The sequence below is a fragment of the Pseudopodoces humilis genome, chromosome 2 (assembly GCF_049639895.1).
Source record: "Pseudopodoces humilis isolate 2021_Gansu_Grassland_sample_001 chromosome 2, ASM4963989v1, whole genome shotgun sequence".
Taxonomy (NCBI): Eukaryota; Metazoa; Chordata; class Aves; order Passeriformes; family Paridae; genus Pseudopodoces; species Pseudopodoces humilis.
This window is the reverse complement of record NC_142201.1, coordinates 28,767,891-28,839,979: the sequence shown is the minus strand read 5'-3', so window position 1 is coordinate 28,839,979 and position 72,089 is coordinate 28,767,891. Positions and strand designations below refer to the sequence as shown.

Genomic DNA, 72,089 nt, shown 5'->3' with positions numbered 1-72,089 from the left:
CATGACCTGGCTGAGGTCTCCAGATAGTATGACTACTGTTTTATTTTCTGAAAGTATTTTTCACCAGAAGCCAAAGCACTGACTGAGAAAACTGTTCTCACCTGCCTTCTGGGTAGTTTATTAATATTCAAAGGCAGGAGAAGAAGCCAGAACGTGTGTACTTTCAGCAAGCAGGTATTGCTTTATCTACAATAAGACAAACTGATCACATTGACAGTATGGCAAGCTGGTTTAAAGCATGTGCTTTCAATTAATTTTAATTAGATTGGAGTAAAAAGAAATTTTAATTTTGATGTAATTACTGGAAACTTTGCTCATTGTATTTTAACTATGTTCCCTGATTCAGGACAAATTAGATTTGGGGAAAAACATCATTGTAAAAGTTTTGAGCAAAGGTGCTCAGAACAGCCACAGGGATTGATAAGCTCTATAAAACCTAGGCAAACTATATTATGCACCAAGCTGAGTATACATTTAATTAATTTTGGTAAAAAAAAAAGCAAAAATAAATTTTTAGTTGTACCCTGATCTAAATTTTGTGAGCATTCCTCCTGCTGAGAAGAAAAAATTCTTGCTAACACCAAGTCTCTTTAAAGACAACTTTTCAGATGGAAAGATTTTGGACTGTAAGTATAATTATCAGTATAAAAAGACAAAAGAATTTCTGATTCTTCACAGATTGCTATTAATAATTCTCAAGGGAACAAGACAGATGTAGATCCAAATGGCCAGAGTCCTTAAAGCTACTCCAAACAATATTAAAAAAAACAACAAAAGGGAGAAGGAAAAAATATTCATTGTCTACACTCCTGTCAGAGCTCCCCTTATGATATCACAATGCTCATTTTAGAAAAAGCAGAGCCAGGTTTTAACAATTTCAAATAATTGCCTGAAAATATCCTTGATCTCTCCTTAAAGTGCTAAATCTTTTTAACACTTCTCAAAAAAAAAAAAAAAAAACTCCAAATGGTTTAATGGTTTTGAAATGTGAAACTACTTGTAATATTTCCAGAAATAATGCTATTAAGTTTATTTGTACATGGACACAGATCATGAGCAAATTGGACCCTTTATGTTCTAAAGGTTCTAGTCAGTGTTTAACTGTTATGGGGAAAACCATGTTCTAAACAGGCTTGTAAAATATAGACCTTGAGTTCAATAAAATGAGGCATTGATCTCTCCTACCCTTAATATTCAATGTCATGGGCATCGCATGTCAGAGACTATGTTGGTCACTGACAGAAACTCGCCTTTTGCTTATGCCTGAAGGCAAGTAACATCCGTGTGCTGAACACTCTTCTGACACCTCCTGAGGCAGAGAGGATTTTTCCATCAATCACTGACGTTCTTTTCCGCTCATTGGAGGTGATTGTGTTCCTTGAATTCACATGGGAGCCAACCACAGGACCATCCCCAGCTATGATACACAAGCCCACAGATCTGGTCCCCAGACACAATTCAGTGCAGCCATCTACCCCTCTTACTTGCTTTTTTTTGTGAGACAGTTTTAACTTTGGTCACTTGGAAACCTACTTTTCCCTTTCTGTGTCTCTTCTGAATTCCCAGAAGACAGGCTATTTTAATGGCCATTTCTATCTAGGGGCCAGAGAACAACACAGTCCACAGCTGCCATGTCATTCTTTTTTATTGCTATTTAATTAGTCACTGCTTTTTACTTTCTCTGTTAAAGAAGAACAATCATTTGGCTTTTGTAATATTTCAACAGTGTTCCATACAAAAGACTAATATTACATTTTCTTGAATATAAACTAAATGAGCTAAAGCCACAGATCTAGCCTGCTACCTGTTTGTCTAGCAGATTCAGACAGATGGTATCAACCAGTTGGAACACTAGTAGTTATAAGCCATTAAGATGATCAGTGGGTCAGAGCCTTAAAAAATAGGTAAGTATGTATTTGCTTATAAAATGAGTTTCTAACTACTGAACAGTATAATTTAGTAAAATGGAGGCAAACCAATTTCTGTTATGAAACTCTTGGAATACCAATTTCGGACTCTGGTGATCAGAACTATTCTCATTTTCAGTTAGCTTTATTGTAAAAGTGAGAGAATTAGTAGAGAATGCCTTCCTTTAATTTGCAGTAGGATATTTCTCAGACATCTGGATAACTGGAGTTCAATTTTTAAAAGCATACTCCAAAACTTTCACAGATTTCAAGAGGTTTTGACTGAACCTTTGAATGTCCATCCCCACTGCAGATTTGTTGGGTTTAAGTGAAAAGGAGAAAGAAGAGACTCTTAAAGGGCAATAGCAATTTTTTAAAGTTGTACTTCCCTCTAGATTTATATTTTAATTCAAGATCTCCAGGACAAAGACTATCTTTCCTCGACTGTATGCAATGCAAATGCAAACAATGAAATCTTGTGCTTGATGGGGTATCCAGCTTCTGTTATAAGGCAAATAACATATCCTTCTTGCTCTAGATTTCTAACACATCTCAACTTTCTTGTTGTTGCCTGTTAAACTGCAGGAACCTTGAGGCAAGGGCTGACTTTATTTATGACAGATAACATGATACATGCTGTTGGTAATTAGGAAAAGAAACCCAAAATGTAACGAACCCTTCCATAGCAAGGAAAATATTCTAAGGAATATTTTGCCATAGTTTAGAATGCTATATGATATTATCAGTATTAACAGCTTTATTATAGCCTTGTATTAACAAGTTTTAGTACTGTATATTAGTAGCAGCTGGCTCTGCATTAATTATCAACTGTTTTAAATGTGACAGCAAAATGTATTTATAGTGGTCAGAAAACTTGTCATTATCTTAGCTAACTTTATCTCAGTCAAAAAACTCACAGTATTTTAATCTCTAACAATAAAATGGCACCATTCATCTGTATAATTACTCAATAATGCACATTAGTTTTACCCCAGAGGACTCCAGAGTATCTTTATGAATGACCACTGCACAGATATATGTAATTTGGTATAATATTTAACAGTTACATTAATGCCTTTAGAAGTCTAGAGGACCGTGTCTTGTTTAGGATTGGATCAACATAATCCCAAACCATTTGTCTTGTTCAACTAAACTAAATATTTGGTATCAGCTCTATTCAACATTCTTCTGTGCTGCTCTGCAGTGTTGTTGTGCCTAACAGCCTGATGACCAAGATGTCATATGGATGGATTTCCATATAGATGGAAACATTTCTTTACTGGATAATACTTCACAAGATGCAACTGGATATCTTACCTGGGGATTCGTATGATGGCTGATGTATACCTTGCGGCACACTCAGAAAAATCTGTCCATAGCAAAAAATTAATAATGGAAAACATCTAATCTCCAGCTTTTGTGAGGTATCAAGATCATGTCAGGGAGACATACATCGGTACTGAACAGAGCTAAAAGGAAATGCTTTGGTTTCATTCAGAAAATGTTATTCACTGTTGCAGTTTTGTTATATTCAGCATTTCCTTTAGATCAGAAATACTAAAGTGACATGTTTTGACATTTCTGAACTTTGTGATTTTCAGAAGTTTCAGTAGTCAATGTTTAACTTTCTGTTCCAAATTGGGATAAAAGCAAATATGAAGACAGTGAAATTTTCAGTGGGACTGAAAACACATGTTCTTTCAGCCCTAGCTGTATCCTTGTTCCACATAAAAGAGTTTCAGATATTTACCAGGGATACTGAATTTTTACTAGTTTCACTTTATTTCCTGACAATATAAAACAGTGGAGATACAACATTTGTACAACTGTAAAAGGTGACTTTGTTTATTAGCTGGCCTTCTCAGAAGTGGAAATTTAAGCATGAGAAAATTGAAATTCAGCATATGTTTGAGTTTTTCTGGAGATGTATGAACTTGGGCCTTTCTTCTTGCAATGATTTTGTCTCCTTTTCCTCAGGGGATTCAGTGTTTCTGTCTGCTGCATCCTGTCCCTGCCCGCTCCTTAAGCAGAAAGAAAGGGAGTGGAAAATGACACTCGGGAATATCTGTGCCATGTGGGGATATACCAGCTGCAGGCCTCTCCTTTGACAACATCCTTGGGAAGGGTTCAGGCACAGGGATTCCTGCAGAGACTTAGGCCAATTGAAAATTACTTTCTGATAAGTTTTTAGAACTTCTGTCATGCTAAGGTGAAGCGTATAATCTGATCTTCAGTGTCTTCTACCAACATGGAAACGTAGACAGTGGCAAAGAGAGGAGATAAATGTCTCTCCTTTGTCTTAATTGAACAACAAAGGAAATGAACCCATTGCAGCCTATCTATCTGGTGTATCTCATCCATGCATACAAAGAGACATGTTTGTAAACAGTCAAGGTGTTGCTCTAGATGAAAGTGAACTTCTCATGCATGACTAAAAGGTTGGAAAGTTTATCTTGCTGCTGTAGAAAGAACAGTGAGTGCAATATGTTTGATTCCAGTGAGGTGTTATCTATAACATCCACCATATCCTGACACCATGGCATTATTGAAACTGCAATACATCTCCAACACCCACCCCATTCCTAAAATTTCCATATACACTCTGTTATTCCTTTCACACACAGAGCAGAGTGTCAAAGTACCAAGGCATGTACAACAATGTACAGGGATTTAAAGTGTGCTGGGGCAACCTGTGTGATTTGCTGCCCTCATTTATCCCTGGAGCTTCACCTTTGGGAACATTCAGACTCCACTGCAGCAGTCAGGGAGAATTTCCTTCTCCAGTGGGGGTGCTCCCTTACCTATCTGGGTTTTTCTCATCTCTCCAATATGACAGGCAACCTCCTGTGTACTGGCAGCTCTCAAGCTACAATAATTAGGGATGAATGAGGCAGTCCAAGGGATAAAGCCAGATAAAGCAGAGTACAGAGCCACTCAGATCATGAGATACCTTTACCTTTGAAAGGTTGGAAGACTACTTTCTGAGGAGAACAGGGGCTGTTTAAAACAGTCTTAAACTGTGTTGGCCCTGATATGAGTGCTTTCTGTATCAGTGACCTTGTACCTCTGTGGTGAAGCTGAGGATTTTGGGGGAAAGCACTGCAATGCAGTCAAAAAGCACATATGGGTGAGAATGCACTTTAATCACTCAGTGCCTTTTTTCTGTTTTCTTTTGTTATAATTTTTTTAAGAATACATAGATATATTCAGGAACAACACTTGCAGACCAACTCAGGGTGCAGTCAGCTCAGGGAGAGAGCTTCTCACACAAGTCATCACATGTGCACATCTGGATCTACGTTCAGTGGAAAGTGCTGGTGGCCTGAACAGCTAAATGAATCTTCTTGGTGGTGCTATACTGAGCTTCTGTGGTTCTGTGGTGTGTGAGGTCACACACCTCACATTTCCCACAAACCAGGTGCTAAATTTTTACTACTGCCATGTCCTTGCTGCAGAAGTTGAACATTAAAGTGTTGCAGTTGCAGAAATTCCCCTATGACCCTTCCCACAGGACCTGAGCAGCTTTGCCTCGCTCTTTGAATAGCTGGGAGGTTCACCACACAAGCCAGTGGCATGAGGCTGTTGCAGGCTGCCCGTTTTTATTTTATTTTATATTATTTATGTAGATTTTAAGTATCAAAGGGCTCTCCCCAGGTGTAAAACATGGATATAGCCAAACCTCAGTTTTGTTTGGAAAGTAGTTTTTAATATCCATCTGGAGTGTGGGTGAAGGTGAAAGTTGTCAGGCTGTGAAAAATGGAATTGGTGTTGGCTGACCTGAAATAGGCCGTAAAGTTCTATTCCTCACAAAGGCAAGATATATTATTGCTGTAACGCCATTATTCCGCTCCATCACTTTTAAACCTTGTTCCCATTATCTGCAAGTTAAATATAACCCTATGTAAAAACAGGAAGGACAGCGCTAAGTTGTCCAGCTTAACAGCACACACTTAAAACATAATAGAGCACTTGTTACTGTATTTTATGGAACGGAAACTCCAAATGTAAAGATGTATTAAGGAAATATCTGAAAGTTATTAGGGAAGGATATTTACAATTACAGATTGCTTTATATTATGCTTTTATGAACATCTCAGGAAATGAAATAGCCCTCAGCTGTAGAGAGTGAAGAGGGAGGTAATTTTCCTTAATACGGGTGATAAAATTAATCTGATTGAAATCGCTAGCGATTATTTCGCAGAATACTGAGTGGCAGTACAATCACTTACACTCTTTTATATTTTTTTAGTCAAAGCTCGTGTAGATGAAAGCTAATTACAAAGTAGTGATGTGAAGCGCTAAGGAAATAGTTTGTATAGCATAGAACAGGCACAGCTAATTGGGGTTTGTGATTACACAGATTGTTGTTAGGGAGAATTAACTACCAGCAGTCTCTCCTGCAAAGCTTCTCATCAAGGGAAAGTAAAAATAGACACTGGATCTGTTATTTATCTAATTATGCTATGAATATTTTCACAAGCATGTTACACACTCTCAAATGGTTTGTTGTTCAAAAACTTTCAGTCTCATGTTGCTTCTGATCAAAGTATCAATATGAAGCTTCTGACATTTGATTTTTTTTTCCCCTTAATATTACACACCCATCACAGTCCTCCCATGAAATTATTCCTGGGAACTGTATGGTATGATTTTAGGCATTTACACCTAATGCTGTGGCAGCTGAAATACATCAAAATGATTATTAGAAAGGTAATTGGACAGAGAAGATCGCAGTGAGTGACCAAGGTGAGAAAAGCCAACACAGGCTTTAAATAGCACTGAGAAATATTTTTGTAGCTGTTGTCATTTGAATCATTGTACAAGCCTATCAAGAATTCTAACCTTGTGAAAAATCAGGGTTTTGTTTTATACGGCTCTGTTCAGAAGAGAATAGGGGGAAAGGAGGAGATGTTCCATATGGAGACCCTGATCTTGTAAACTAATCTGCATGGGAGACTCCTTATGCTGCACGGAGCCTCACTGAAATCATTAGGACTCTCTGTGGTGCAGTGTGTAATCAGGCTGATAATAGATGCTCATTGAATTTGTTAAATGTTTTGCTTTGCATTGTTACTGCCTTTTACTTGTTGACCTGGAAGGGCTAGCTGAGATTGAGAACTGTCATGTGACGAACTTTCAGGGAAATCTGTAAAAGCCAATACTGAAATCAGCTTAGAGTCCTAATTTCTGGTGGATTATTGAATTAATGGCTATTACTTAATAACATATTCAGCAAACATTGGTCATCAGCAGCATGTGTGCAAGTATTCTGGAGGAAGGCCTGTCAAGGCCTTACAACACAATGATATGTTGTACAACTCAGTAGTCCTAGCACAAATGTTTTTCAGTCTCCACAGAACTTCTCAGGAATGGGGAAAGCAATCATAAAATGCTTAGGCAGTAGCATTCAAGGCAATTAGCAAGCATTAATGTCACTGCTGAAAGGAGCACCACACCTTCCTGTGAGCATTGCTTCCTGGAATTACTGCCTCTTGGTGGAAGGCTCAGACACTCCTGTCTCCGTGCACATCTTCCTGTACCATTCCTGAAAGAACTACTTGAATGGCACCCAGCTGCATTCTGCACGGCGGCTCTGTGCTCAGTATTTGTAAGACATCTTAGGAGAAAACTGCAGCAGGGAAGTATTTTCCATCTGCATAATCTTAATTTTCTGTATTATACAGAATGTACAGGGTTTCAGACTCAGTTTAGAAGCCTGAAGATGAATGGATAATTCATAGCAGTTTAATAATTCATAGACAAAAAAAAAAGCAAAAAGTGTCAGAGCTTTCTGACTTTGGGTGGTCAATTTAAGACACATGGATTTGGATTTTCTTTGTAAAAATTCTGAGTTCCCACAATCTCCTCTCTGAGTTAAAACTGAAATGGCCCAAGTCAGAGGACCATTTTAGCATAAACTCATATGCTTTTATTTTGTTATACTTTTATTTTGCTCTCCTTTTTCTTCTATTTTTTTTTTTTTTCTGAAAAATCCTCAGGCAACAGCTTGCTAAACTGTGACTTGTCCTGTCCAGCAGTTTCCAAACTTATTTGGAAGAATAGCACTGAAGACTTCTGTCAGTGCTCCAAAAATTAATCCTGCTGTGGAAATGGCCCTGTACCCAGAGGTACTTTCAGCTGGCTGGATATCATGGTGCGAGACAGAGCCCAGAAGTTACTGTAGGCTCCAGAAATGGGTTATAATCAAGGTTCCTGTGTGTTTAGGACCAGATGAGTTGGCACTGCCCAGACACCTGCCCTCATTGACAAGTCTCATCCTCACCACAGCCTTACTGACTGTGCTTCTGTGGAGCACAGTGGGATAATCTCAGGGCAGGTGATTTATATCCCTAAAAATAAATAAATAAAAGAAATTTGAGATGTAGCAAAGCTTACTGACCAGCAATACAAAATTCAGTATTTCATTTTCACAGAAAACAACTGAAATACCAAAATCATTGTGAAGGGAAAGTTGTAAGTTTTAATATCTCTTCAACAACCTGAAGGGTGTCATACCTTTAAATAAAAAAGTTGGTAAGCAACTGCATCTACAGAACCAGGGTAAAATTTTCCCAGAGAAGATTTTTGCCTTGGATAGTCAACTTAAGACAAGCTGTGTCTGATTTTCCAACACGCTGAATTCCTGAAGCTTTTACTGACTTTACACTGAGATGCCCAAAATCAAAGCAACAAATACAGCATTAGATGCCTGTAGTAATGCTGGCAAACCCAGCCCTCACACTTCCTCCTTTTGAGGAGGAATCCCTTCCATCCCTTTTGAGGAGCAGAACTTCTGTCCCAGTGGAGATCCCTTGGGAGGAAGACTGGATACTCACATTTTGTAACTGGCACTCTTCCTTTAAATCTGGAGGATGGCTGCTTTTGAATTCCCTGCCTGTGTCCTGCATGGAGGGAAGTGTAAGGTGAGTGTCCCAGCCCAAGTAGACCACATCACAGATAGTACTGTTGGGGACTATAGCCTACAGCTCCCATCCCTAAAAAGTCCTAAATTGCCTAGACACTGGAAAGAGAACTGTCCCTCTCCTGAGTCAGTGTTCCTGTACCTTCTGCCTCAACCCTCTGAAATGTTGTCTCTTTCTGATGGGGCCCATGTAGTAAGTTTTACTTACCATTTTAATTAAAGCCACCTTTTCATGGAGAAGGACTGCAAACACAAATATGCAACAGGTGAAGTGAAGCCTTGTGAATCACCCAGTGCTAGGGCAGAAACCCAGCAGGGCCTTGCAGCTCCTCTCTTTTTCTCTTCCTGTGGTACTGACAGCGCTCCTCTGAGCTCCAGGTGTTATTTCCCAGACATGCTATATGCCTGTAGTGCAAGTAGATGGCATTTTACAGTCTTCTGCAATGGGGATAGGAATAGGGAGAGAAGAAGGTATACATAAAAGGAAACCTTATCCACCAGTTGGTTTAATTTACATTTGGATAAGTATCAAGAGTTGTAGCAGACAAAACTGCTCATGGTAGGCATAATATAAGAGGCTCTCATTTTTCATGTGAGCACACAGAGGACATGCTGGATCAGAAAAGTTGTCCACCTTCTTCAGTAAGGCATTTATAAAATTGGCTAGCTTCAGATGAGCACGCCAGAAACTCTGCAGTAGATTGCTACAGAGCCTGCTTGTCCACAGGGAACATTTCTTAATCTACAGACTGTTTTATGCCTTGAAGCATATGAATTTAGATATTTTACTAAAAGTCTTAGAATATTTTTTTTGTTTGTGCTTCTTCTCTTTGGTACAATAATTGTGGATGCTTTGGTTATTTCCCATAGAAGTTTAGTATGTGCAGTACAACTATATATACTGCATGACACACTTGAACATAAAAATTTGATGTTCATTTTACTCAGAAAATTTATGCAGATAAAATTAAAAATTATATATTTTTTCATACTTTTAAGAATCCGATACTAGCAACACACTGCATTCAGTACATATTAGTATTTTACTGCTGTTCTGTATAAGCAAAAAATAAAAATTATATGTGTGTATGCAAATGACGGAGGATCTGGATCTGTGCTAAGTAATTTTCTTGTGCTACTCTACTTTGTCCATTCAAGTGACTGCCACTGAAATTAAATGGCTTTCAATAATAATTCTGTAATCTGAAATGGATGCTTACAGGATAATTAGAATATCTTGCTCATAAAAAGTAATCAAGTGTCCTCCTCTAATCATGTGTAGTCATGAAGAATACTCCACAGCTGATCGACATTCCTGGATCTTTAATGCCCATGACATGTAACATTCAGGTGAGAGGTGTAACCATGTCACACTGCTCAGGACCATATCCTTCCTCAAGCTCAAAGTTTGGCTTGCTGCTCTGTACAAACTGTGCTGTACCATTTCTTGTGCTCCTGTACTTCATGGCACTAACACCACTGTGCCTTCTGCCTTTCTATCCTGGCAGTCCACCCTCCCTCAGCAGCACCTTGTCTGGGACAACGTGGGCCTTCCTGTATTTTGACCACCTACATTAAAAGTTCTGTCATTATGAATGGTTGTGTAGTTCCTTTAGTGGAACAGATTTTGTTCCGGCCAACCCAGGTCATTTTGAGGCTTACCTAAATCTACAGTTTACAAGATGGATTTTGGGAAAGGAAAAGCCTCATTGACAGGTCTTGTATCTGGCAGAAAACTGAGCATTCCTACTACCAAAAGCCACAGCCTCATTAAAATACTACACTGTGCCTGTATCAGGGTGTTCTCAGTAATTACACCTCGGGCTCCAATCTGTCCCATCACAATAATGGGCACTTTCAGAGCAAGAGCCAGAAAAATCCATTTTCCCTCAGCTTGCATTTCAGTAATGTCCCAAATGAAACAACCAAAAAAGACAGTAAAAAATAACTTTGACTTTACATTTTTAAAGAAACTCTTTTCTATCAACTAATGGGCCAGAACTCAGTAAATCTAATGAACTGAAATATTGATATTAATTGCCACCATTCCTGTCTGACAGAGACATATAATTAGGAGACTGTTTATAGTGAAGACACTTCCAGACTCACAATCCACAAAACACACATGAAGAAGGATAAAGGAAAGAAAAAAGATATCTAATCTCATTCATTTTAAGATGACAAACTGAGGCAGAGGACTGAAATACTTGTATCTGTGCCATTGACTTGGAGAGTCAGTTTCCACACGCAGTTTTACACTCAGAGCTCAACATGTAGTACAAAACTTAAGAGTTGTTTGGTTTGTTTTCATATGCACTTAAGGACCAACATTTCTTCCTGCTCAATACAGATAGCTGAAGAATGATTTTACTGCCTTATGTAAAGTTCTTACTGTTTCAGCTTCGCATGGAGGTAACTGTGAGACTGAAATGTTTTTAAAGTGTATTTACGGCTCTCTTTCCACTGAACAAAATGTCTGTGATGTCACATTTTTATAACCCACTTTTGCTATCTTTTGATTCCTGTGTTGGCTGACCTATCTCTGTACTGAGTTCTCATCTGTCTAGGGTGGCTCAGGGGAACCATCCTGCACCAAAAGCCACCCATCCCCAGGCAGAGAAGTCCAAGGGTAGGAGCATGAATTGTTTCTTCATGTCCTGGAAGCTTGTCGCAGTTTTACTGTAGCTACTTTGCAGGCAGCAACTGAGCCATTGTGAGCATGATGAAATTGATGTGCATACTTGGAGGATGACAGACTATATCTTAATGTAGACCTTTTAATGATGCAGAACACCGACTCTATGAACATGTGAAGCTCTAATTTATTTACACCTTTGGTTTGTTTATAAAAATCCTTATGCATATTCTTTACAGCAGTACTGCTTTTAGTCTACACATATAAATTATCTACTCACTAGCATGCACCCACAGTCACCCATCCCATCCCATCCCAGTAGGTGAATGAGAAATATTACAAATTGCATCCCCCAAAGGTTTGGGTTCACAGTGGGCTCAGTCCTGAGGTTTTGCCATGATGTTTCCAATACAATAATATTCAGTAAAGAAAAAGAAAAAGGGGAAAAAAAAGCTGTCAGCACCTTGTGGGAGTTTTCCTTCAAGTCTTTGCCTGTGGTGCGTTTTGCTTGAACATTGCTGTGGTAAGTTTTATCTACATGTTTATCTAGCTGTCTACACTAGAGGATATATTGACCAGGATATTATTCCCAACCTACATCTAGCTTTGTCCTGGCTCTTAAATCTTCATTGTTACCTAATCCCTTGACAAGCTCTACAGTGTTCAGCTCCTGAGTGCCTCAGTACTACAGTACACATCAGATTTGCATACAGCTAAATCACCCCATGGAAAATTCCCTTGGTGCACATTTTCTACTTAAACTGGTGATTAAGTGCCTCTATCTACTACAATTTGAAAAGCATCAGCATGTTTCTGAGTGCATATTTTGGCTGAGTGAAGAAGTAATTTAGTTTACGTGGGAAATAAAAAATAAAAACCCTCAAAAAATCCCCCCCAAAACCAAAAAAAACACCCCAAAAAACCCCAAAATATTATTGCTTTTTCCATTTCAAAGTCCTCTGTGCTGATTTTTTTCTTCCTGGCATAAAAGTGTGCAAAGCCATCTATTTCAATGACAACAAGACCAATAGAAAAAGATGGACAGGAGATGGGTGCTCTTTCTTTTGGGAAAAATAAAATTCCATACCACAATTAGCAAAAGAATGAAACAAATATAAGAATTTTTACTGAAAGCGAAACAATTTCTTTATCTTTCTTCCCCCCCCCCGCCCCGTTATCTGTTTCTGGTTTTCTTGTCGATAACCAGCACATTTGGTAGGAAATCTGTGTCTTGTTAAAAATATCTTCAGAGAAAAAAAAATTTCAGCAGCCCAAGAGTAGATGTACCCATACATACAGATATATAGTGTGCTTAGGCTGGTGGCAGTGGGCAGGTCAGCCACTATGAGAATGGCTGTCTTCTGAGATGGAGATATTCATACCTGGCCCATGGATAAAGGCCACCTTAGTGAGGTGGGTGTGCTTTTAGTGCCAGAGTTAGTACCAGGCATGGCTCCAGGATCAAAGTCCTTACTAATTAATAAACAATCAGGGGCTGCTTTCTGAGACACTCATGTCTGTATGGCTGAATTCTCCCTGCCTTGCCCCTCCTGGAGTCATCTGGAGACTGTCCTTGCTCCAGCCTATTCCTTGGACAGTACCTGAAAGACTAATATGGACATGTGCCCCAAATGTGCCTCATTACAGCAATGAAGCAGCATGGTTGATCATAGGTCTGGTCCCAGCCACTGATTTGTAGGAGAGTGGCGGCAGCTATGAGCCATGTGGAGCGGTGGGCAGCTTACAGCTGGCTTGTTGCTCTCTGACACAAAGCTGTGACCTGTCTTCCCTATATTTGGCACGTCTCCAGGGCTCAGTAGAAAAAAACCCAGGATCATGACAGCAAATGCAAATGAAAGCAAGGAATGATTCCGAATAATTTGTCTCCTGTTGACCTTCCTCAAGTATTGACCATTTCCAGCCCGGGGAAGTGGAATCAAACTGACCCCCACTTCCTTCTTTTAGGAACCTGAGGATCCAGTATACTAACCTGATCAGCATGATATTTGATATTGATATATGTAGAAAAAGGTGGTCTGTCTGTTATTCAGATTCCAAAAGAATTTCAGATTTTTAAGCAGTAACTCAGACACCGCTCAGGAGGCAGCAAGCAGCCTGGGCTACTGATTTTTTGTGTGTAGATATCCATAAAATACTTTCTATTTCCCCCCACATTTTATGCAGCTGTACTTTCTCTTTTTTATCTACCTACCATCCACTTGCCTGTTTTTGGACCTGTTGAGATCAACAAGTTTTTTTTGATCAAACAGGTTAAAAAAATGATGATGTCTTACAGCCATTTAAATTCTTTATATTTTCAAAAATATTGGCAGCAGAGTAAAAGAGCATCTTTAACCTCTTGTAAGAGTAAGACAGGTAGAGTTCAGTTCATGCATCCCATTTGGCAGCAGCAGCTTGCAGCTGATCAGCAGTGATATACTGTCTAACAGCTTTGCTGTGTCTTGTCTGCTGTTGGAGAGACTGTGAGGGAAAACTGGGTTACTCAAGGCAGAGCCTTAAAGAAGCAAAACACACAAATCTATAGGAAATTCCATTTCATTAGCCTGACTGGTCTTAGGCAGCACCTAGTCTTTTATCTAAGCTTTAGAGATGTTTGTCAGGGGACAAACAGGTTATGTTGGACGTATCAGCTTCTGTTACATTACTTAATTTCATTATGCCAATTAAGCAGCATATGTGGCTTCATCTTAGATTATGGATTTTAATATGTGTTTCTCAGGAAACACGTATCTTCCACCAGCTTTAAAGTTCTGCCTTGTGCACGTTGGCAGGGCATGCCTGTCATGTTAGCTTTAACTATTCTGAGAAGTCCTGTGTACAACTGTAAAATTAATTTTTATACAGACTGCCAATTGAAGTTATAGAAAGAACTATACTCTAAATACAAATCACTGCTCAGCCTCAATAGAAATTATTTTCACAGTCTACATACAAAAAAGCAAACATTGCACTTAAAGAATGCAAAACTTCTGTAACACTTAAGGATCTTTTTTATTTTACTCAAATCAACTCTATGCCTGCACATTTCTCAACCACTGTATGCATCAGTCAGAAAAAAAGATCTGCTGCATTTTCTCAGTCTCAAACTTGCTCACACAAAATCAATTTGTTCAGAATAAGATTATGCCCTGCTTCTCCAAAAAGGCTATTTTCATGCTAGATTTCCATGTCAAATCTGAAACATTTAAGGTATAGGATTATTATAAAGATGGAAAAAATGTTTTATATGAGGGAAAACTGTATTTCCACATGTTCAAAGATGGCACAAAACACATATGCTAGAAAGATGTTTTAAATGTCAAACTGTGCCTACCTGACTCAATTAAAGCTGCAGAAAGGGAGGCTGCTGTCATTTTCTGATTGACATGGATTAATCTGAATTTCCTCAGGTATGTTAGCCCAGGAACAGCTGAGGCTTACCCTGGTGGCTGCAGCTGCAGTCATTTCTTGCCTCACTCAGGTGTTGCTTTTGTCAGTGGAGACAGCTTCAAACCAGAGTTTCTCCTGGAGTAATTAGCTAAAGAATTATTGTGAATTAATACTGCTTCATTTGAACATTGAAGGATGTGGATGGGAAAATAGCATAAATCCTGTTTTGATCTCAGCAATAGAAAATTTCAGCCCACACAGAAGCACTTTAACATAATCTAGTGGGGTTGGCTAAAAAGGAACAATTGAGTCTAATGTGAAACCATAACTCTGACTATTTAGTTGATTTTTCATTACATATTTTTTTGTTAGGATGAAGCCCATCCCAGACAAGTCAGAGGAGACCAGCTCTGAGCTTGGGAGGTTGCACAGCAGCAGGTCTGGTTAGAAAGAACTTGTTCTCCCTGCAGTCCAACTCATGGCCACAGGGCGCTTGGCTGCTTCAGAGCTTCTGCTTGTGGGGCTGAACCAAGGCTGGACACGGGGCTGTTCCCACGCCAGCTCTGTTGTTTCTGTAAATGAAAACTGGAATTCAAGTAATGTTTAATCCCTTAATGCCTCTCAGTGTGACCAGTACAGGCCAGGATCCAAAATAATTGTGGTAGAACAGGCACACAAAAGAAAAGCCCACAGTTAATGATGGGTTACATTCTGCTGGGTTTATATATGCCTCTACAAAACCTATATAAAATCCAAACTCCAGGCTTGCTTTTTGCAGTATGATAGGTGCTTTTTACATATGATAGGTGCAGTAGACCTATCATATGTAAGCTCACAGCTCTGAGACAGGCCGTGATGCTTGATCCTTATCCCTTGTAAAATGTTCTGTTTGCTGCCGCTTATGATTTGTGGTCAGTTCATGCTCAAATAACATTTTCTGCTTCTGCTAAAGCACTTATTTATATAATTTCTGTTTTTGCCTTCATGTCTATTTTATATGTTCCAGGCTATTCTCTAACTTGCAGGCAGGCCCCAGACTGAGAAGATCAGCCATGCATGTATTAAGAAATAATGTCAGGGTATTTATAGTCCTGCTCTAAATGAAATATTTAGGGTTTTGCCTTGGCTTTACTCTTTACTCTTACTACTTATTTTACAATCAGTTGTGCCATATCTATTGTGAGCAAAAAGTATCCTTCTGATAATCTATTGTTAATAGCTATGCATTAATGATAATCAACTAATAGCTGAAATTGTAGTTTTTATCTGTAAATATTCATGCATCAGCATGAATATGCACAGGATAGAAAATAATTTAATAATTAATATGTGAATGTTTCAAGCAAAGGTAAATAATCATACAAGCACACAATGGTAAAACATGAGTACTCTGTGGTGCATGTAGAATCTGGATATAACCTGTTTTGTTCACAGACAATATTTTAAATAACCAGAATGCTGAGTATGCATGCCCACTAATTTTAACAAATAAGTTGATGAGGATTTCCTCATGCACTCTGTGCTGCTTAGGATCCAGAAAAGAGCAGGAACAACAGATGCTAGATGCTGAATATTAGTACTATTCACACAGTTGAATGCAGAGGCTTTATACAAAGAAAAGAATCAAGAACAATACTTCTATAAAAATGAAAACTGTAATATTTTCTTTTCAAATGAGAAGAAAACAGGGCATTAAAAAAAAAAAATAAGACATGCCACAGAATTGCATTTTTTTATCAGGCAATCTAACCCAGAGTCACAGCCCAAGTCATTGCTTCAGAAATAAGTACATTTTTTTCTGTCTGTGGAATGAAGTATTATGGCTTATTTTGGTACCCTGCAACCTGGAAACAACTGTTCCAGGAAATTTGTGGGTCAGGTTGAGCTGACTTCCTTAGGGTTTTGTTCATGAGTTTATTACCCTTCTCAATATTAGCCCTAGAGGTTGGGGTATTTGAAGACTTTTTGGTTTACTCTTCAGGATGGAGAGCTGATTTTTATAATAAAACAATTAATATCTTAACTATATTTCACAAATAGGTATGCAGATGAGAGCATAATAGTTTGGAGATGTGTCCTATGTTACATTAAGAATTTGGATAAAGTAAGAGATGTTCTGCATGGAGAAAGTGTGTTTTTTCCTACACTGTTTGTTCAGGATTCACATTAAAAAACAGAATTCTTGGCAGTCTAAAGTAGAACATGAACATATTCATCCATTAATAACCCCATCCATAAATAAAAGAAAATGAAGCCCATATCAGATGTATTGATTAGAAAATTGGAAGTTGTAGAAAAGCTAAAGTGAGAATAGTGAGCAATTGTACCATTGCCTTCTGGAAACTTGAAATGAGTGAACTCCTCTGAGAAATTAGTGAATTATCATGCAGCTAAGTTGTAGTAAAAAACTCCACTTAAAAAAGTACTTGCTTATAACATATGAAGTAAAATATTGTTGTTGCATGTCGTTGAAAATTGCCTGACTGGGAAAATAAAGGGTTAAAAAGACCCAGCAGCTCTTTAGTTGAAAAAAAAAAATCTTCTTTTCTGTTTTACTCAGTAGGGATGTTTGTGTTAGGATTGCATGCGATGAATATGCATAATATTTAGCTTTATTCTTGTCATTGTTTACAGTGTACGTTGCCTCTGTGTTGGCGAACTGTGTTTCCCACTTGGGACAAGGCACAATGGATAGCATAGAAAGAAGGGAGTCAGTCTGGGTTTACCATTACTCTTGGATTGGGAAATCCCATGACCCTGTACTTTTAATTTTTTTTTTTTTTTTTTTTGTTGTAACCTCTTTGAGTCTTCTACCAGGCAAGAGATTGAAATAAACCTGGTAGAGAATTTGAAGGAAATCCTTGGTTCCTCTTGCACCGAGCTCAAATTGCTTGCTGGGTCTAGGGAATTTTATGGGGATTGAAAGGGAACTTGGAAGTTTTCCATTTACTTGTGTATCTGCATGTGTACAGATGGTGGGAGCTCAGGGGCTCTCCAAATATTTGCTGGTTCACACACACTAAGACAGCTCTGCTGTGACTCAGCCCTCATGAAGCTACAGCTGGAGAGAGAAAGGTTTCCTTCTTGCCCCAAATGCCTACAATTCAGTAGGAAGCAAAATACATCCCCAGGTGAGCTGGATAATTCAGGTGGGAGAAGAGGTGCTTTGGCACAGTGAAGACTTCTAAGTCACCTCTCAGTGTGCTTCAACCTCACTGCAACCTTGCAGGTTGGGTTATACCATCACAGGGGCAGGGCAACACCAGCTGTTTCAGAGCACTGAGCTTAAAAACCACAGCAAGGGAGTCAAACTGTGCCCCAGGAAACTCCTACAATCTAACCAGACAAAATCAACAGAGCTGGGAGTCACAAGGAAGCAGTTTACTCCAAAGTCCCATCCCTGCTCTGTGCAAAGGCAGAGACACCTTACAGAGTGGCCAAGACAATCCTGCCCACCCAGTTGCAGTAAGCAAACACAGCAGCCATGTTTCCAGCATAGTCCAGAAGGAGCATATTATTGTGCTTACACTATTTAAGTGATAATATTTTGCCTTGCACTCAAAAAAACCCGGGGAATTTACAGCCAGGTGTTTCTAAGATGGATGTGTAAAATCTGAGATTGAAAGTCCCTTAGTTTTGATTTAAAAAATGCAGCTTTTTCAGAGCTTTCAGAAAAGGCAGATTTCAGTTACTGCCTGAGAAAGACGTGAAGTCTAAAGAAAAGTGCCTTTCTTCTGATGGGATTATGCTACAGGATACCGGTGCTCCTTGCAGCTCCCTTATGCACTTACACACTCAGGGTTCCACAAGCTGGATGTCCGCAACCAAAAGCAAGGAAGGAATTCACAATTCTGTTCCCATTAAACAATGACATGATTTTAACAGATAAGGTTTACTTCTTAAGAAATTCTCCAGATCTCCTACTGGAAGATGACCTTGTAAAAGCACATAAATACATTATACAACAGGGCTGAATTTGTCTCCATTTTCCTAGCAGAATTCATTGGAAAAAAGCAAACTGCTGTAATGAGGGCTCTAAACTACCGTTGCTCAAATCTGACTTTAAAATTTGATTTATTTAGAACATAGAAATACACATGAAATTTAATCAGCATCTCAAGTCACATTATGTACTCTCTGCTCGACAGGAACTGAGCACATAAATTAGCTGAACTGGGAGCTAGTCCCAGATCCATCTCTACTTCACTACAACACCTCTTGCTAGGAACTTCCAGCAGGGGAAGCTCTTAGCACATCAGTATCTTCATACCTTAGGCAAGAGCAAAGTTTAGTCAAGACAGAGCTGGGGAAAAGGAGGGGGAGAGAACGGAGGAGGAGGAGGGGGGCAAAGAAATAAAAAATCAATTGTTTTGTAAATAGTCACATCTGAAAATTAGAGAAAAAGACTTTTTTGATCAGATGCCCTTGTTGCACCATGGAAGTTTGAATCACGTAGAGACATGGTATGTAAGAGCAGGGAGACTGAGAGTATTTTTGTATGAAACTTTGTGGCTTACAATACTCCTTCTGTGAGGGAATGGCGTCCAGTTTGGGACTGACAGGCAGCCTACAATCTTTGTGCCAGCACACTAATCCCTTGTCTGTGGGTTACTGAAAACCTTCTTGCATTTTTGTTCCCAGTTCACCTTGGTGAAAAAAAACCCAATTCCACATATGATAAATCCAGTGTCTGCAGAAAGGCAGTCACCTAATTGCACAGTGAAGCAGAAGAAAGCCTTGCAAATGGTATACAATTTTCAAAGTGTTCCAAGCCTTAGGCAAAAGCCTTTCAACTATGTCTAAAACTGAATGATAAAATATGTTGTACAAATTATCTGTGAACAGGAAACATGTGGTAGTGGCAGGGGACTGAAATGTAACACTTGTAAAGAAATGGGAACTGCCAGTCATTTATACCCTTTTACTTTTCTCTCAGTCACAAGTTCCATTATATTTTTTTTTCACCAACAGTTGATGTTCAAGTTTATAATAAGACATTTATCAGATCTCTCTAGGCCAATTACAGCTCTGTACCAAAACCAAGAAGAAATAATACCCCATATGAAACCAAAGGTTTAGTTTTGTCCCTTTCTTCATACTTTTATAGAATTTCTGTTTTATCATTGCAAGGATGTGTGTGGATGGAATTCTGAAAGAGTTTCAGTACTGCAGAAATGTCTGGGATGCCAGTTTTCTGCACATTAGACTAAAGTAATCAAAAGTTGAGAAAACTTTCTAAAGTCCTGTCTATAAATCAGTATTAAAAAAATAAAGAGAGTGAGAGGATGAAAAGGGAAATGCACAATTACTGTTCAGCAGGAATAAAAAAACCCCATACTGAAACACCTTCTATTCTGAAAGCTCATTTCTGCTTCCTTGCTCCTAAAGTTCCTGCAGTAATGGTGTATCTTTTACCTTCTGTTTTTTAAAGATGTAATCTTTATCAGAAATACCAACTACTGTGCGCTGTGGTCCTCATTGATGGAATTTTTTATAGATTACCTCCAGAAGAACACTTCAAGGGTGAGGGGTAACAAAACAAAAGCTTTTACATTTTCCTTCATCTTACACAACAAAAAGCAAACAGTATTTCCAAGTCTCAAGAAAATTTTTGGCATAAGTTAAACATGAGATTTAAATGTAGTGCTTAAAAATGCTCCCTGCAAAACCACAAAAAAACAACAGGATTTTTATCCATGACATTGTTTTAGATAACAGGATATGTTTATGTCTCAGCTCTTAGAAATATTAGAAATACATAGAAATATACATAAATACATAGAAAAGTGTGTGAAAGCTCATTGACAAAGGAAAATTCCTAACTGACTTGCTCGAAGACACTCTAACCCTCATTTAAGACTGTATTACTTCTGTGTACTGCTGTCCTAATTAGACCACATTAGGTGTCCTTGGTTTACTGCAGGGCCAGAACCATTCATGCCCGTTGTGATGACATGGCTGGTGTAATTTGGTGAACTGGTGAACATGCAACATTAGTGTCTGTCAAATTGATTTCCTGCTGATATTCCCTGTTATGTATATGACACGGGCAACTACTTGAGAAAATAATTAAAATTTTGTTCGTATCTGAGATTAAAAAGTCTTTCTTTCAAGATCTGCTAAGAGAAACTTTCAGAGGCAAAAGAATTAAAGGTATTTGCAGCATTCTGAGAGACTAATGAAGAGGTTGTGTGATTTGAAGGTTAGCTCATTGGGCTGGGACTCATTAACATAACTAGGCAAACAATAAGGTGGGTTTTTTTGATTCAGTGATCAAACCCGAGCATAGGGGAAAATCTCAAGCAGATCTTTAAAAGCAGTTTTGTAGTTAAAACCAAAACAGAGCAAAAATTTAAATAAAGAAATGTTTTACTTTAAGATGTCTTTTTAAAAAATTTGGATTATTTTTCTTGGAAGACTGGAAATTGAATATTTCAAATAGAGGAGGCTAAATATTTTATTCTGAACTACTTTATTGCTTTTCAAAGAGGTATTCCCTTTAAATGTAACACAAATAAATCTTTGCAACCCATTTCAATATTGTCCTGTCCTATTTTCTGGCCATGAGTATTTCCTGCTGAGAATTTGAAACTAGATTTACTCCCTGTAGCAATGCCTATACTGCAAATCAGTAAAACCTCCTCAGCCTTGGTCTCATGTCTGGGGTGGGATCTGCTAGAGATCACAGTGGCTGCTTCTTATGTTGCATATCTGGATTTACTTTGCATGAAAACCAGGAAAGTATGAAACAATGACTGAGTCTGTTTGACTTTTCCATTGAAGTAGACCCAGACAGATCAGGGAAGCATTCCTGGCTTCACCACTATCACCATAAGTTTTGAGATATTGGGATTTTTGTTTAGCAGCTTTATTATTAAGCTAAGAGATCCCAGTTGCTGAGTTTTGAAATAAATGTCCACTTCCATTATGCAATACCTACATGACTTCTGGTCAGTATCTGTATTTCTGGGCTTAATTTTGCCTATGTGTACAGTGGGAACAATAATAACTGCTTCCTTTGAACAGGGTTTTGAAATCTTTAGGAAAAAAGTGCCATATAACTGTATTTGACTGTTCCAAATTATCTGTGTTTTTTCTCTTTCTCCTGTTAGTTCCCATTTAACTCTAGATTTTTAAAAGAATAGACTAAAATTTCTGCTTTTGAAAACTTTCTACTTCTTCCATTCCATAGACCTAAGTTCCTAAATTTATGGACAAAAATTAAAATCCACTTAAAACTAGCAGATATAAAACTATCACTTTTACTTTAGAAAATGGATAAACAGTTGAGTGCTGCAGTCTAGAAGAACATTTGGACCTCTTTTGTGATGGTCACCCTGTTCTGGCACTCCTCCCTCTGCACCTGTCTGCTCCTTTTCTTTGTAAGGGTTCAGTGAAGGTGCATTGACCCACTAGATCTGAGACTGGAAACACCATGTAGATGTCCTCAATCAAATTTCATTCCCAGCTGCTCAAATGGGTTATGTCTTTCCATCCAAGGAAGTCCTTTCCTGTTATTTCCAGTGTAAGCCACGCTGGCAAAGAGGCAGAATTCCCAGAAGATGCTGGGATGTGGCCTCCTGTTGGTGCTCTGCTGCACTGCTAGGCCTTGGAAAGCATGCTCCAGGCATCCTTTAAACAATCCATATGCATGGTGATGCTCTTCTGCTCCAGTTGCTCAGTGAACTCACTGGCCTCCCCTTGCATTTCCAAAAATACTTGTCCATCGCTCTTTGCAGGAGCTGCTGCGCATTTGCTGCATTGAACTGCACCTTCCTCTGCTGACACTGAGCCCAGAGTCCAGCTTTAACCCCACACTGAAACCCCAGGAACTGAAATACTAACTTGTCCTCCTTCTGAAATAATAGTGTCGTTTTCTGGAGACATGGTATTGGATTTGTGGATTCTTGGCTCTGACCTGGTATGGATGTTCTAATATTCCTTACATCAAGTTTCTACGTCTTTGGTGGGTTCTCTGGGGAACGGAGACAGAGAAAGCAGAACATGTTCACTCGTTAGCTGTTGTGTTTAATTTTATCCCTAAACACACATGAACACATGAAACAACAGGTACACAAGCCATGTTCTTTCTTTGCAGGCCATCTTCACTTTAAAACTATCATCTCTTAGTAATCTGAACGAATAATCTCAAATTAATTATATCTTCAGGTAGCAGACTGTCTTCTTTCTACTGAGGAATGTGACTGCTTTTAAGGGGAAAATTGTCTTTCTGTCATAGAGGTGTAAGCAGTAGAAAAATTGCAAATACAGTGCAATTCCTAGTGATGTGTTAGAGTAATTTTAGAGGCCAACAGTATCTTGCTTGGCTTCTGGTTGCCTGTTAAGAAGTGTGCAGTGACCTTCTTTCTACCATATCTACCAACACCATTAGAATGTTTCTAGTAGCCTGGCCATGTCTTTTTAATTTTTTGCCATTTTCTGTTCTCTGTTTAACTTAATAATGATTGTTAATTGTCTGGTTTTGTTGGTTTGCTTATTTTTTAATTTTTTTTTTTGTTTTTTGAGGTTTTTTTTTTTTTTTTTTATCAGAACTCTTAAAATAGATCACTCTCAAAACTGTGGCACATGGAGCAGTTCTAGTCTACAAATCACTCTTCAGTTATTGTAATGGGACAAAGAACTGCATGATGCTGTCTCTTGACCTTGTTCCAGATGGCAAGTATCACTAAAAACACTCTGAAAACTCTAAATACTCGCTTAATACCACAATTGCCACAGTTTCAGTGAGATGCTATGTGATCACAAATGGGAAAAGAGCTGGTTCAAGAGTCGACCTCTCTAATAAGATGTGTCATTGCTAGATAAATCCCTGTATGGTGTGTCATGTGTCTAGTGAAGTGAAAAATATTATGAATCTATTTACAGGTGTGAGGAATTTCCTTGGTACTGGTGAAGATGGAATAATGCAAAGTTGCCACTGGAAAAAAAAGAAAGCTACTTTAAGAGGGATTCTCTGAACAGAGAGATAAATTCTGTCTCACCCAGACTCTGCTGAAGGAAAATGGAGCAAGGTATCTGTGACACTAGAAGGGCATAAACCAAAGACTTTTTGTAAGGATGAACCATTGCTGTAATTTGTCACCTTGTTGAAGCAAAAAGAAGGCCCATGGACCCCTGTGGGATCCAGCTGGGCAGCTGTTGTATATTTCAGGTTATCCTAATAATAGATGGCCTACTGAACTGCCATTGGCTAGTTTATCAACTCCTCTTTTGCACGCTGCCAAATTGTCACCTTTCCTGTGTACCACATATTCCCAAAAATTTGGCCCAAACTCCTTCAGCAACTTGACCAAGTGTTTTTGTTGCTTCAAAGATGAAAAATACTCTTAAAAAACTCAACCAAAATCACTTAACAGCCGAATTAATGGGCCAAAGCCTTGCTAAGTCTCTGACTCAGAGGGAAGCTAAATTCAGACCCATTGAGGCAAATGTCTCATGCTGTGGTCATTATTTACTTTTCCTGGGTGCGCCTTGCAATGCCTGGAATATCCTGCACTAACTTTAAGCATTCTCTGTTGGCTGGTTCATACACTGTAGTATTAAAATGATCTGGCTTTAAGCTCAATAGGAGGCTGAAGCATTCCAGGCCTTTGAGAAGAAAGGGGATCTAGGAAATTGGAAAGAGTGTTGCTGCATAACGAGGAACTCCCACGTGAATAAGATTAACTAATGTTTTCCCCAATTTCTACCAAGTGGCTTTGATAAATGACTAAATACATAATGTCATTTGATTCAAGCTAAATTCTGTGCTGTTTTTCAAATCCCAGTGTGAAAGAATGCTGCTCCTGAGAATGCTACATGGCACAGTGTGTCAACATGTTTTTACAATAATAATAATTTACATTTTTATTAAGAATTTACTTTTGAAGTATCCCAAAATGTTTCATAAAAACCATGCATAGAGTCCTGCAGATCTGATAGCAATGGGAACAAGGCAGAGCAAAGAGGGAAAACTTTGGGAATATGCTTCATCCATCCCTATTTTACTTAAAGTATGTGTGGCTTTTAATGCTTACATAGGCAAAAGGAGTTCTCAGTTCTTTAATGACCAAATTGAAAAGAATCCAGTGGAAGACAGCAAACCAAACCAAATCTATTAGGAAATCATGCTTTGAGATCAGGATCTTGTTGTTTAAAAGGAATATATATTCGTGCTTGGAATGGAGACTTACTGGGTAATTTTTATCCAAAGATTCCTGATAGGAGCAGCCAAATGCTTAATCCTTTTTTTCTACAGCGTTGCATTGAAGGGAAAGTAAAACAGGTGTAAGGCAATGTTTTTAACCTTGGATGGAACATTGGAGAACAGACATATGATTAGCTGCTCCTGTTTTAAGGCTCAACCTCCATCTTCTTGCTGAATGCACAGAGGGTGCAGTGGGTGGATATAAAAAAAAGATATTCATGGTACCTTTGAACTTTGGCAGAAAAAGAGCCTATCTCTGCAAATTTTGCATCATTCCTCCAATTCCCCATGAGCACCCCAGAATGTGTCCATACTTTTCTGCTCTTTATTCACCATGTGTGTGACCAGGACGGCTGCCTCATGCTCTCTGCTCATATAAATGACCAGGGTGACCTGCTCTCCTGCACACACAGATCCCTCCCTTAAAATTTTGTCAATATGTTTTCCTCTTTATTCAGACAAAATCTCACTCAAGTCACAACTTACATAAGAACCAAATACAAATATAATTATTATATTATTATATAATAATTTCCTATGAAACAAAGTTTTCAGAATCCTGAATCCAGAATCCTGGAGGGGTTAGAGACCAGTGTAGCACCAGTCTGTGGTGCTGGTCTATAAGTAGGGTTCATCTAACTTGACCTAGACCTGCTCCCACTGCTTGGCCCCAGAGCTTTACAGCTCTGACAGCAAAGTTGTCCTGTCAGGCATTTCTGAGGGGCAAAAATTGATTGTGTTTTAAATACAGGTTGTGCAGCGTGGAGGATGGAGCAAGCCTGCTGTGCTCTGCCCTGTCAGTGGCTGCATGCCAGTCCCCTGTGCATAATCCTCCTATTTGCATTGCTCTTCTGACTGGGCCTAACTGGGGCTGTTTCTATTGCAATGCTTTCCCTCATTTCTGCTGAAAGGGTTTATCAGAGTTCTGAGTAAATCACTCCTCATGAGGTCTTAAAAATATAATTTAAAGCTAAAGCCTAGAATAATATTTCTGTCTCCATCTTCCTCAAAGAAGCTGTCAATTAGAGGCACCAGGTGGGAGCAAAGATCACTGAAAGCAAAACTGAATCAAAGCATGGATTTTTCTGCCTGCCGAGGAGTTAGAGAGTTTTTGCTATCCCTCAGCTGGTATAACTGATTTAGTGTGAGGGCAAACTATTGCACTGAGAGTGAGGAAGCTTATATATTATATTCCCATACAGCACTATCCCAGAGAATCAAAGTGAAGTTCTGAGGGAAACAGGGAATACCAACAGTTTTCCAGTTTGCTGAATTGAGTGGTTTAATGCACAGGGTTGTCGCTGTTGGACATGAAGTCAAAGTGTTGATTCAATTACAGCAGCCAGAATGAGATGCTCAAGAAAAGCTTTATTACCTGTACTTTTCAGCTTTTTATAGGGTATTACGCTATGGGTTTAACATGACTGGTAAAGGAAACACCACCTCTCTGTCCCATTGGTGGGACAACAGAAAAACACACTAACCACAGCTGTACAGAACTTATTTGAGAAAATGAAATTATTTACAAAAATAGTCCTTGAGCGAGAGATGATCTCAAGAGACTTTCCCTTGGGAACAGATCAGCCACTGACAGGCTGGAACTCTCTCAGAGTCAGAAAAATCAGGTCCACACAGGGTGGCTGCCAGAAAGCTCTGGTTCTATCTCCCAAAATGATGTGACTTACACTGTAAAATGGCAGATCCTGTCCATTTCCTAGGATTTCTATTTTCATTTCCAGGCTTCTGTTCAGCAGCACCATTGGTTACAGTAGAACACTCTCAGTTTTAGTACCTGTCACGGCTTCCTCTGGGACAGTATGAATTTGCAGCAGTGCTGAAGGAGTGTCTTAAACACACCCACACACAAGCAAAACCCAACACAGTATATTTGTTTCAGGGTTCCAAGATGATAAGGATAAAATCACAAATGACCCAGAACTATGAGCCTTAGTAATACCTTTGTAAATAGTTCCAAAATCTCAGTTCGTCCATCCTGAAAGGGAGAAGTGTGTTCTGATCACATCTATCTTCTTCCCTGTCTGTTTCTTACTCTTTTTCTCATGTGTGTTGATCAAGACTAGGTAAAAATACCAGTGTGCTCAAACCTAATTCACCTGAATTACTTCAGTAGAAATTCCAATCCCTTTCTTAAAGGCTGTAGCTTTTGGAAAACTAAATAAACTATTTTGGTCTAGATAGAGCCTTGTTCATTGCTCAGCCGCTGTTATCTTAACTCCTTGTAAATTTCTGTTTTACAGCTTCCTCTGAATATTGCTGCAAATGCAGGAAGACTGATGTCATTTACATAAAGTGAAATAAATTCATGTTATTCAGATGCATGCAAGATTTATTTAATATTTATATAAAATAATGCAAATGTTTCATAGATGCTGCCAATATGTTTACTACAAAGCTAAAGATTCTTTTCCTGGGAAGATTACTAGCAGAGCTGTGGCTGGCTTAAAAGACATGAACAAAGCTTTGTCTGTAGAAGAGAGTAGAATAGGATAGGTAGACAGACAACCAGACAACCAGACTGACTAAACTAAGCTATCGAAGGGATATAGATAAAGCAGTATCGCTAACAAGTAGAAAAAGGCAGAGCTCTAAATTTTTACGCTTTGTATTATTGGACTTAATCAGGACTTGAAGAGGAAAACAAGTCACCAGGATACAAAAGTCTCAATCAGACAATAAGTTACCAGGACTAACAGATATCAGTTACAGACAAGAAAGTGATGGCTCACAAAAACCTTGAAGGAGAGAGATGATCTGGTACCCTTATTGGAACTTGTTTGTTATTGAGGAAGAACAAAATTTAGGAAGCCTTTCTTATACTGAGATAGAGACAGGAATAACTACAGTTAACATTGCTAATGATGCACTGTTTTCAGAGGCAGAAGAACCCTAAGTATGATATAGTCAATGGGCTCTAGGAGCAAAATGGAAATTTCACTTTCCTGTGAATAGTAAAGAGTTTGTTAATTAGTTACACCCAGAATATCTTTTAGTATCTCAATAGTTCTACTTGCTATATTGGGATGAATCATGTGTGTGGTATTACCCACAGGGCATGTCATGAATTATTCCACTAATTCATAAACTGACCATTAGGAAGTAAGTTTATTGCACAAATTCAAGCATACAGGTTATAAAATGTACTTTATGAATCAACCTTAAAAAAAGAAAAAGTCTAAATTTAGATTAAAAAAAAAGGCAAAAACCCATAGAAAAACACAGAGGGGAAAAAAAGCCAACAAAGAAACCCAGTTACCCATTGTATTTCTCCTTCCATTCCTTTCTTTACTGGCAAATATCTGCATGTTATGTAGGGCACCTGAATATGATGATATAAACCCAGAAAAGCTCTGACTACACTTGCAGCTCTTTCCTAAGCAAAATGGAGAGGCCTGCCATGACATACATTATTTAGTATGGATGAAATGTTCTGGACATTACTTAGACTGATCTAACGTTCATCCAGAGTTACAATGTTGGAGAAGTAGTAATCATGAGCATTGGTGCATGGAGAACTCGTTTATCACTACAGAACCACAAAAGAAAGAGCCCATTTGAATCTTATTTTCAAGTGTGCTTTGAAGCGCTAAGGTTAACAAATCCTTTAGTCACATACTGTACAGCCCTAATCGAAGCTCTTTCTACTTGGTCCTGCAGAGTGTGTCTTTTTGAATGAACCCCCTACAGAAATAAAAGGGACAGTGTAACTCTGAAACTGCACTTTGAAACTGCTCTACCTGCTTTTGTGACAAGTAGTCCTATGACAACCACAAATGACACAGATAATTTTCTTGGTTGTTCAACATGTGGATTTGATAGGTCTTTCTGTATAGATAGTGTCACCCTTTTCCTTGATAGTATGTGTCTTTTGCTTAGCCAAGACACCAAGAGCAGACTTATTTAAAAAAATAATACAGAAGCACATTGACAGAAACAGCAGGGAAGGCACAGACCTACCTGAAATCATTTTCTGTTATTATTCAAACTTTTACCTCAAACCAAATGCAAACCTCAAAAGATCTGTCAGATTAAATTTCTTAAACAATGTTCAATTGAATCTTTTTTATAAGCTTTGTTTCATCCAGAACAAAGATAGTATTGCAAGAATTGTGTAATAAAACTTTAATATTTAAATTCCCTCCTCAGTTCCTTGGGATCAAGAGGCCTGACTAGCATCTGAAAATCTGGGATTGAAGTCACAGCAAAACTCTTATTCATGCTCCAGACTTCATTCCACTTTTAGCACTAAAAAGTTGTTTGACACTACTGATTTATTTGCTTCCTCTCCTCTGTAACTGAGGATATTTAGTAAAGCAAATACCTTAGAGGGAAGAAAAAAAAAAAAAAAAATATTCTTAATTGTGCTTTGGTCAATTTTTACATTTATTTAAAATTATTGGCTGAGCATGTCAGGTGTCCTTGCCTGGCACTATGTTGCATATCTTGTACCTAAAGGTGACCTCACCCTGGTTTCCTATCAAATAAAATTTTGCTTGATTAGTCACCGAAAGATACAGCACCATGGTCTCCCTTTCCTTTTTTTTTCCATTCCTTTCTCCCATCTCACTACTTCCTCTCTCTTTTTTTAATTCTATACTATTTTTCTTCCTTTTAAAGATATTCAGTCATTATTTATTGTTTTTCATATTATTCACCAGTGAAGAAATAGGTATTTTTTGAACTAATTTTATACTTAGTCATCAGGTAGGTCAGGTGAAAAGGGCACAGAATTTAGTGGGAAACACTCAGGAGTGCAATTTTGGCATGATGACTGCACATGTCTCTGTTCAGGAGCTTTTGGTCAGATGGTTCTTGTGAGTTAGAAAATGTGGTGCCAACCAAGCTAACAGCCTCTACAGAAACACTCAAGTTGAGAGCTGACTCATGTACTGATTTTGAGATCATGGCTGTGTTACCTGGGGAATCAAAAAAACCACTTCCATTTTGTTTTACAAATCTCATTCTTCAGAGTTTAATGTAAAATAGGTTGTATGAGCTTTTGCACCCTGAAATGGTGTCACTTTACAAGTGGTGATATAATTAATGTTAATTGTGAGTGTTTGGGCTGTGCTAGAAAACATAAAAATTTATATAGATGATAAGTATCATCAAGTACTTTTGGAAACATTTGTTCTCCCTGGGGTTGTCTCTGACAATTAATTTCTTGGGGCACATTTTCAACAAGCACAAGATTCAAAAACTGAATCTAAGCTTCAGAGCTGATAAATCCTCTAGAGAAAGCTACACTATAAAGGAGCTTTTCATTTCTAGAAGAGGAAAAGGGCATGTCTAGTTATATTCTGGACAGGGCCATAATGCCAGCATCTCTAAAGAAACAAATGCAAAAATAAATACTTTGTTAAATTCCACTTTCTTCTCAAGGCACAATACCCTCTGACAAAAAGAGCGTATCACCACCCTGCATTTCAGGGTTGAACAACCATATTAACACCTAAAGCTGGAAGAGACCATTTAGCCTTCTTTGTTATGTATTATACACCATTAAGTTTCACAGAATTGTAGCTGTTCCTTCACTGAAGCCAACAGCTTGAGTTTCACTGAAATTGTGCATCCAGAAGAGAACGGGTGAAAATGAGTGTCCAGAGCCCTGCCATGTCATTTGATAAAATGCATTAGGCTTATGTATTCCTACCAAAAGAGGGGAAAAACCAGTCATTTTGCAAATAAATTTTGTTCTCTCCATGTGAGCAAGTAAAGTTTTCTATGGGAAATTTGATTTAGCCCATACAGTTGAAGGTGACCAGGGAACTATTTAGTTCTCTCTGAAGGAGATATCTACCAGCATTTGTCAGCTCAGCTACATTCTGGCCTTCCTGAGCAGTCTGGATTGGCATAAGCCATAGAGGAAACTACTAGCTTACATGTAGATATATATTTAAAATCCCAAACCACATTACAATCTGAAGAAAGTTTCCTGGGAATTCAGTATCCTGTACTGCAGAGAGAAATAAAGGCAGCTAATGCAGATTTTTAGAAAAATAATTTCCTTACACCAAGTGCAGCTATCCTGGCAAACATACAGATAGGAATATATTTGGTCAATTGACAAGTCCTTCCAAGCATTTGGGGATAACTATTTGTGCCTATCAGCAGGAGATTTCCTTGTAGCTTGTGTCATAAGGTGAAGTCAAATATGTCCTGATGACAGTGAAAAGCTTCCCAATCTTCTGTATAAAAAGGGAATGAAGAAGGAGCATCACAGACGTCTGTTGACAAGTGCCAAATGTGAGAAGGGTGAAAACACAGCCATGTCATCAGAAAACTCTGGCTGCTTTTCTTGTGGAAACATTATCCAACACCAGGATTTTGAAAGATTTGATTTGAAAGATGCTGGGCAATGGCTGCTCTACTTACATCTACTAAGCCATTCCAGTGTTTACCTTCTCCAGTAGGATGCTGAGTCTTATTTCAAGACTGAAGCTAATATCGTCTTCTCACTAACATATATTTAATATCTCTATTAGTTAGACTGAAAAGCCCCTCACCAGCCCCAGTATTGCTAATGTCTTTCTATAAACAGTGTTCAATTCCTTCTTATCAGCCTTTTTGACAAATTGAGTAGGTTGAGCTGCTTGACTTCTCATTGTAAGAGATTTTTTTCAGCTATCTGTCTGAAGGAATCAACTCTTTTTTTCTCGTACTTGCTATTTTATTTAATTTTCCTTTTTTGATATATTCAATTTTTTTAACCTTTTTTAATAAAAATTGTAATAAGTGTGTGACATTTTCAGGATCTAGGTACTGGCAGTTGGTTTTGCTAGCATTTACGCTTTTTTATTCACTAAATTTACCTGTACATATGATAAGGCCTACTAAGAAATAATACATGATGAATTGCTGCCATGGCTTTCACATCTGTATTTTCATTGTGTAAGAAAGCACACATATCCTGTGTGTAAGGTTCTGGTATCAGAATAATTCACTGTATCACTGTGCACTGCTGCAGTCTATCTGTGGAGTCTCCAGAAGTTCTGTGCGAAATAAAATATAGTTGGTCATTGCTTTCTACTAAAAAATAATCTTCATGTTTATTTTACAGGACTTGAAATAAAAAATAAAAGTCAGACCACAATGTATACTTAAAAATCTACTGTTTGTGTTGCCAGTATCAACAGCCTAGATCCTGGAGTTGTTTCAAATTATTCAGGTGAGTAGGAAAGAAATTCAGGCTGAGATTGTTTTTGTAAATATTTTTTAGACATTTTAAAATATGTATTTCCTGTCATAGGAGACCCATAATATTTGTGTTTCTCTAAATAAAATATCAAATAGCTCCCACTCCTATTATCTTCTTTTCATCCTTTCTCAGATATACAAATGAATGGATATTTTAGACATTTGGGAAGCTTTAGAGATGTGTCACTCTCAACATTTATATATTAATTTAATAAACTCAATGAATTTAGCCCAAATAAGATAATCTGTCTTTTAAGATGTCTAAAATAAATAACAGATCTATTTTCATAAGTTTTTTTGGTCATGATAGAACATTACTGGCCTGGGTTGGGCCATTCTGTAGAATAACCAGATGGCTATTTCCCTGTAATTTCACATGTAGGTAAAAAGTATGTAAGGGATAACCAAATAAAAATTAAAGAAAAGCATAGAGGACAATTGAGAAATAATTCAGCCATGAAGTTATTAACTGACTAAATGATACAAACATCTATTAAAGCAGAAAGCAAATTACAGTCACACTCCCACACTTCAAACAACTAAAAGTGCTTCTGTGTAGAGAACAGGCTACTGGCTCAGGAGTGGAACACAGGAAACTCCCCCTATACAGGACAGGACTGAATGCAACAGTGCAGTCAGAAAAATAGAATATTGCTGAGCTCATTCAAATAAAATCAAGACTATATACAGCTTCACTGTGTAAAGCAATCACAAGGGATAGATAAAAAAAATAAAATTCTGGCCTCAGCTCAACAGAAATTGATTCAAAAACCTGTCTCAGTGTAATAAACATAAGTCTTGTCTCCAGTTTTGCAGTAATTAAATACTCAAAAGTAAAACAATTTTTATGGCAGAAATTTTTGGAGGTTTTAAGAGAAAAATTATTCCAGGGTTCTGAGACTAGTGGCATAATGTGCCATCTGAAGTCGAACATTTGATGGGACCTGGTGAGATCAAAGAACTGGAAAGAAAAAACTACATTGAATACATAGAAATGAGCTCCAATTACAAGCTGGACAGTCCTTAAACTTTACACAGCTTAAGCACAGCTGGAGATGGCATTGCTGCTCCTTACTTTAGGAGAAACACCACCAAGATGTCTTGAACCAGAGACACAGGCTCTTGAGGTTCAGCCCTGTAGGCCTGACAACATGCTGTGTGTCAGGATGAAGCCTATGGAAGTGTCCCAAAGTGAGAAATTAATTAACCAATGTCATGCTGCTGCTGCTGGCATGGGCTTCTGGTCTCAACCTGCTTCTTGTCTGAAAACCTCAACCTGCAGCTGCCTGTCTGGTTCCTTAATTTCTATCCAAAACAGTCACCCTATACACAATTATATCCTTTCATTAGGAGTGAACTACAAGTTATAAAACCTGAGCCCTTGGAAACTAATTTCTGGACCGAATAAATTCTTGATATGTCTCTCAGTCTATTCTGGCATTTATAAGTGCTCAAAACCCAAGGGTGCAGCTGTTTTAGCTAGTGCAATTCCCGCTCAAAATGGCAGCCCCAACCTTCACAGCCTCCCCTCATTTAGATTCTCATTCCCTGAAACTGTGTAAAACTAAGTCCAAAATAAGACTGGCTGATCATGAAAATAAGCCATTTTCATTATCACCATGTGGAAAAGAGAGGAAATTCCTGGTCCAAAGAGAAGATGATTGGAGGAGCAGAAAAGACCATCTTGGCCTAAGTGAGGTCAAGTTAGAGTACAACACTGCAGCCTGATTACTCACCTGCTTCCTTTAAAAAAATGAGGAATTACGCAAACTCTTTTGTACACTCATCAAGGGTGAAGTCATTTTCAACCCCATAGCAAGAACTGGCTACTAGCTTAAGTGACAGTGCAGGATTTGTGCTGTCCAAGACAAACAAGGGCCACAAGCAAACACTGGTCTCATTTTATTATTTTTGCCTGTATAGGAAGGGAAACTTCCTCTTCTGTCTAAAGGAATTTCAGAGGGAAAATTTTGTCTTCTTACCACTTGAGTTCTTGGTGGTGTCTTAGTCAGTGAAATGATGTGGATCATGAGGGCTTGTCTTGTTGAACCTGACTTTGTCATAAGGATGCTGGCCAAAGTGTTACATTTGTACTTTGATGTTCAGACCCTTTTGTTTATTAGAATCCATTCCATCATTCGTGGGGATTTTTGTATCAATCTCCATTGCAGCTGGAAATAGGTGTCAAGCTAATTCCATGTTGTTTTTTTGGGGTAATAATATATATCTCAATATGGTAAATAATAATGTTACTGGGCCCAAAGAATCTGCAGTGTTTCTGTTCCCCTGTTGCTCCTCGTAAGCAGAAAGACCAAAGCACTCACCAAAAGTTAAGGTTACTTTAAAGAAAAAGTAATTTAACAATGTTTATAATAGAAATTAAAATAGAGAGGGACTCAAAATAAAACTGGTCTAGCTGAAAATTATAAATAACATAATGCTGAGTATTGTAATTTTTTTTTTCCTTTCAGAAAAGCAATTATCTTTGGAACCTGGCTGACATTAGACCACCTGATTACATTAATTTCATAAAATTCAGGGAATTTACATAGTTGGAAAGTTGCACATTGAACTCAATATTGTGTAATCTTGAAATGTTAACTTTTGCAAGCCATGTAGTCACTCTGTATGGAAGAGTAGGTGATATTTCTGCTCCAGTAACCTTCTCAAGACTCAGCAAATAGACTCGGCAGGGGTTAACCTGCAGGATGTCCATAACTGAGCAGAATTTCTCCTCATCTGTAGTGATAAAAAAATCAGCAGAATTTTCTTCTTTTCATATGTAAGAGAGAGTGTGAAGTCTTCAAAAAATGCATAAGGACAGAAAGCTGAAATGCAATAGACTTTGTCATAATTTGTCCTCCTGTGCTGGATGAATATAGTGCTGAGTGACTGGCTGATATTTTAAGATCCAATTCTTCCCTTTTTTATTAGAAGACATTGTAAATGGTCTTCCTTGGTATACAGCCCTTCATTTCTATCTGCTTAGGAACTCTGGATTAGAGAAAAATTTCCTTTTATTTAAGACTTGAAGGATACCTCACTTGTAAGAGGCCTAACACTAATCTCGGTTTTAAAATTGTCTTATAAGCACATTTTAATTTCTTTTATTTTGCTAAAGTTTCTTTCAGCTTAAAGCTACTGAGATTTCTGTCTAGATTAAAATGATAGGTGACATGTATACCTGTATACACATACACTCCTGGGAAACTTGCAGCACTTTTGAAGAAGCTCTCAATTCTCAGCCTTGGTGCTCAATATACAACTCCAATCCAGAATGATGAGAAGAACATGCCTTTCTAAGTAACCATCATTTCCTCAGTTATCTGTAATCAGGCCTACTGTGAAGCTTTGCCTATGCTATTTTATTAGATTATCATTATATTTACTGCTTGTGATACAGCTGTTTTCCAGACTGGGACTCTGTACTAGAAATACAGTCACAACGTAATTTCTATTCTCCAAATCCATTTGGTTAGACTTAAACTATACCTGCAAAAAAAAAAAAAAAAAAAAAAATAGACTCACTAGCATATTCACAAGTTTCTTCCTTCTCTGTAATTTCTATTTGCTAATCTCCAAAGTCTCATAAATGGTTATGAGCCAGAAAACTTACACCAGGTGTGGATTATTTGCTACTTAGCACTTTTCACTAGCTGAATTTTTTTTTTTGAAATAAAGTCTATGAACAAGAACAGAGAAACTACACCATCTGCTTATGATGACAAGTCATTCATTGCAATTTTTTAAAGAAATTGATTTATGAACCAGTGCTTTTCTAGGTCAAAAGAGCTTTGTCCACCTATTTGTTGAATACTTATGAGTAATGAATATATTTGCAGAACTCAGTGTTGCCTCTTGAATGATTTGTAAGCAAAATAAAAAAAATAAACTGGCTAAATTCACAATGAATATTATTTGCAATGAATAATTCTACCACTACTAATTATTTAGCACCTGTAGAGGAAAGAGAGAGAAATAGATATGCTAATATGATGTTGCCTCTTTTCTGCCTAACTATCAGATATTGATGTAGAGAAGGGCAAAAGTCTGTCAGACTGCACACTTACTGGCAGATGTGTTATCAGCAAGGGAAGAGGACTTAATTTGCCAAAATTTTCTATCTATGTGCCTATCTACACATTCATACAGAAAGACTCATTCCTATATACTTCATTAGTCTGTTGCATGTGAACATTTTATCATTTCTTGACAGCTCTGAAATGCACATGTTCACTGTGGACATGCTGGACAGACACACAGACACACAGACACACACATATAAACCACCTCAATTTTTGCACATGCAGTTAGGAGATGCAGAGTACAAATCCTTATTTGCTTGGGTCACCATGTTGCAGGTATCCAATATGTGTTTCCATGTGGAAACTGTTTTATTTTAACTCACTTCATTTTAACTATTGGGACAATTAGAAGAGAACATGCAAGGCAAATATCGCAATGACCTTGTGAAATCATAAATAATGTTTTTAACATTACCTATATAAAATATTTGTGTCATTACAGGGCAGCACATGCCCATATTCTACCTAATACACCTTAGTCTCTTCTGTGATATAATGCTGGAGTTTGTAGAACAAGATAAGGTGTCAATGGCTTATTTGAAAATTGCTGACTGTGTTGTGATAGACGATCAGTTGACCACATGCTGTTCCCATTAGAGTTGACATACGTATGGATTGTTCCCTGATGTTTCTCAACATTTTGCATTCACACAGAATTCTGCCATGCATTTTCATTAAAGTAGCACCCAAAGAGTAGTATGGTTTCTTCTCTTTTATTAAGAAAATAAATTATTATTTGATCATATTACTCTAAAATAAGAGTTCTTCCATTGGCACCCTATTTTAAGAAGTTCCAGAAAGAGAGAGAGAGACTCATGTTTTATGCAGTGAGACTATTTACATTGCAATAAATACGTAATCTACACAGTAAGGAGGAGCACAGATTTTTATTTGCTCTGAACAGCCCAGGAATTCATGTGCTGTGAGTACCTCAGGTAGACTGACATACTGGGCTTTTGTCCCTTTTGTTCTAAGGAGCTGGCAGCTGCAGTATACTATGGAATAGGATTTTCTAAACTAGATGAGGAGAGGATTCATTTAAATGGCAATGTGTAGGCAAGAAAATATCTTTTTTTTTTCCCTAACTCAATCCTGAGATTTTGGAAGTTGATGTGTGAAATTGAGAAATTGATTTTAAGGGGTGGGGTGGGGAATCTGGATGTTATTGGGACTTTTCTGAAGAAATATAGAAATGGGTTATCAATTTCCAGATAGTTTTACAGGACTGTATTCCCACAGCTCCAATACCAGCAAAATTAGGTGTAATCTACAGCTAAGAAAACTTAATCTTTCATCACATACCTTTCAGTGTGTTTGCTTTTTTTCCTGAGATTTTAATCACGGAGAATAAAAACTGACCCAGGTTCTCTGTAAGCATGTGATCATGTGATCTGTGATCCTGTGATGGTTTCTGCCAGTCCTTTGTAACTTCACAGTTTCTCTAAATTAAAGTGTATGGCTATGATTCCAAAGGGAAGAATCACAGAATGACTAGGTTGGAAGAGACCTTCAAGATCATTGAGTCCAACCCATGCCCAACACCTCAACTAGATCATGGCACCATGTCCATAATCATAAGTGCCATGTCCAGTCTTTTTTTAAACAGGGATGGTGACTCCACCACCTCCCTGGGCAGATCATTCCAGTACTTCATCACTCTTTCCATGAAAAACTTTTTCCTAATATCCAACCTGTATTTCCCTTGATGCAGCTTGAGACTGTGTCCTCTGGTTCTGTCAGCTGTTACCTGGTGAAAGAGACCAACCCCACCTAACTACAACCACCTCTCAGGGTGTTGTACAGAGTGATAAGGTCACATAATGACATAATGCCTCATGACTGCTGAAAAGTAGAGCATGCCAGTTGTGTCCCTACTATGTTTTCCAGATAGGAGCTACTAAGAAAATAGTATTGGAGAATGTTCATCCAGTTTGACTCACAGGACAGGAAGTTCTGAAATATTACATTTTTGAAGCTAAGGAGATAACAACCATGAGTGCTATGTTTCAGCTCTGTTGTGCCAATAACCTGCATAGATGCAGGAGGTTCTGGCTCTGAATGTTTAATTTTGATTTTTTTTTTTTTCCTTATTCTGTTGCCAATATTTTTATATATGCTGTGGGTTTTTTTGTTTCACAACAAAGTTGAACTTTCTCAGATGCAGAATGAGTCTTAGGAAAGAAAGTCCTTACAGTATCGCTACACTTATTTGTGACCAAAGACAACCTCAGCTATTTATCTTTGGAATTGTCTGTAAATGCAGCAACTGTTAAAATTGTGAAAAAGACTAAAGAAGATATGCACCTTCTTATTCTTATTCGTTGTTTGCTCCTCCAAGTGACCTAGCACAGACAGGGATAAAGAAGTGCTTAAAAGAAACCTGGATATAAAATAGATTTACAAGGACCTCTCCCTTTTCTTTTTTTTTATTTTTCTCAGATATATCATATCTGTGGACCATCAGGGAAGCTTTCCCACTACTTCAGATTTCAAAGCTACAGGTGGTCTGCAAGCATGGCACTTCAAAGAGTGTTTTGATTAAATGAAACAATGTTTTTATAATATGGATCCCAGATCTTTGAACTTCTTCAGATCAATTCAGCCAACAAAGATTCAATTAGGTGAGATCAGAAGACCCGCTTCCATCCTCTGTTTTCATCTGTTGTTCAGCCCTATCTTTTCAAATAGCTTTAATACAAAACCAGGGCCAATCATTTATTTTAATGAGGACCACAATCATAATGATGGTGGTGATGACGATGGTCCTTGTACTAACAGTAATAAAGCACATTTACAGCTGGCAGTACTGTTTGCTTAAAAAAGAAACAAAACAGAAAAAAACCAAAACCAACAAAAAACCAAACCCAACTCGTTTAGCCTAAGTAGTATTTTAACTGAATTAGCACATGTTGGCACAAGCTGTGTCTGTATCCGCTACTGAAGCTTATTTAACTGTATGTATTTTGTGGTTTTGTTTTTTTTTTTTTCTTCCTTCAGTGAAAGAAAAACTGATCCTAACAGTTTTAAACTTGTTAATTCAAACCATATGTCATAAAGCCAGTCTCCATATGGTGCAACACCACCTTATATTTACAGGGTGCTGCTTTTCCAAACATTATTCTAAAAGCTTTATTTGCCCCAAATGTAATATGTGGTACTGGGCTCCTGAATAGAGCTTTTAAAATACCTCAAGTGTCTAAATTGCATGCTGATATAGCAAAAAACACTCAGACTATTAAAAGCTAATTACAGCCTATTTTATTGGCAAAAAGGTGCTAATCAAGTCCTTGTCTGAGAGTGTATGTTTAAGAGAAGAAAAGTGTGCTGCCAATCCTCTGTTTCCACACATGACAACAAAAGGTACGTGTAGAAAAAAAAATCCATCACCTAGTGGAGAGACTTTTATGATTTGATCTGACATGGCTGATTGTCCAAAACTATGCCAGGTTTAGAGAAGAGGGGTAGCCTCTGCTCTTTCTGTCCCTAAGAAAGAAAATAAAAGTCTGTATTTATGAAGCAGAATTGCAATGGAAAGACTGAAGAAGGTTAAAGAGACCGTTGAGTTTAATCTTTTTTTTGCTTCTATCTACCTTGAAAAGAAATTGGTGTTGAAATATCGTTGAATGTGTATATTCACTACAGATAAAGCTGACAAATTTTGGGAATGAATGAACTTTTTTGGGGCATATGAGGTCTATAGCACTTTAGTCTGTTTACTTGATTTCACCCTTCTTTCTCAGGCACTGGAAACTACTTCCCTTCTTACCCACCTATCTTAGCACAAACCCATTCTCTACAATGCAAAGCCTCAGGGAAAGGGCAGATGGAATGGATTGCATTCCTCCCTCAGCTTTTTGGTGCAACAAGGTGAACCTTAGGCAAGCTTACCTGATAGACAATATTAAAACAGAGCTTCAGGCAGATGGCATTTGATTATCTATAATTAATTGCTCGATGTATGTAGGAAAGAGCTGCTATGTTGAAACACATGTCATCCACAACTTAGGTTTTTTCTTTGCATCCAGTGACAAAAAAATATTCTGCGTTACTGAGTCTAAGGAATGGTTTACAATTTCCATTTCTTTCCACCTCACTCAGTAGATGGTCATTCCAGCCCCCATATAAGCTTTATAAAGCTTTATGTTGGAAAACATTGCAGAGTGTGCACATATATCAGTCAGAAAGGAGCCCTGTAGCCAGAGTGAGGATAGTAGATTGAAACCATTATCACTCATCATTTCTCACATGTGTAAGCCTGCTTCACAGTCAGTCTCTCTCTTGGCTTACTCTTCTCTGTGTGCTGTATGGTTAAAGTGAAACTTCCTTGCTCTTGCTAGGAAGGTTCTTGGCAATGTGATTTTAAAGGCTGTACAAGTATATAATTTTCTGAAGAAAGACCCACAAACCACAAACAAGCCTTAAACTATTGACACATGTGAAATCAAATTCTCTGATCGTTTATACCACAGTAACTAAATCTACCACAGTGAATTTAGAATAGTTCCAAACCATTCTATGAGTCTATGATTGGCATCGAGGGAGCTACTTCTGGCTTCTCACTGGTGAAGTCGGAGACAGAATTCGACCATAGAAACATTATTATTTAGCTCATTAATCACCAAGAAAACTTTCTACCAGAACAATACTACCAGTTTTCATTATTTCATTTATAATCTTATTAGAAACAGAATTCTAAATTGCATACAGAGAATCCAGCAGGAAGAAAACAGGCAGCATTTAGTAAGCAGTCCAATCTATTTCCAGTCTAATAAGTTAATAGCAACATTCTAACAGAAGCTCAAGCAGATAAAAGCAAAATACAATAGCATTCTGAAATGAAAAAGAGAAAGAGAAGCACATAAATGAATTAAACACTTTTGTGTATAATGCCACTGGTTAAAAAAAATGCTTATTGCCTTCAACAGTCTCCCACTTAGATGAAGTACCAACAAATTAACCTTCAAAGCACACAATGCTTTCTTAATACAGTAGTTGTGAATGGATCAGTGTAAGAATGATGCATTGTCTATCATTTGAACACATGCTGAAGAGAATGGACTCAAATAAAGAAACCAAGCTCAAGATATAAACGAAATATAAATGTTAACATAGGCCTACTTGTTCAAAATAAAGAGCTTGTCATATGATGTAGTGCCACAGTTATTTAAAGATGACCTCTAACCAAGACCAAGAAATAGGAAAATGCTATGATTTATAATGGTAGATTACCTAGATGATTATTTCAGTCAGGGAAGGTGTCCTTTCTGATAAGAGCTCAGTCAAGTTTTACCTTGTGCATTTTATATGTAAGTTTTGTTAGTTTTGTTAGCAGTGAAATTAAGAGGTTTGATGCGTAAGCCATTGTTAATAGGTCAATAGATCAAAAAAGTAATGTCCTACAAACTGATTGGATTTTTTTAAATTCCTGCTTCAGACTACTGCAGATCTTTCAGTATTTTCTTTTCTTGTCCCCCACTATATTCAAGAACCTATGGTGCTTACTATACTACCAGGAACACGCCTCAATTCGAAAGCCTGATGGCTTTTTCATTGGATATTTTAAAGGAAGTGTTTGGGTTTTTTTAGTATCCTTAGACTTTATGCCATATCAATTCTCTACATGATACTTAGTTCTTCTGTGAGTGAGCTTTTGTCCTTGAGAGTAGATGGTAAAAGCGCCCAATCCAGGCAAAAATGATCCTGGATGTCAGACCAGAGAAATGCAATATGAGATGGCTGTGGTGACTTGCTGTCTCTACCACACACTTCCTTTGAGCAGTTCAGCAAGTCATTTGATTTTTCAGCTCCTCACTTTGGCTGCTCACTTGTGGACCAGGACCACTATTAAGTCCTTTATCACACTCTTTGCTTATCTTCTCTATAAGCTGAAAGAGTTGCAGGATAATAGGAGAGCAGAGAAGAGTGATAATAGGAGATCTGCAGAGTGTCTGTTACAATGGAGGCTTTAGCTGGAGCCAGTAGAAGTGACTGGAATGCAAACAGTAGCTGCAGATATAGAAATAATACTAAATAAGGGGGTAAGAAGGAGGATTATTGGCATGACTTACACATAGGCTGTTTCTCCTTAGCTGTTACACATCCCATATGTCTTTTGCTTTATCACAGTGTGATATTTCCTGAGATCTACATCCTTCAATAATGGTTTTACTTTGAGTTGAGGTATCTGATTGCCAGTCTTCCAAAAAAAAAAAAAAATAAAATCACATCTTGCCAAATAATTGGCATGACACCATTTTCCTCTTCTCCCATTCAAGTAACCAAGCTTATAGATCTGTGGGGGAAGAGAGATCCACTTGTTTAAGTTCCTTGTAATAGCTATTTAGGACTCCAGAAAGTTTAATGGTATACTACACTTTTAACTGTTGTATTTGCCGTTGTGGCTGTAAAAATTATATCCTTTATGAGAACAAATAACTTTGATGCTTTACAGGGAAGTTATTGCAACTAATCGTCTCTCAATTTGGCAAATGAGAAACTGGAATCAAGGAAGCCAGTGGAAGGCTCTTAATGGATTTGGGTAACATAACTACAGTTTCCTCAATAAGGAATACCAGATATGCTGGAAAAGTTCTCCACATAACCCATCTGTCTAGCGTGCTGAATGCCCTTAGCAGTTAGCTCTCCCTGCCTGAGCAGCCTCATTCTTCCTTTGCCTCTGGAAGCTCAGGGACAGAGAACATGGACAGTGTCCTCTGCTCTGTGCCTGGCACAGCTGGCTCACAGAAACTGCTCTGCAGGCTTGAGGGGCTCCCAGGCAGCCCTGGCTTTCTTCTCTGTGACACACAGAGGACTCCAGGGTTGGAGCTGTGGCTTCTTGGGACAATTCAGCTCTTGCTGGAAAGGTGATAATTTATCTCATAATAAGCTGAGTCATTTAGGTTATATTAGGTTAACTGACCATCAGCACTTATTTTATAACATAAATTACTTATATTGAATTGACCCAGAGGTTTTAGCATCTGATAAATAATTAATAATAGAAGAGAAATTTAATGGGAGGTTGCAGACCACTTTTCTTTATTTCACAATTTCAACTGCTGCCTCTGTTTTTTTTTCATACAAATCCTCTGAAGTTGCAGTTATGGTTATTAATGATAGGGATAATAAAAAATTAATCAAATCTCTACAACTTTAAATAAGAAATTGTGACTCATTAAAGTATATAACAAACTTAAATGCAATCTTACTTGTAGGGCTTTTCTTTTCTCTTTTATTTCTTCTTTAATTTTAATCATATTTGTCTTTTAGGAATTTAAAATTTCATTATGTATAAAGGAATACACTTGCATACCCTTGTTTCAGCTAAGGCCTTAGCTTAAGTGGTGATTGTCCTAATGTGCAATTTGCTAAAAAAATGAGAGGAACAGATTGATGTGATACAATGACCTGTACAGCTGCATTCCACGTCTCCAGTACAGAAATGATTGTACATAGTCCTTCAAGTAAAACTATGGCTTTACGTAAGGATAAACAAGGCATTTATTTATTCATTTTAAAATAACATGATTTTTAAATAATCAAGATAAAAAGGTCACATATTTATTAATATGTAGGACACTTCTCATTACTTTGGTAATATTATGCAACTGTTGCCTTTCAGCTGCCATTTCTTTACATTCCCTTAATGTGCTCCTCTATCCTTTTACATGTCAAATGTTACTATGTTTTTTTGTTTTATTCAAGCTGAATGTATTAACCTCTACAGGACTTACTAAAGGCAATACTTTTCCCCCAGAAGTGAGAAGAAGCATTTGAAAGGAAAAAAAACCCAAAACCCAGCACTACAGATATACATGGCCTCATCAGCAGCTTCTTAAACTGACTAAGCAGTAAATTTTACATTGGAATCCTTAAAATTATTAACTTAAAAATGCTTAAAGGCCCAGAAGAATTTTATGTTTGAGTCATTATTACTCATTCAGCTTCTCTCTCTAGAGACTATAACATCTTTGACAAGGGATATACATTCAAACACGGCATTTCCTTTAGGAACATGAACATTCCCTGACAACATCTTGAGTAACCTTAATAAGCAAATTATTATGATCTATTACTGTTGGCTTTTTTTCCATAAGAGATGTTTATATTTCAGTGAGTCAAACACCTTAGCATTTGGCATCTCTGGCTGACATTGTTCTAAATCCAAAAGAAAGGGCTTACACATGGACAGGACAGTTGGAAAGAGCTGACGTTCATGTTTCTGGAGTTATGTGCACAGATGCACAGGAGTGTAAATATGTTTAATGCATGCTTTCAGACACAGTGATGTTAATGGATTTGTAGAAAAGAATGCTGAAGATGAAGCATATCATTCAGGTAGAATTATTCAGTACTCTGGTGTACTGAATTAAGTACTGATTCAGGTGTAAATCATTGAAGTGATGAATTGCATCACTTTTCATTACAAAATGTGAGATAAGACAACAGCAGTTGGGTTTGCTGTGATTCAACTGCAAAATGTTAAAAATATTTCTTAATCAACCATCTTAAAAGACACAGGCTTTGTAAACAGTTGGTAATGATACAAATTAAGGAGACTAATAACCTAATTCACACTGGAGCTCATGTTGTCACAGTTCTATTAAGATTTTCTGGACTCATGGTGAATATTGCCAAGGTCATGGAAAGACAATACATTTCCTCAGTTCTGGAAGGGTTGTTGACTATAACAGTAATTATTTTTTACTGTTTTTACAGGGGCAATTGAACAACTCTTGAATGTATCTTGCCTCTCGCTATCTTTGCAATCTTGTTTAAATATTTAGTATTACTGCAGTTTGAATATCAGATATGAAACTGGAATAGCTGAAAATATATGGTTAAGAGGTTCTCACCCTTTTGGGTTTAGGTGGGAACAATGTGGAAATTTTCTTTAACTCTTATGTGACTTGTTACAGAATTTAACATCATGATTTTGTACTAGGTCCAGAACCTGACACCTGCTGGAAAAGTGTCACAGCAAGCTGCAAGCAGCAGGAGTCTCTTGGAGCGCACTGAGGATAACCTAATCCAGAAAATCCTCCTCCAATGAGAGGAGAGTTTTGCTGGATCTGTTGCTTACCAGCTCAGAAGAGCTTACAGGAGAAGTCCATACAGCCTGAGCTGCAGCGATGAATGATTTTCACTGCCCTGGTGAAAATCATGATCTGAAGGGATAGGGACAGACAAAAGGTAAAGTCAAGGTCTTAAAAATTCCAAGAGCACACTTCTTTAAGGAAGCAGTAGCTAAGAGCCTTCAGGAAACTGCCCTCAGGAATGATGAAGCAGAAGATAATTATCAGCTATTTAAAGATATTTTTCTTAGAGCACAAGAGTTCTCACTTCCCATTTGCAAGAATTCATGCAAGGAAGGTGGGACATCAGCATTCCTGGGCAAGGTCCTGCTGGTCAAACTAAAATACAAGGGAAATGCATACACAGTGGAAGGAGGTACATCTTGGGAAGAATATAGGGATGCTGCTCAGGAGTACAGGGGTGGGATCAGAAAAGCTAAGGAACAGCTGGAGATACTTTTGTTGAGCTTTGTGATGAATAATAACGGCTTCTTAAGTATCTTAGTCACAAAAGGAGAACAAAAATATTCTACTTTACCAGTAAAGGAGACAGGAAATCTGATGACAGCTGACATGGCTGACATGGAGGGGGCTGGCAACCTTTTTTCCCAATTTTCATTGGCAATTTCCCTTCCCATACCTTTCAAAGCCATGAATCTCAAGGCAGGGACTAGGGGAATGAAGTCCCACCCATCATAAGGAAAAATCAGATTTGTGGCAATCTGAGCTATCCAACCATGGGACCCAATGAGAGGCAGCTCAGGGTCCTGAAGGAACTGGCAGAGGCAGTTGCTAAGCTGTTTCCCAAAATGCTTGGATGTATTTGTTAGATGCAAGAGATATTAGGTAAAAGAAATATTTAAAACATTATCATAAATAAAAATAATTAATATTAATTAAAAAGAAAAGTAAATTGGGTCTTAATTATTAATCATAAACAGATACTTTAATTATAAGGAACAAAACTTTTCAGATTATATCAATATAAAAAGAATTTGAATTAGCCAGTAGGTCTATAATGAATATTTCAAAAGCCAGTGTTAATAAAAAAAAAAAAAAAAAAAAAGTTTCTATTAAATACAAATTTCAGAAGTATACTAATAGTATAAAGAGATGACATTAAAACTACTAAAATGGGTAAATAAAATAAGTACCTTCATGCATTATATTTAATTAGAGCTACGAAAATAGATTAAAAGGTAAATTGAAATTGATAAAATAAAAAAATTTTAATAGTATTTAAATGTTATTTTTTATTGTTAGAGAAGTGACACTACAAATTACTTTAAATGAAGGATGTCTGAGATATACTAAATCTATGTTATTGAGTTTACTGATCAATAAAGTTTATTTCTAGCTTCTACAAGGTTGTCTTAAATATGTTGTTTAAGCCATAATATTTCTTACATCTCTGGCAATTTGCAAAAAAACACTAAAGCAGAAAAACCCCCTCACACATAAAGCTTGGTTTAGAATTAAGTAGATGTACTTTATCAGATATTTTTGAGGGAAACTGAAAAAAAAATGGTAGTTTTCATGACAGCAGAAAATATGCAGGGAAACAGGAATAAAACAAGAGGGTGTCGTTTTGGCTTTCTAAATAATTACTTTATTGAGCAAGATGACATTTGCAGTGGCTGGGAAATTATTGGCTCTGGTGATGACCAGAGACAGAGTGGCTTAATGTTTGTTGCTGCTTTTGCTTGTGGTTGCCTCTGTTCTCTGTATGGAAGGAGGTGGTCTCTGAAGGCTAACCCTGCCTGTCTAGTTCAGGCACATAAATGAGCTGCTCAAAAGCTTCTTCAGAAGTGTGTACTTACCTCTTCCTGCTGTCTGTGAGAGTAACACAGTGTGCTCAATTTAGAAGGACTGATTTCACCAAATGACTATTTTTAAGCACAAACCAGGCAGGTCCATCAGGCTGACTGATACCATCTTCCAGCTGTTTTCCAAAGCAGTTAATATGTGAGCATTTAATTAGGTTTTCTGGAGGTTTTGTGACACCTCCCAAAGGTGCATGGAGGAAAAGAGTGGTGAAATCTCCCTTTTCAGGTACTTATATACCTTATAAGGTAAGATAAGGTCCCCTCTCAATCATCTCTTCTCAAGCCTGAGCAGGCCCAGTTCCCTCAGCCTTTCCTCGTGTAAGAGGTGCTTCAGTCCCTTAATTATTTTTGTTATTCTCCACTGGACAGAGCACTCCAGGTGTGCCTCACAGGGCTGAGTAGAGGGACAGGATCACCTCCCTCAACCTGCTGGCAGTGCTCTTCATGATGCACATATCTTTGTTGAATTTTGGGTGGTTGTCCTCTGCCCATCTCTCCAACTGGTTGAGGTCCTTCTGAAGGACTGCACAGCACTCTGGGGTATTGGCCACTCGTCCCAGATTTGTGTCACCAGTGATTTTGCTGAGGAGGCATCTGCACCTTTTTTTCAAATCACTGATGAGTAACTTAAGCAATACCAGGCCCAGTATTGAACCTTGGAGGACAGCACTAGTGACAGGCATCCAACTAGACACTGTGCCACTGTGACAGCCCTCTGGGATCTGCCATTCAGCCAGCTCTCAGTCTGCCTCCTTGTCCACTCACCCAGCCCACACTGCCTGAGTTTGCCCATGAGGCTGTTGTGAGAGACGGTGTCAGAAGCTGTGCTGAAGTCAAGGTAGACAACATCCACTGCTCTTCTCTCATCCATCCAGGTAGTTGTTTCATCGCAGAAGGCAATGTCAAACATGATTTACCTTCAGTGAAACCATGCTGACCACTCCTGATCACTTTCCTGACATCTTTGTGGATAGAAATGGCCTCCAGAATGAGACATTCCTCACCTTTCTAGGGATCAAGGCAGCAATGATGAGCCACTAGTTCCCTGGGTGCTCCTTCTTGCTCTTGTTGTAGACTCAGGTGACTTTTGCTTTCTTCCAGTCCTCAGACACCTCTCCTGGTCACCACAACATTTCAAAGATGATCCTGAGTGACCTCGCTATGGTGTCCTCCAGCTTTCTCAGCACTCGTGGATGCACCCCATCAGGGCCCATGGATCTGTGTCTGTCGAGCTTGCCTGGATGTTATCCATCCCAATCCTCCTGGACCAAGGGGAAATCTTCCCTCCAACATTCCTTTACTCTGGTCTCCCGGGTCAGAGATTCCTGAAGGCTGAAATGGTCAGTGAAGACCAATATAAAAAAGGTGCTCAGTATCTCTGACTTTTCTGTGCCCTCTGTTACCAGGGTCTGCCCTTCATTTAGTGTCAGGCACACATTATCCTTGGCTTTCCTTGTGCTATTGATGCATTTCAAGAAGCCATCCTTGACAAGAAGTTTTCCTTGACATCCTTGGCCAGATTTAATCGCAGATGGATTTCTTTTCCTTTAGAGTCAAATGAACTAGGGGCTGCAGAAAGAAAAAAGCTGTGAGAGTTTGCCTACTCCTTACTACTTTCTCATAAGGTACTCATGGAAAATTAGAGGGCAATACTGATGAGCACCAAAAATTGATTTAAGCAAAAGGATAATTGAGCATTATCAAATTCTGCTAGAAGTAAATCAAGGGCTAACATTGTTGTCATCTTGAAAATTAGGTGAGGTGGATGTATCATAGATGTAAGGTCTAAGTGTTTGAGACAAAGGGATCATTACTATTAATGCCTGTCATTTATTTGGCATATGTAGTGAAATATCACTCTCAAGATGAGGGTCCCATTTATTTGGTGAGGTACAGATACAAATGAAAATCTAATTACTGATGTAAAGACATTCTGGGTTTAGGCCAACAGGAATCCTGGGGGGAAAACCTCACTCAAGTGCTAAGAATTTTACTCATGTGGGTAGTGCTGGAGACACTGAAGAGGTGATTCATCAACAGAAGGAATTAAGAGAAAAGTATATGTAGAACTGAAATAAAAAACAGAGCAAAAGACAAGTTGAGGGTCATAAGCAAGAGGAAGAAATTGAGAGTAGAGGCCTAAGAGGCTTTTTTCAGAAAGAATCATCCTTCTCCTTACCTACTCAAATCCTGAAATGAAATATAATATGGCTTGTGTGTGGGCTACCCTACAGGTGAATTCCTGTCAGCTGAACAGACTGATCTTTCAAGCCATTCAGGTCTCCACCGCGTTATGAACTCTAGAAACACTGAACAACACAGATGAAAAAGGACCCTTATGAGTCATCTGGTTGGGCACCCTACTCAAAACAGTGATGATTTCAGAGGCAGAGCAGATTGATAGACATTTGTCCAGCTGACTTGTAGATGCAATGGTGTGTGTTTCTCATCACTCTCCTACAAACAGATTTTTCCTTATACTCAGTGGGAAACTCCCTTCCTGAAGCATGTGTCCTTTGCCTCTGTTCCTTTAGCTGTGCACCAACAAGGAACATTTGGATCCCTTTTCTCTATTTTGATAGTTGAAGATGGTAAGGAAATAGCTCTAAACTTGTCTCTCCTCCAGATCTGCCAAGCCCAGTTTCCACAGCTTTCCACAGCCTCTCTTTTTTTGCACAAAACTTTGGACAGGATGATCTTTGGAAGTCCCTTCCCATCTGGTCTGTTTTATGATTCCCTGTGACACAGGTGCTCCAGCCCTATTGTTGAAGCCACACTGGTGTATCCAAACCTTTTTAAACTCATTATAAATTCATTTCAGTACAGTAATTTGTATCTACCTACCTCCTTGCAGAAAAAGGCTATGTGAGAGTAAAGCCTCACAAAAGACCACCTGTGAAAGTGAAAATGTAGTAATATTCTTGCATCAAGATTATTCATGACATTCAGCAGAGAGCAGCACAAAAGGAAAGTAAAAAAAAGGCTGGGTCACCTATATTTCTCATGAATCTTGGAGCCTCTAAGAGAGAATGGTGAAATGTACAAGTAAAGCCTGGTATAGAACTGGTACCTCTAAAAGTAGAAATAAATTTCTGAGTTTTCTATTAAAAAATACCCCCATTTTTTTTTCCACAGTATCACAGAATCCTCAAGGTTGAAAGAAATCTTCAAGAACATCTAGTTCAACCATCAACTCAGCACCACCATAGTCACCCAGAAAACCATATCCCCTGCTGGGATCCCTCATTTGGATGCCTCTGGAGCAGTTCCAGAAATGGAGACTCCACCAACCCCCTGGCAACTTATTCCAATGCCTAACAAATCTTTCAGTAAAAACAAAAGTATCTAATATCTGTCCATTTTTTTCTAATATCTGTTCATGTTCAAGAATATTACTGGGTGCTCACAGATAGAAAAATGAGCAAATGAGACTGCAATTGCACACATAAAGAAAATATGGTGGGAAGGCGACAATTTAAAGTACTTGAAAGTCAAGAAATACCATTTCCTGTAGTAATATTATCTCAGCCACACTGTGTATTTTATGACATGTCTTATATTTTACCACACTTAAAGGTAAGACATATACTTACAAAGAAAGCAGGAATATGAAAGACTGCACTAAGAAGGTAATCTTTTCTATATCCCAGTTTTTAAAAGCTTGAAAGGCTAACCTTAATGTGTGACTTAAATAAGTTTTTGTCCTTCATATCCATTAAAAATAGAAAAGAAAAAGAAAGCAAAAGTCAAAATCATTTCTCAAGTTTCAAACATTTCATCGAAGATATAGATAGCAACTGCCTTCCTGTAAGTATACAGTTTTTGTAATTTTGTTTAAAGAAAAAATTTTCAGAAAATAAAAGTTTTAAGAAACAAAATCCCTACCAGGTGAAAAAGACATACCCAATCTTATACAGCCATATAAATATACTGATAAATCATAAAATCCTTGCCATTGTATTCGTATTGAAAACAGCTTGCAGTGGTGAAGGAAATTCAGAGAGATGTGATGCAACACAAGTGTTCTGTGAGTACCTTCAAAAATTAAGCAGAATAATCTAATTCACTAAAAACTTCATTTAGGTTGACTGACCACAACCTAAATCATGAATAGAATAGGCAGAGATGTAATTAGGAAGGAAGTAAAAGTTACTAGCCTAACAGAGGGTCAAGGTGGCTTTGTATAAAATAGATTGTCACAAAAATCTAGTATTAATTATCTGATGAGGTTCAAATCTTGTTTGACCAACAATTTTTGAACTAGACCTCTAAGATATTTTCCTATATTCACTATACAAGGTGAAGTCATTAAACACTTAGCAAGTGAGGTATCAGAAGAAGTTATTATAGCCAGAGAATAAAAAATTTGGTAATTCAAATCCTGAAAGGTGCTGCAACAGGATTATTCTTGACCTGAGACTTGTTGAGTATCTTTGCTAGTTATCTGGAAAGAAATAAAAAGCTCTTGCTGGTGAAGTCTGCAGATAATCCCAGCTTCTGTGTTGAATAATAAAGATAAATTCTAGCAAGAGATATGTATTATACATTCACTTACACAGCATTAATGCTTTCCAGTTATATAAAAGGTGACACATTTGGGAAAAACGAAAGGTAGTTCACATTTTCAGGATGAGGGAGTCTTTTCTAAAAAAAGAGAAAAAAACCAAAAAAACCCAAACCAAACCCCACCATAAATCAGTGCATTTAAGAACGACATACTTGGCAAGGTGGAGAACCTGCTAATTATGAAGTCTTACAAGACTGACATAGCCTTAAGAAGTGAAAGCAGAGAAATCTAGTGCAATTTCTCCTGCTTGTAGATTAAATATCAAAAACACTGACTCCAGTATGTAGTTTCCACTTCAGAAATAGGTGAAAAGGAAACAATAATAATGACTGACAGTTTATAAAATCTAGAATATGAAGGTTCCTTAAGAAGCTTCGTAGAAAGGGGACTTGGCCTAGACATTCAATGTTCAGGTATTTACACATAAAATGTATAGGCTTAGATGGGTAAGGAACATTCTTATGCCTCATAGATTTTTTTTTTTTTGGTTGTAAGTATAAATTTATAATTTGTGTATTGAATTTCTGTTCTTGTCTGACAAGCCAGTACTTTCTACCATGTGCTGTTGAAGCCTGAGAACAGAATGACAAATAAAGGTTTCAAAGGATGAAACCACTTGTAGACAGGAAGATATGTTTTGAGTTTTTTTCTTTTTCTTTCTCAATTTTTCTAGTTTTATGCTTTCACTACTCATCATACTACCTAAGAAACCTTTATATAAGAACAAGAGCTGTCTGTGGACTTTACTGATTGCTTGTTATCCTTACTTTTCCTTGGAATAGGTTGAACAGGCTTTTTTGGTTGTATTGTCCTGGCATTTGGTTGTGGTGGAGTTTTTGTTTTGTTAGATTTTTTGTTTTTTTTTGTTTGGTTAGATTTGTGTGTTTGTTTAGGGGGTTTTGTTTTTGTTTGGTTTTTGTTTTTGTATTATTGTTGCCTATTAGCAATCATCAGTCAGAAGAGAGTTCTACATGTTTTTGCTCATGAGTGTTCATCTAATATCTGGAATAGGACAGTCTTCAGTGAAATACAAAATTTTTATTATCCTTGATACTCCTGAGTTTAAATGTGTTCTTGAAATCCAGGTGAGAAGTCTATTAGTATTGAACAGTAGAACATGGAAGAAATCAATTTAAAACACACATTTGAATATTTTTCTGATTCTTATTTCAATATCACAGATTTGTACAAATTTACAGCTACTACAGTTGGATGTCCTTTCTATGTTTTCCATTGTTCAGATTTTCTGTTTAAATTTTTAGCTTTAAAATGGTTTAGCCAGCTCAGGAGACACTCTTTAATTCAAATAAAACTATGAAAATGACTGAACAGTATTATGGAATGGAATGAAAGGAAGTAAGTATTAAGGGGTGAGGGAGGTGCTATTGATGTGGAAAATGAAATGGAGACCCTTTTCCAAAGACTTCTTAAAAAGACTGTCCTTACAAGAACCTTCCTATAATTTCTCCCTTTCCCCAAAGATTTTGTAGGTAAAACCTTGTATTGTAGGTGCTTTTCTACCCATGAAATATTCATCATCTCTGAAGTCTTAAAGGAAAGAGCCAATAAAGGATAAAAAACTTTGGATATTCTTACTGGAAGAAATTTAGTGCTGTCTAAGTTCAAAAATTAGGTGTGTTTGAGAAAGAAAGCTATGTTATGGTCTTTAATATATTAGCTCTCTCCCTATAAATCTGTAGCTAATGATGTAATGTGTAACACGAAAATCATATTGGATTTATATTCAGTTCCATTAGGAATATGACCCTTTCTCATTTGGAGAAACATGGGTACTATTTTATTTTTTTTGCCTAAAATGGGTCAATCAAAACTGAATAGCTTCTGAATTGTAAGGGACAATGACTGATGGCAATTTTAGAAGTAGTCTGTCAGGGAATTGCTGAATTTAATCCATTTGAAATGGATTAAGATTTTGTGTAAATAATCTTGTGTGAAACCTTTGCCTACTGATGAAACATGGAAGTTGAAGTATACCAAATGTCTTTGTTTCATCTTAATTGTTGTTAAAATCATAACAATAAATCCTTAAAATAAAAAAAAATTATGATCATATTTATAAAACATGTTTATTTAATTGGAAGTGATTGTCTTTTGAAGTATCTCTAATAGATGATGAAAAATGAAGCCAAATATTTTAATTTTAACTAATGTGTGATATCCAGTGCAAGCTTTATTTGATGTCCAAAAAACCCCTTCCTTCTAGATCACACAAGCCATGAATATTTTCTCCCTTTTTGATGCTTTTCAGGATTGCCAATAAACAAAAACATACCTTCATAAAATTGTGCTGACTACCTCTTATTTTTTGGGTGTCAGTTTCAAGAGTGGCATCAGAAATTAATACATGAAGGTTAAAACTGCATCTTGTCATAAAATCACAGAATGTTCTGAGCTGGAAGGGATCCACAAGGATCATGGTGTCCAAGTGAATGGCCCATATGGCAATTAAACCCATGACCTTGGCATTAATAATCCCGTGCTCTGACCAACTCATCTCACCTCTTCCAAGAGCTTCCTTTCTCTAATGGACAGAATGTTCATAGGGAAAATCGCTGTGGCCCAAGTCAAGCCAGGTTGTCAAGGCATGGGTGGTGACTAAGAAGCAGTACAGGGTCTGTATGCAGGTGATCATCCCTCAGGTAAAATTATGAAAGATCCCTCCAAGTTTGCAGGAGGGCAGGACTAGAGATTCCTTATCTGAAGAACAGTGAGTAATGGGGAGCAGAGCCCTGCAGTGGTGTCTAAATGGGCTTCAGAACTTCTTAGGTTTTAACTTGGAAAAGATGACGCAAGACATATGAGTAGGTCACGTGAAGGTAGCTTTCGGGGGAAAAAGGTCACACTTCCCAATGAATTTTCTGGGATTTCTTCCACATAATTTCTTTCACTGGTGTCTTTTGAGAAAATTAGCTAATTTAGTGCAGATTATCAAATTCATTTTGTTAAGACCCTTTATGAAATGGTACATGTATTTCCATAAACTAAATATGAAAGAGAATCATGAAAGTGACCACTATGAAACCTAATCACAATACAAATGTATGACAATTGAGAAAAGAGGAAAGCTCAGTTAAAATAAAACAAAACAACAACAAAAGAACAATAATTTAAATCTCATACTAATTTTGAAACCACCTCTGTTTACTTTTGAAGTCACATTTTTGCTGTCGAACACTGAATTGATGCCAAGGGGTCAGGCTGAGCCACCTGTTCAATGATGCATTTTTGCAGAACAACCAGAAAATCATCTCACACAGATGAATGAAGTGTATGAGGTGTTTGAAAGGCAGGTCCCCTGGAACACCTCAATGACATTTGTAAATCACTCTGTCATCACTTTGGTCATAAGATTTAAGGTTTCTTTGTGCTGTTTGTGATGAGTATGAAAACTATCTACACGAAAACAAAAAAATATCTAATTTCTTCATTAACGTGCTGTGATCCTAAGGTAATCTGTGAGATGTTTTCAATCTGTTTTAAGCTTTCCCTTTCCCTACTGTTGAATGCCAGAGAAGAAAGGCTTGCCTGAAGGAAAATAATACTGAACTTAGTCTGAATATAAAATGACTTGAGTAGGTGGAGAGAAACATCAAGATAATGTTTAGTTAAAATGTGTGTGTCTGCTGTGTGTTACCTGCTTGCAAATTCCATTTTGGTCTACCATTCAGGCAGGAAACTTTTGTTTACCAAATATTGGTCAGGTTAGGTATGAGAAACCTTCATGTGAGCATGACTTTTCCTTTCTTCTTGCTAAATATAGAGAAAGCCTCCAAGACATACTTTCAGTAGACATTTGCCTTCAAAGCACTTCAATTCAGTGAAGGAAATTCCACCTACTCCTCTGTTAGTGTTACACTGGAAGCCTTGATTTTCAATATTTCATTTTGGAAAGGTGCTTTAATCTATCTTTCTGCAAGACATCGAAACAAAAACCACTTTGACTTGACTCAGACATTTGATTCAGTTTTAAATATTAATTATGGATATAGGTATATAGCTTTAGTAAATGGTAATTTTTCATTAGCTGAGGAAATTTTGAGAGAATAGACTGAAACTCTCCCATTTCTTTCAGACTGTTTAGAAGTAATTGAGAGATCCTTGCCATCTTGTCAATAAGGCATTCAAATCTCCAGCCATAAACCAGTAGGTATTGCCATGACTTCTGCTGAGTTCTAGGAGACAACAAATTCATTTATCAGAGCCTGGTGCCTTCTAGGACTATCAGTTGTCTTTGAAAAACAAGAAAAAAAAAAAAACCCTGCTTATTTGTTTTGCTGAAATCACACTATATGTTTATGACACTTCCCCAATTCCTCATGTCCTCACTGAAGACAGTGCCTTGGACTCTGCCCATGCCACCACCTCATGGCTGGGGTTTGGTAGCCCTCTGTGGAGGGTGAGCAGCACCTGCTGCAGTCCTCAGCCCATTGTAGTGGAGTTTGAATCACTTCTGTCCTGGGACACAGGTTAACCTCTCAAGGAGATGGGAAGATGTGCTTGAGGTGATGGGGTGGTCCCAGGCTGGCGATTAGGAACAGAGAGAATTAGGATACATATAAACAATTAGGCTGCATGAGCCCAGGCAAGGTTTTGGCTTGGAGCTGAAGCTTTTGAACCCCACAGAAAAGGTTCTCAGCCAAATATTTCTGCCATGAATCATCTGAGTAAATTTTAATCTCACCAAAAATCTGCAGATGAAGAATAACACAGTAAGACCCAAGTAAGGATATCAATGCCTGCCATTTGCAAGTCCTTCTAAAGTGACATAATGAGCCTTAGAAGGAAATTATTGTGAATTACTACAAAACATGTAAATTTAGAGTAGTGAAAATTTACTGCTGTGGGAAAATGACAGGATTAAAAAAAAGAAAAAGAAATTAGAACAGAAACAATAAACCTTCCTTTTTTTATGTAATTCTCCTTAATGAATAACCCATATTTTACATTAATAATACCTTAAGTTTTAGCTTTCATACTTTTCAGATTCTGTGATGCCTAGGTGTGTAGTTTTGAGCTTCATATTAAGTATTAATGAGTTTATCCAATAAATTATGCTTTTAATGGATTTCTTTGTAACTACATATCTTGGTAGATACTAGGAAAATTAAGTCTGTTACTAAAATATGCTCCACTTAAAAACACTTCCTCCCAAAAAAACCCAAAAATCAACCCAAACCCCACCAGTGGACCTTTTTTCTCTTCCTTTTTGTGTGTTCTTCCATATATTGTCAAGGTAAATTGTCCTCTGAATTCACTCTGCAGGACGTGCTCCATTTCAGGAAAACAGCATTTGTGTGTGGTGGATGATAAGGCAGAGCACATGCAGCTATTTCATATTAAAAAAATAAAATAAAAAAAAATCATGATTGTATAGCACCACGATAGGCTTGGTATAGAAAGGGTTAGTATGTGTCATTAAAAGAATGAACAAGCTTTTGATTTTAATTGCAATTGTAATCCTCTCCACTGAAGCCTCAAATGCATCGTTTGAAAACTAGTGGAGATTTGAGTTTTCACTGCAGCCACTTTACGTTTGTGATACATTAAAAGGTGTAATCCAACTGAAATGCAAATCACTGTTCTTGAAAACAAATTACAAATGAAGATAACAGGGCAGCACACTAGCACTTAAAGCATCCGAGAGCCCATCTGAGGTGGTTTTCTTTCAGATCCAAATTGCAGCAGCCCTGTTATCACAGGTAATAGGGTGCTGCTAAGGCAGGTTGATTACAAGGCTATGGTAAACAATCCTTTTAAATGCAGCGCCTCAATAGACTTGCACATACAACATTAATCAAGCGAATTCAAATACAGCCACAGAGGGAAGTGGTGGGGCAGCCCCTGTTGCTTTAGCTCACAGAGTAAGTGGCCAAAGTTCAGTGCTCAGTTGCCACAGAGGTGTTTTCCATGCCTTCATAATCAGCACTAACTTGTAGGAGATTTTAATTGTTAGCCCTGTACAAATCAAGAATATGACCCCTCTTGGAAAGGGTTCTCTTTCATGCTTCAAGGTACAGAAATTTTGCTTTGTTTAGGCATTGGCCTCCCTGGGAGAGGCTGATGTGTTTGCTCAGCCTGTCAGGGCCGGATGAAGCACAGGATGGGTTGGTGGGGCAGGGTCTGGCTGGTGCTGCAGCCCCACTCCTGGAACGTCATGGAGAGCTAACCCAGGGAGAAGGCAATCATCTCCCTGCTGCAGCCCTTCTCCCGCAATAAATCCACTTTTCCAAATAAACACCCATCCTGCCAGCCCAATTGCATTAGCAGCACACATTTCTTGGGGTTTTTTTTTAATATTACTGGTCTCCTTTTGAAAATTGTCACACATTTTTTCATTACACCTCTCAACCTTTTTCAAAGGTTTGGGCATTTATCGGATATACTGCCAAGAAATCTACTCTATAATTGGAGATTTTCTTAAAAAAAGTGCTGTAATGGGATGAAGAGAATGAGCATCTCTTGAAAGGATGTTGATGCAACAGGGGAAAGCAGATAAGTTACAGAAAGAGCAAAGTGCAATAAATATCTTCTATTTAAAAAATAAATACAGTCATTTAAGTTTGCCTGAAGATAACCTTAAATAATTCATCAAATGATAATAATAATAACATTCATTAAATGATAGCTAAAGAATACCTTATAGAGTAGCTCACATCAATTTTATGAGGAACTACCTATGTGTAATTGTCTAAAATTTCCATATCAGCAATTCCACTTATTTTGGAAAAAAAAAAAACGGAACACTTTAATTAATGTATCTTTAAGACAAGGACTATCTTCTGTCACATCATTAAATAAAGGGAAACTATATGAATGTAGGGATTCCATAGAAGGAAACATAAAAAAGCATTTTAAATTTTTGATACTTATAAAAAGTTTGAAACCTAATTGCTAGGATGCCACAAAGTATTACTAATGGGGTTTGAGGCCTTTCACATACAGGTTTCTGGTTAAAATTCAGGTTAAAATTCAATCCCAAATAAATGATTCAAAATGTTTCCTCAGCATAGGATGGCAAATTAACTATTGTCCTTCAGATCTAGTTCCCAGGAAATGTCTGTATCATTAAAAAATCAGGGACATATTAGGAACATTTCTGGAAACCTAGAAAATGGATAATTCTTTGCACTCCTCTCCAGAATTTGATCCTCTGACAAAGGATATTTCCAGCACTCAGAGAAAGAGTGGCTATATAATTAACACTCTGAAGTAGAAGAGAAGGCATGATATATTTTACTATATTGCACCCAATTGCTGTTTCCCATTTTGCTTGTCTTTACACCTTTGCAATGTTTTTCATGGATTAGGCCTGTTTCACTCTAATACTGCACACAGGTTTACAAGAGTCTGCAGAGTGCAAATAAACATGGGGTAACAGCTGCAGTGCAAAAACCACATATGAATTGGAGCAGCATAGAGTAAATTGTTATGAAAACTCATCAGCATGAATAGAATAACAGACCTTTACATAAAAATCTTCCCTATTCCCTGTACAGGCACACTGTGGACATCAGTACAGCCATTTCTCCTGGGCTGCTTTGCCAGTGTATGTGATCACCATTACTTACAGGGAATAGCTCTAGGAATATGAAGGTAATTCACATCACTTAGTTCTTGGATTTAATTCAACCTGTTATAAGGTGACAAGTTCTTTTTTTGGATGATGATTCTCAGAAGGAATATGACAGGAATATTAATCCTCCTCCATTAACTCAGAGTGTATTTTCTTTAAGATACTAATCTAAACATTTTTAGCTTAAATATTTTTCTGTACTCAATCCAGCTTAAATATAACTTGTGATCTAAACTGAAGAGCTCTAGGGGCACAAATGGTATTTATCACTTTGAAACTACATAGTAACTCAACAGCACAAAACATTGTAGGGACTGGTTTGTGAGATCAAGAATTGGGTTCCTTCCCACTTGGGACTTCCAGTCTAATGAGAAGATATTGTATTAATGTGTGAAAGACTGTGCTTGCAGAAGTATAAACTTCTGAGCACATCTCAGAGGAGGCAGATGTATCTGAGAGGTAGAGGAGAAAGAGTTGGAACCAAATATTTCTGACTTGAGAGGAAGATTGTACAAACAAGCACTTGTCCCCAAGACCTGGAATATATATACTGAGCAGGAACATTATTCTTTTCCTGGAACTCCAGGGCCAACTAATAAAGTTACTATCTGTTACTATAAAAGCAATAGAGAGCAAGGAATCTGAGCATGTCCATGTCCTTTTCACCTCTTGTGCTTCTTGCATGGCCTGATGTCTCCTCTTGAAGCTGCTATTAAAAAAACTGTTTTCTTGATTTACATCCATGATTTTTCCATGAGGAGTGTTACATGTCAAATATTTACTAATCAACTGGATTAAGTCTTCAGTGTCCAAAGAAGCCCATGCTCCAATACTGCAGATGTACTTCTAAGCTTTTAAGTGCAATAATAAAAATAGAGATTTCATCATTCATTTTAAGCACAGCCTTTAAGGAGTTTCTGTATTAATATGGCCTATCATAAAATGATTAAGTTTCATTAGAGAATAATAGAGATAGAAGGGATAGAAATATCACAAATCTAGGTCTGTTAATTTTAAAATGGCATACTTTCCCTTCCACTGTTAGGAAAAAATAAATCAGAATACTTGAAAATTTCTTAAGACTGTAAAAACTTTGAAATATTTTGTAAAGGTCTACAAGAATACAAAATACTGAGAACTGTACATAAAGAAAGAGGGGCTGCATATGACTTTGAGTTCAGCTCTACTATACAAAGGCAGCTCACAATACAGGTTTGTAACAAATTGGGCAATCCAAGATGCCATAGTCAAGAACTGTATGAAACACAGGGATCATTTGTACACATGGAGCTGAAAAATACGGCTGTTGTTTTCACTCAGAGATTATAATCATATCCCTGGGCTGCAGGATAAGGCTGCTTTCTTGGTTCATGAGCATTAAGAAACAACTCTCCCATTGTTAACCTTCCTGAGGAGAGGCTGGAAATGCAGGGTCTTACAGGAAACAAAGATGTGGAAATCATTTAGTGCAACCCTACACTTAGACAGGTGCCACTCTTAGTCTTTTTAATTGATCTAATTTGTTACTTATACCTGTAAATCACACTGTTATCATCTCTGAACAAGCAATGGAAACCAGAATTTGTCACTGACTAAAGATAGCAGACCAAGTCCTGAAATGGGCTGGTCATATAGACTTACTGGCTTAATTACACAACAGTACATTAGATTGAAATGAGATACTTAGAAAAATCCAAATTACATGCAGGCCTCTTGTTTCTTTATTCCACATTGACACAAAACACAGTTCAAATGCAACTGCTAAAAGAGTAAGTTATAGTCTTCTGAGAGAGACAGAGCCAGACAGATGCAGGCCTGACCCAGTCAAAGATTTTTGCGGTAAGATTAATTTTATACTGATCTAAACATCTATGCTGATGGCATGATGCTGACATCCCAAAGCTGCTGCAATGCCATGACAGGAACAGAAGAAGATGGAGAGCTGGGAGCCTTGTCAGAAGGATAAATTCAGTTATTTAGGAATGGGCAACATTCATAGGATTCATTTTTCTCTCCTTGGAATCAATTAATTCTAAATAAAATCCCATATACAGTAAAAAAGTTGTTTCAATAACACCCATATAACTCACAACTTTAATTCTTGTTTTTCAAGCAGGTTTTCTACAGTCCAGCTCACACTTAAGGCCGTCACTTAGACTTCTTATAGACAGCTCTTGGATGCAGTAGTGTGGAGAAACCATATTTCTTTAATTTTTTCCACCTTCTTCCACAGCCAAAGAGATTTATCTCCTTTTGTTTTTCTGTCTACCTGTGACAAAGCTGATGGGCAGACACAAGTTCCATGAGAGACATTCCTCAGTTTCTGAATCCTGAAACCAAATCTTAAGAAAATGGTAAATAAACTCATAGAATCACAGAATCATTAAGGTTTGAAGAGACCTCCAAGATTGGCAAGTCCAACCTTTGACTGAATACCACCATGCCATCTCAAACATATCACAAGGTGTCATGTCTGCTTGTTTTTTGAATACTTTCAGTGGTGGTGAATAATGGTGCCCATCATTTCCTTTGTCAGCCCGTTCTCAACCTTTAACATTTTTTCATTGAACTTTTCCCAATATCCCTTGGAGCAGCTTAACACTATATCGTCTTGTCCTGTTGCTGGTTGCCTGGAAGAAGGGACAAACCTGCACCTCACCACAACCTCCTTTCAGGTGGCTTTAGGGAGTTGTAAAGTCTCCTCTGAACCACTTTTTCTCCAGGCTAAAGAACCCCAGTTCCCTCAGCCACAGGCTAATGTTACAGACCCTTTCCCAGCTCTGTTGTCCTGCTCTGGACATGCTCCAGCACCACGGTGTGAGGTGAATTGAGGGGCCCAAAACTGAACACAGGACTCAAGGTGTAGCCTCACCAGTGCTGAGTGCAGGGGGACAGTCCTTGCCCTGCTCCTGCTGGCCACACTACTGCTGATACAGGCCAGGATGCCACTGGCCTTCTTGGCTCATGTTTAGCCACTGTTGACCAGCACCCCAAGGCTCTTTTTTGATGAGAAGCTTCCCAGCCACTCTGCCCCAGACAGACTCTGCCCTGTCACAGCACAGGGCTGTTGTGACCCAAGGGCAGGACCTGGCACTTTACCCTCTTGAACCTCATACAATTTGCCTCAGCCCATCTATCCAGTCTTTCCAGATCCTTCTGCAGGGCCTTCCCACCCTTCAGTAGATCAAAGCTCCTGCCCAGCTTGGTGTCACCTGCAAACTGACTGAGATTGCACTTGATCCTCTTGTCCAGATCATTGATAATGATATTAAACAGGACTGGCCCCAGAACTGGGTCCTCAGGAGCATCTTTTGACTGGCCACCAGTTGGATGTAGCACCATTCACCACCACTGTCTGAGCCCAGTGATTCATCCATTTTTTAACCCATTAAACCCAGGATACCTGTCCAAGCAGTGAACAGACAGTTTCTCCCAGAGAATTCTGTGGGAAACACTGTCAAAGACTGTACTACAGTTTAGGTGGACACAGCTTTTCCCTCACCCACTAGGTAAGGCACCTGGTCCTAAAAGGAAATCAAATTGGTTAAGCAGGACCTCCCTTTCATAAACCCATACTGGCTGAGCCTGATTCCCCAGCTGTCCTGCATGTGCCATGTGACAGTACCCAAATGAATCTGTTCTATAACCTTCCCTGGAATTGAGGTAAGACTGACAAGCCTGTAGTTCTCTGTATTCCCCTTCCAACTGTTCTTGTAGGTGGGGGTTGCACTGGCTATTTTCCAGTAGTCTGGGACCTCCCTGGTTAACCAGGACTGAGGATAAGTGAAAGGGAGTGGTGTGGTGAGCTCTTCCACCAGCTCCCTCAATGCCCTCAGCTAGGTCCCATCTGGCCCTATAAACTTGTGAATGTCTAGGTGGCACAGCAGGTCACTAACTACTTTCTCTTGGGTTGCAGGGTGTCTGTTCTGCCTACCAGCTTGGAGGCTGAGTACCCTGAGTGCAACTGATGTTTTTGTTAAAGACTGAGACAAAGAAGGCCTTTCCTCATGCTTGGTGGCAATGTTCCCATGTGCAGTGGCGACTCTTCTTGGATTTTTATTTTTTCTTATTAATGTATTTGTAGAAAGATTTGTTTTTTAATCTTTTGCAATGGTGGTTGTAGATTGAGTTCTAGTTAGGCTTTTGTCTTTCTGATTTTATTTCTACAGAGAGCATAGACTTCAATTTCCCTTCTGATCTTAAAGCTGCTCTCAGATATCTTTCAATAACCTGTGAGTAATTGTTCAGCTGTCCTAACCTTTGATATAAAGTTATTGTTTCAGCCACAAGCCTCCCAGACATTTGTGATGCTACCCCAGTGCTGTCATGTTTGCAGTATGGAGAAATGGCAAGCCTCAGCTCTGCGAGGCATGTGAGTCCCAGTGGTAGCAAAGATATCAGAGGCAAGGTAGCAAAGATGTGGAGTCAGTCCATGCCTGGCACCAGCCTCATACAGACAAGGGACACGATGGCCTGAGCTCCTCTCACAATGTGGCTTACAGAGGAGTGTCCTTGTCAGAGCCAGCCACACTGCTCCTGCTTGAGTAGAGAGCAAAAGCTCAGAGCACAAGTCAGTCCTTGTAGCGTTATTCATCTCCTGATCTTAAAAGCACTGCGGTTCATGAAGATGATTTCCCTTTACCCTAAACTGTCAAACATCTGAGATATTGAAAGAAAATAGGTATTGATGGTGAGAAGACATTAATGCAATTTGCAAGGACAACACAGGCAGTATAAGTACTCTCTTATCTCCTTTCTCACAGTAATGTGTATTTTTCTCCAGTCTGTGTTCTGATGGCCATGATGGGATGGAGCCTTTGGGTTTTGACAGACATGATTATAAATTTCATAATTTTGGAATCAGACAAAAAAAGGATGGCACTTCTGTAATTTTGCTGTTAAATCACCTTTCACCTGATATGTTTTTTTCCCAAAATCAGTGTGATCAGTGAATCAGTGTGAAAAGATTTTTTATTAGGATACACTTGAAGAGGTTAGTCCAGATAAAACGGGGACACGAGTTTAAAAGAGTCTTAATTCAGTTTACTCTAATTCATAAGCTATATCATGTTAAAAACACCTTAAAATTTTGAAACAATTTCCTGTGGAATTGATGTAGTTTAAGAATTCACTTTAGAAATTAATTCAGGTTAACTTTTCTCAAATCTTCCCATAAAATAAATTATCAATCATGGTAATCATTCAAGAGTGGATCAGATATGAAACCTTGTAATATTTGTTTAAGGGATATGGTAATATGTGTAATTTTTATTTTTCTTTAGGTACATGAAAAAAGTTTAATGTTCTTAAGCCATGATTGTGGCTTTTGAATCAAAATAAAGTGTTTGAAAATTATTGTTTGAAAATCCTGCCTCCAAATCTGCGTGGCAAATTCAGTATGAGAGACTTTAAGGAGAAATTGCCACATTTTTGTCTTAGGACTAGAATAGAAATCAGTCACATGAAAATTAAATTTTAGCTCCCCATGCTATATTAATTTTAAGTTTTATGACTGAACTCATATTATTGGGACAATACTGTTGGCAGTTGTATTTAATTTAGTAATTTCAGCTTGTTTAATAGTTGAGAATGCAGAAAAAAATCTCTTGGATATTGATTAGAACTGCTAGCAACAAAACTTTTCAACAAATTACAGCAGATTGGACTTGAAAACTTTCCAAAGAAAAGTGATCAAGCATCTGTCTTGTAAAGAAAAAATAATATAATGACATTGATTCATAACAGCAAAACAAATACTTTTATCAGACAGCCAGTGGTTATTATAACAAGCTTTTTTAATCTGCAATTGTACTCTGCCGAAGATATGCAGCATAAAATAAAGAGGAATAGATGACTCAGCTTCTAAAATAGTTGTCAGAGCACAGGTTTAGAAGTTCAGACCATCAAAAAGTGAACTAGAAAAATGATACCTACCAAGAGTGTTGAACACTTCTACAGGTGCCAATAGACCTTGAAAATTGATTTTTTTGGATTGAATTTTGATTTTGATATACACGCATGTCAGTTTCATAAGTTTAGCTGGTTTTACCCTGCTAAAGTATGCAAAGAAATTACAGAAGTTCAAGATTTCATTAGCTTAAAAAAAGAAGCAACAGTTGGTTTAATGAGGCCTGTTAGTTCTACTGTCGCTTTTTCTAGTGCAACAGTCACAATAAAACCTGAAATATAAGTCTCAGTGTTTTATTTGCTTGAAGTGGAAGAATGGGCAAGGCTTTTTCTGCATATAGCAGCTCCATAAGTAAGAGTTGTCTCTACCCTTTTTTGCTTTAAGATCTCATTGTGAAAAGTGAGGTGGAAATTATTGTTGCCTGGCATTGCACTTCTGACTCCACAGCTACATTTTATGAGGCTTGTGTGCAATTAGCCAGTTCGTTATTTTATCCTAATTTTATAATAAATCACTTCACTCTTTTTCTCTCATCCATCATCAACTTATCTGCCCGCAAGTCAAAATGGTACCAATTATTAATCAAGGCCAGAGGCACCCGTTCCTGCATAGGAGCACCATGTTTCAACTGTCAGGTGGCATCCATCCCAGCCTCTCTTTGTCAGCAATAAAGAAAATGAAATTGGACTAATATGAATCTAATTTCTGCCCTGATTAAAGGCCTACATTTTCCCTAGGCATTGCCTGACCAGGTCCTGACTTGTGAGATATTCAATGTACTTGTAATGTCATTCGGACACAGCGCGCCTGTCTCCTTAGGTCATTGTTCTTCAGATTCACTTGTTTTACATGGAATATAGGCTAGAAAATCTAGACTTCCTTTGGGGTGTTAATTAAGAGGAGCATCCAAAATTAATCAGCAAATTCACTAGGGCGAAGGGGAGCTGTCTGAAGGTCTTGATATAAAATGCACTTCTAGTACAGAGAAATGAGCCTTCGGCTATTGACAAAGAAAAAACAAGTGCACAGACGGCAATCTGACATAAAAATTCATATACGTATACAATTTTACATTCATTTTCCTTGTCAGCTTGTCACCTTTAATTATAAAGGTTGATTTGCTATTTGGCAGGTCTGGAAATTGTAAACGCTTGGCCATTTGAATATCATCATATGGTCAATGTCTTCAGAAAAGAATGACACAGGAACATACCAGGAAAGGAACGTTGCAAAATCGAAACTGAACTTCTCTGATGCTCACCTGGAAGGATCTTGCAGGTCTTCAGGATAGCTCTGAACTTAGCTATAAAGGCACACAAGTTACGACCATCCACAGTCAAAACATTGTATTGACAAGTTGATAGCCCCCACCCTTTTTGTACTTAGAGTAGTTTCTAATCTTCATTTCTTTAGTTCTTTTATCACTCACTCCATTCTAATGTTATTAGTGTTTGGTGTGAAGGATTTGCATAGACCTTCAGGCTACTAATGACCTTTATGTGGAAACAGCAAATTCTGTTTTGCCCAGTGAAGAGTAGACGAAAAAAGATAAAAAGATAAATGCTAAGCCCATATCATGCAGATACATCAGAGAGAAACTTTCTAGAAAGCTAAAAAAATTTAAGATTTTGCTTGTTTTCAGTAATAAATAATTTAGAAGTGAGTTTTCCAAGCTGAAAATAGGACTTTTTATTCATACCTTGAAGGAAGCCCGTGAGCTCAGGTTTCAGAGGGTACCTGTTGTGAGCACTTTTTGTAGTTCCATCTTTCTTATTTACTAGTTATCTCTGGTTTTGTACAGTTTTTCACAAGCTATGACCTTTTTAATATTACAGGATGTCACAGCCACATTGCTCAGAGTTTCAGGTATCACTATTACTCTTCATGAATTCCCACAAATCTATTAAAAATACAAAAATAGGCCTTAAAAATGCTACAGACCCATGCAGCAGCACAGAGCAAGGAACTTTAGCTTTCCAAATCTGTTCTGAACAGTCTGATAGAGAAAATGCGACAGAGAAAATGATAGAGACCACCTATTGACTCCTGATAAACTTAAAATGCAGGCAGGCAAGTTGAAGAATTCAGACTAAGTAGATTTTGTGCTGATTTGTGAACACTTCCCTAATGTTATAGAATAGTAGTTTAGAGCTCCATATAGTGAAACTCGGCACTGAGATATTTACTTCAAGTACCTGCTGCACAAGAAATAGAATATTCTGAACTGGAATGATACTCTGCACTGCACCAGATACTAATTTAATATTTTCATTCTCCCTTTTTTAAAAATTTGATACCCTTATCCCTAAGTGAATGTAATAAATTAACCTGATATCACTGACTTTTCAATACTGTATTTTTGAGGGTTTTGTTACTATGGATGAAGAAAGATTATCAAGGGCACTGAACCCACCTAAGGAACTTTTTCTTACTTGTTTTTACCTGGTAACAAAAGGGAAGTGCTCATTGGCCACCTATACTGTCAGGGCAGTTGTGAAAGCACATAGGACAACTGTCTTAAAGCCCAGGGATTGCCAGCAGTTCTATTTGTGATTTTGAAATAGGACAAAGTTAGGTCAAAACTTGCAAGATTACATATTGTTATTTATACCTTTGTATCTACAGGAAAGCAGTCAGAACATTGCAGAGTATTTGCCATTCTTTTGTTTTAAATTAAAGCCAACCTTCACAAAATCAATGATCCCATGACATGAGACCTGATAGCAGCTTGGGAGCTTCATGATGTCTGCCATCTCAGACAAGGTGAGACACACTCACAATTCTGTGAGCTGCTACTCCTTCTCTTCAGCTAATTTTAATTTATAACTATAAACATTATCTTCATTTCCTTCATCTCTGGTTCTGAGAAGAAAAGGCTATTCCATAGGATCCAATCAGGCAATCAGAAAGTCAGTAGACTTTCCAGCACTAGGTGAGCATAATTGTGGCCTTCATGTGTTGTTTATGCTCACCGGATAAAAATGTGAAACAAATAAAAAAATAGAAGAAGAAGTAAACTCTACAGATGTTGCAACAAGAATTTAAAGAACTAATTACTGATCAGAAAATAAATATCTTTAAAAATTTTAGTTTTCCTCTAAATAAATCAAAATTCTAATGGGAACAGTTTTTTATATCTTCTATCTACAAATATTCTATGGTACAAAGATGATGTTGTCCTCTATTTTCCAAAACACCCTTATCCCATCAGTGAGCAAAAATAATTAGAACCACCAAAGATCTGAATGCCAGTAAAACTTTCAGAGAGATACTTAATTAACCAATAATTAATGCATAGTAAATTAAATTTTTTAGTAACTCAAGCCATTTCCCTAGCTATTTATTCATTACCTTTTTTTTTCAGGACTTCACAGGGTAATTTTGTTACACTTTCACATAACCAAATTCCCAAAGCTGCTACAGAAGAGCTCTGTTCTGCAAGGACTGCAGTTACTCGTAGCCTCCCTGCAGCTGAGTGCCAGAAAGCAAGTGTGAGGCTAGGAAGGGACACCTGCCATGGGCACACTGTGGAGGTGGGTGGGCTGTAATCACAGGGGATAGACATTATTCTTTCATTACCTGCCTTTATATTTAAAAATTTTAGTACTGTGAGGCTGACACATTTATCATTCAGACTTCCTCATAAAGACAAGTGAATCCAGACAATATTGGCGTCTCAGTAAACAGTCTGTTTACTGTGTATAATTTACTCAGAAACAGGGCATTAGCTTTCTTCTTGCTTTAATAGCAACTGATTGCTGGATTATTAAATTAATATTAATCATTAGGAATTGATTTTATGCACTACTTAAAGTGTGGTTAACATCAGAGTTTATCTGTACCCTTTGGAGTTGAGATGTCAAAACTTGAAGCGAATGAAGTTTCATTCTTGTTGTACCAGGATCTCCTCCTAAATGAGGGAAACTCCATATATCCTTCTACAAGGGAAGGCTTTGGTGCTGCAGGGAGCCTTGCCAGCTCATCCTGTGGACTCATGAATGGAGGTCAAGAGGAAAAGGACATTTCCCACCTGAAAACAAGTTTTAGGACTATGTCTTCACATATCTCTAGGGAGAGCCTAGATCAGTGACAATGGCAAAACCTTCCACATGTTTGGGATCCAGGTGTGCACTCAGCAGTAGTAGTGTGGGGGCATATCAACATTTGTGAAGTATCAAGAGGATGGATGTACCCTCCATTTGTCAGGTGCTCCTCTGGTGGAGAGCTGCTCCATAGCGTACAGGGACAACACAGCATCTTGGATAACGAGGAAGGGAGCACTGAATGTTCAGTGTTGCCTCCACACAGCCCTAAATGAAGGGAGCTGTACATCGTAGCACAGGTGAGTTGTCAATGCCAAACCAGGCACTGACATATTTGCAGTATTGTCTCCAGAGTCTTGCTGCATGACAGACAATAAAATATGAGCCTTTCTCAGCTGAAGGTGTCTAGCAGAACAACTGCCTCAGAGCTGTTTTAGCTGAAGAAGTGTACCCTCCTTACTTTAGACTACATTAAGCATATAAGAACCTTTGGTCTGGTCTGGTCTGCTCTGGGATCAGTTGTGGGGTGAATTGTCCATGGATAGATGACCACCAGCCACTCTATCATGGAGCAGGGGGAAAATAAATTTAAAAAAACCTGTGGGTCAGATAAAGGCACTTCAATAAAGAAAAAGCAAAGGCTGCACACAGAACCAAAGGAAAACATTTTATTCTTTGCTTCCCATCAGCAGGTGATTCCCATCCACTTCCCACAAAATAGGGCTTCAGCATGCATAGCATTAGCTCTGGAAGACAAATGTAATAACAAATGCCCACTCCCAATTCCCCCTACTCTTCCTACCCCCTCAGCTTATACTGCTGAGTAGACATCCTATGGAATGAACTCTCCCTGTGGTCACTTTGGGTCTGCTGTCCGGGCTGTGTCCCTTCCCAAGACTGTCCACCCTGGTCTACTGGTGAGGGGGAATGTTGGAGAGACAGCCCTGATGTTGTGGAGCATCGCTCAAGAGTAGACAAAATATAGGTGAGTTACCAACACCCTTCTAGATGCCAACACAAAGCTCAGTGCTATGAGAGCTGCTGTGGGGAAAATGAACTCCATCTCAGACAAATTTTTTGGGGGGAATCTTGACTGAAAGAACAGGCTAAGCCCTAGATTAGGTTGATATCCTGTTGTGATTATCAATAAGAGACTTAACTTTTCTTTGGCTCCAGTCCAGTCTGTATGCTTTCAGTCAGCTTTCTGCAGCAAGCAAGAAAGAGCCATGGAAGGAGGGTGGGTGGGGTGGGGGTGGGTGGGAATAGATCCAGAGTGCACCTTGTCTTATGGAGCATAGCTTTGGGACAAGACTGTGGAAGCAGACCCTGACTCCACAATTAAAGTGCATATATATATATATATATATATATATATATATAAAATCCTCTTCTTCCTTTCGCAGAAAATAAATTTATAAACCCAAATATTTTTCAGCATTAATTTTAAATACAATTTATCTAATTTTAAAACTGAGATTTCATCCAATTCTCTGCAAAAACCGTTGCCTTTGTTAAGACTTTGGTTTGAACCCTTATTTTCTTCCCTTTGTTCTGTTCTCAGCATATGAAAATTGTCTGGCATCAAATGAATGAGTAACTGAGAAACTGTGGAATAGCATGTTATGCTGTGCAGAGCAGTTAGATAAAATACCTGCAAATCCCACTTCATATTTAAAAGATATGCAGAATGATATGGGTTTTTAAGGTAATACTTCTATCACAGTGAAACTTGACTTCTAAGTTTGGCTCTTAAATAATTAATAAATAAACCAAAGGTGACTGTATGGAGGAGCACATCTCTGATTTACCCACGCTTCATTGTGATTTTCATTGTGATTTTCATTGTCTTCAACGAACAAACTCGTTGCCTACACTGAGTTACAGGTGTGAGACTTTGGGATTATGGAAACATCAAACTATGTCAGACCCTCACAGCTACTGGAAAATTTTAAAGCCATCACATTGACATTAGGAAGTATTATAGAGGAATCAACAATTAAGTAAGCATTATAGGAATCAACAAAAAACAGTCAAAAATAAAAGCACAAAACAGTCAGACCCACAAACCAAGCCAAACCAAAACCAAAATTAAAACCAAAAATCAAAATAAAAAACCTAATCAAAACATCAAAATCCTATAGGTCCTGAAGTAAAGTTCAAACACAGTTAATACCAGTCCACATGTAGTTAGAAAACTGCTTATCTCTGTTACAAGGAACAATTGCATAACCTGGCTTAAATTGCTTGAAAGAAATCTCTAAAAAAGCAGAGGACAGAATGATATCATTTGCCTAAGGATTTGGGGACGGTGCAGTTCAAGCACTGTCAGGAGACTGTGGATACATCTTCACCACAGGGGTAAAGTCAACCGAGATAACTGCTGGTGAAGTTTCTCAGGTCTAGAAGCAGGATATCTAAGTTTGAGGAGTGCTCGTGCTGAGTGCTAATCAGTGCTAATAATCACTGATGAACTCCTTGACAGGAACTGTCCTTATCAGCTTGTCACAGGGCTATAACTCACTGAGACTGTCTCCAGAACGGCACTGTACAGAGGGTTTGTGGTTTTGTGCTGCATGGACTGAGCAAAGATCCTCACTGCTCCTCACTGGGAAATCTCTCTTGAGATGCCACTGTAAAGTGGCAGAATATTGCTCTGTAGTTTAGATCTCTGTAGTTTACTTTTACATACCCAAGAATAATCCTTGCTAAATTTACC

The 72,089-nt window shown here is 37.9% G+C and overlaps 1 long non-coding RNA gene across 1 annotated transcript; it reads left to right on the top strand.

The window, feature by feature from the left end:
• The first annotated feature begins 23,760 nt into the window (after positions 1-23,760).
• On the top strand, positions 23,761-35,340 carry LOC106629160 (uncharacterized). The gene is made up of 3 exons (XR_001332324.1): positions 23,761-23,886; positions 32,140-32,247; positions 34,748-35,340. It is a non-coding gene; the product is annotated as an uncharacterized LOC106629160 (long non-coding RNA).
• The last annotated feature ends 36,749 nt before the right edge of the window (positions 35,341-72,089 follow it).